Source organism: Lactuca serriola, chromosome 3 (assembly GCF_051521515.1).
Source record: "Lactuca serriola cultivar US96UC23 chromosome 3, Lser_US96UC23_V15, whole genome shotgun sequence".
Classification (NCBI taxonomy): domain Eukaryota; kingdom Viridiplantae; phylum Streptophyta; class Magnoliopsida; order Asterales; family Asteraceae; genus Lactuca; species Lactuca serriola.
This window is the reverse complement of record NC_136410.1, coordinates 109,484,623-109,556,711: the sequence shown is the minus strand read 5'-3', so window position 1 is coordinate 109,556,711 and position 72,089 is coordinate 109,484,623. Positions and strand designations below refer to the sequence as shown.

The window sequence follows — 72,089 nt, the reverse complement described above, 5'->3', positions numbered from 1 at the left end:
TGATTTTATTTATTTTAAAATATCCTTACAATGGTATCTGTGGAAATTTTTGTTGCTTATAAGATTCCATTAATAGCAAGAGTGGAAGTATGAAATTGATTCTTTCATTTGTGGTAATGTCTAAATTTACCAAATAAGGAAAGATTCTCATCACCCAAGTTTCAATTGGACCGGAACTTGGAATCATGCAAGTTGTATAGCATGATGAATGAGAACTTTCAAGTATTGGAAAATTAAGACTAATTACTTGTTCACATGGATGTGTGAGTCAAGTGAAGGACTAAGGGATCGAGCACACAGTCTTGTGCACTGATTAAGTCCACCACAAAAGATCGATAAGATTATTCGTCATAATTTACTATAGCTCAGTAAATATGGTTATACTTACAAGCTTAAGTGTAATTCTGAGACATTGGAAAAGGTTCCAATGTATGGCAGAGCGAATAAGAAGAATCAAATTAGGTAGAAGGATAAAAGTTTCTCAAATCTGAAAAGATGGGAGAGAGTACTTTCGTATCAGTTTTGTGATCATCTTAATGATTTAGAGACAATTCATTCTCTAAGAGCCTTCTTATAGCTAAGAAGAGGAACTTGAATTGTTGAAGTGGTTAAATCAAGAAGATGATTCATACTTCGTTCCAAAAACAATTCTTAGAGTTATACTCTAAGATTGTAACTTGAGTGACATGTCTTAAAGAAGGTTTAAAACTCTTGTACATTTGAAATTGGTAAGTTGTGATGTTTTGGATACAACAAAGACCAACTAAGGCCAATTGTGTGAAGTGTTTGTCTTGGTTAGAATCCACACTATCTCTTGGATGTTTGACAAGGGGGTCTTATAGGTCAAGAGGATAGTGGGAGTCTTAAAGGTCTTGAAAGTCTCAAGAACTAATCAAGAAGAGAACCTGAGGTTCTTCACCAGCACACGACTTGAGGTTTATAACCTATCGTGTTGACATATTCTGTGCCCATTCCAGTTAAAGTTGGCTTTGCATATGAGTTCTTAGAGTTCTCAATTAGTTGCACAACAACTTGGAAGCAATGGCAGGCCCTTGAGCTGCCAGGTGGCAAGAAATTAAGATTGAGTTCAATCCATATTATTTTGGATTTGTCATTATCCTTGTCTTGTGACTATGGTTATGACAATTCACATGGATAAAGAACACATACACCAGCAAATCTAAGTGTCATAAGGTTTCTCTCCGATTCATGAAAATGATGGTGAGGAAACACTTTCACTAAGTAGATTTTAGCTTAGATAGCAATTGTGATATTTGCATTCTCAAAGTCGTTAGTGGAGCGTGTGTGGTTTACCGGCACACTAACTTGGACTTATGAGAAGTGGAAAAAAGGTCTAACCATTATGATTACGGCATCCCTCTTCATAATTGTTTAGACACACAAGTGTGCTATCTAAGGGAAGGTGTATGATTTTGATAAAGTTTTATCAAAACAATCTAGTATCAGAAATCTGAACTTTGGTAAGAAAGTCAGTTGATTTTTGAGTACATGTCAAAGCTAGTGGGAGCATAAGTGTTATGCGAATAATCATCATGTTAGTGGGAGCATGATAATTATGATAAAGGTTGCAAGTTAGCAATGTTAATTATAGAAAACAAAAGGTTTCAATTGGGAAAAAGTTGTTTTGCTATAATTAAGGGAGAGGAAATTATACTTCATCTCAAATCTAAAAGCTTAGATTGAGGTTTTAATCGTATTTAGTCAAGGATATATATATGAATTTCATGTTGGAATGGCTCAACATAAGGAAATTTTGTATATGATTCGATTATTTGCGTTCTAAAATTATATTATGATTACGGCATCCCTTTTCATAATCTGAATTATGAGAACTTGGCAAATTGAAATGGACATATTATAGCAAAAGACTGGTTTAGTCTTTATGTGAGACATCATGAATCAATTCCCATATGCTTCGGATATAGGATCAATTACATGTGCTATATTCATCATTTCTAAAATTTTCCAAATGCCTGGGGCATTAAGAAGGGAAAAGGTTTAGAACTGGATATGACTAAAAGGATTAAACAATTGTCGAGGACAATCTAAGGTTTACCAAAGATTGGGTGCTCAAGGAAAGTTGGAAGTATAGTGATAATTTTGAAAGGACCATATTGACATAATCTGTAAGGAGGCAACTCCTGTTCAGAAGTGATAGTCAAAATGGAATATGGAAATGTTTCAAAGTTAGAAATTATTCAATCTGTGTAAGATTAGGAAACTTAATGCAAGAAGGAAGTTTCCAAGGAGCTGATCTCCTTTGGAATACTCTGTAATGATTGTTGTCAAGTCTTTCTAACTTTGTGCATAATCATTATGGGAGGATCAATGCATATAAGTTTAGAATCTAACAGATTTCAGTAAATGACATGAATTTGGAATTCTTGTATTTGCAGTAAGGATTTGGGAGTGTGAAAAGAGAATTATTGAAGTTATGTTCAATGGATCTAGTTCACAAAGTAAAGATCATAGACAAACATAGTATACATACTTGGTGTATGGCATGACTAGTGTTTAGAAAACATAGTGTACATGCTTGGAGCATGGGATTACTATTGTTTTAAATTCAAGAATAAAGTTGATAGCTGAAACAGTATACATGAATAATGTGTAATCATATGGTGATAAATAAAAGGTGTTGTATTTATGTTCATAGGTTTTGATACCATATTGGATTCAATTATTCTTGTGTTTCATTTTGCATGTTTTGACTTCCCGAATAAACTAGGTTATTCTTCTAGAATGACTAAGTTATTCAAACCATCCACAGTCGGTCATATGTTGGAAGTAGATATGAATTAAGACTGTCATGGGTTGGCTTGTAGAGGTCTAAGGTGTTGGACAAAGGGCTACAACACTCATGAGTGCTCATAAGTTCTGAGTATTGGATTCAACCCGTGCTCATTGGAATCACTTCATGGATTTTATCACGAGTGATCATGAGACGATAATATCTTATATTCTTCAAACCTAGAGATATGAGTTGTTACTATGAGTTGGTTGTACATTGATTGCACGAAAACGCATTTGGTAACTCGGTGCTATAAAACGTGCCTTTGTGTATGATTCAACAAGTAGTAGAACAAGCCATATGAGTCGAAGTTTATCCATTCCTTTTACCTTCGGGGTAAAAGCGATATCTGTGGGCCCCTCGATGATTTGATGATGACAAATGGAAGTGCTCGGCCGGGCCAGGATTGATTTGATTTGTTCAATTAGTCAGTCGTCATAAATCGGAAATCGGGAAACAACAAATGGATAGAGAGAATGATTATAATCCATGTCTCAGTCCATATGATATCTAGAATGGAGGAATATATGATCCCTTATCTAATGGACAAGTTCGTTGACAAGATCAGAGTTCGACAGCAGCTTTAAGAGTTACGATTGCCAGTTAGGTTTGAAGTCATACGCAATAATAGTTTTAGACTTATCCAAGTGGGAGATTGTTGGATTAATGTCTAAGTCCATAACTATATTTGGTATGTACTTGACCCGACCCGGCATGGTCCATTTGGGTTGCACTTCACCGACACAATTTATATGGATAATCTTTTGAGAATAGTATGTTTATGATTAATATTAATATATTATAAGTTCTAATATATTAATATGGAATCATATTATTTAATTAGTATTGATCAAGAATTAATTTATAATTAATTAAGTGATCAAAAGGAACTAATTAAATATGGACTCTTATATATATGGAATGGGCCAAGTTCATTTAGGTTGGGCTAAGCTTTCATGGATAGTCCATGGAGTGTTTAACCCATGGATCCTAGGAAATGAAAGGTCATGGGTGTTAGGGTTTAACCCTAATCCTCCACACTATATAAAGATGTCCTTGGTTGGTGAAATTGGCGCTAGTGTGGATACACTATGAGGGCTAGCCGATTTCACTAAGAGAGAGACAGGTATTCATATTCTCTAAAGTCTTCCAAGGTGTCTTGGTGATTTGTGATTCCACTTGAGGCTTCCACACTATTGGGGCTAAGCTCTTAAAGCTTGAAGACATCAAGCTACATCAAAAGGTATGTCATCTAACTAGTACTTTGTAGATTAAGAACATCATAATATGCTAGTTAGGATTAAAGCCTTGGAAAGTTCTTATTTGCATGTATAACAGAGAAAACATAGATCCAAGGTTTATAGGGTTGCATGTACACCATAGGAGTGTTAGAATGCTCAAAACCCAACAGATATTCCCTCTAACGGGGGGATGATGTCACAACTAGCATTTTCGGCTAGGAAATTCTATCTATGTATGATTAACTCTTGATGAATCTTGAAGTTATTCATGTTATTCAATTCAAAAACAACTATTCAAATCAAAACTCACCCGTGAAGCCCTAAACCTAATTCAATATATTTCATACACTCAATGATGGGTTATAACCCTAGTTTTTCCCGATTAAGACTCTTTTGGGCCAAGAATCATTTATTGGGCCTAATGCGCCAATAAACCCGTAACTTGATTATTGTAACACCATAAATTTTCGAACCAAATTTTTCATTTTTAAATTACTAGTTTTCTCATAATGCATTTCACAAAAATCCCAATTATCAATTTAACAAAACACAGTTCCATAACTGTTTGATTAATAATCCAGGATCCAAAAAAAGATAACTCTTTATCTCGTGTGTACAATCAAGCCGGCGCCTTCCCGTGATCCTGAGAAGTACCTGAAACACATAACACATAACACGGTAAGCACAAAGCTTAGTGAGTTCCCCAAAATACCACAAATACACACAAGCCACTCGAGGCTATAACTCTGAAAGACCCTCCAGTCAATGTGTCTCAGTGGGACCCTCCAGTCCCACAACTCTAATGGACCCTCCGGTCCTAACTTTGTGGACCCTCCGGCCCTAACTCTGTGGACCCTCTGGTCCTAACTCTGTGGACCCTCCGGTCCTAACTCTATAAGCTCATAATAAATACACAACATGATTCACATAGACATAATGCAGGATATCACAGTACCCAAATAAACACATAAGATCAATATATACACATATTATCATAACAACATAAGTCACAAAGACAGTATGCATGATAACACATAGCACATAATAAACAAATAAGACCCTCCGGTCGATAGTGTACTAAGACCCTCCGGTCTATATGTATAGAGGCCCTCTGGTCAATAATATACTAAGACCCTCCAGTCAATAGTTCAAATAAGATCCTCTGTTCATCAACAAGAATAAGACCCTCCGGTCACACACAAATTACAACAAAAATAAGTATAGTGAGAAGACTCACCTCGAATGGCGAATAGATCTTATACATGATGCTGCTGCTACACTCTGACTTCTATCACTTCCCACGACCACTTTCGCGGCGGCCCAAGGAAGTCGGAGGAAAAGAAGAAGACCCGCTAGGGCTGCTGCTCGAAATAGAGACAGCGACGGCGGCACAGTGACGAAATAGGCGGAGAAGAAGAAAGCAATCACAGCAGGGAACCGGGATGAGTTCTTCCCGACGAACGGAAGCCACGATCACGCTTCACAGCTCCGGCAAGCATGCGACGCCCATCAATTTTGCGTCGTCCAGCAGCCTCGATGGCGTCCCGGCGGCGGATTAACGGCGGCAACGGTTGGTCTGATCAGAGTGGCGAACAAACATGGAGGGTGGCGGCTGGGACGTCTCCAAGGTGGCTGAATGCTCTTGATATTTTTAGGGTTAGACGCTGGGAGGGAGCACCGGGTATACCCCATTACTTAACTCAAACAATTTGAGATTTTTACAATACCAGCCTCTCCCCACCAAATCTTCTTCAACTTTAACCCAATATTTACCTTTTTAACCCATACTTCCATAATTCTTTTCAAATTAAATCCCAATAGTTACCATGCAGCCCCTAATTCCATAAATTCATTACAAATAAGGTCCAAAACATACCAAATAGCCCCTGCCCTCGGGAATCTTTACAAATTAAATCATGAACTTACACATTAACCCAAAAAAATCCAAAATTACATCAATTGGCTCCCCGACACCCTCACCCCGCTAAATATTATAACTTTATTAAACGGGATGTTACAATTCTCCCCCACTTAATTAGATTTCATCCTCGAAATCTTTCCTCGCCATCCATTGCACGTGTGACAACTCGAACGGCGGCCACAAGCCCGAGCATAGCCTAACCGTCCAAATTAACAGAGCTATCCCAACCAACCACATAACCAAGCAATCACTAGGTTCGCTTACTCCAAGCGATATTGCAACTAATCTGTAGTCACACATCATTTCCGACCTTTGTCGTCTAACGCTCATTAACTCCATGAGTGCTGAGGTCCTTCTCAAACTAAAAGAACCGACCCTACCAGGTCTAGAACATCAGATACAAACCACAACCACTCCAAATGAAATCCATCAGGGACCTAAAATCTCAACTCATCTATCCTTTACACAGATAGGGCCAGACTCAACTCGAGAGTCCGGTTCAGCAGCAGAGTTGGAATCACTCATCTCTAATCAGATACTCGACTCACGACCTGTGATCTGCGAATCTACGCATACATTACTCTCCAATTCTCTCTGAATTGCGAAAACCTCTTCCTAATTCAAGATATAATGGATCTCGATCATCATGGAGACCCCAGTCTCGTTCCTGATCCGGCCACTAGGTTCCCAAAGACTCAGTCGCCAAGGCTACTTAAGCCTAATAACTCCTCTGTGTCATGCTCTAACCAGGGAATACTATGGGTTCCCGTAGTCATACAATACTCTCACATTGACTCGTGAATGTTACAACTCCTCGCAGGCTTACATCACTTACTCACTTACTCGTGAATGCTACGGCTCCCCGCAGGCTTACATCACTTACTCACTCACTCGTGAATGCTACGGCTCCCTGCAGGCTTACATCACTTACTCGTTCACTCGTGAATGCTACGACTCCCCGTAGGCTTACATCACTCACTTACTCGCCATGGGCTCTCCCCATGGTTTTTCCCTGATATAACAAAGTGATTAATCCCACCTGGATCATTCCACTCTCTTACCACCACATAATCTCATCATTAAGCCATCACCATATTGCGCTCATTGAAATCATGCCCCGTAATCCGTCATGGACAGGTGCACTCACCCACCCAGACTGGGCATCACTACTCCTGACGCCCATTGTAGCAACAATGCCTCTTCCTCTTGATACAATTCACATTCTTGGACAATCACCATCCGAACAATCAGCTGATGGGTTCCCACTAGAACAATAATTATTCGATACTCCACTTATCATATCATAAACTTGAGTCTCAAAGTAACCCAACAACTTAGGTCAACATACTCGGATACCCCGATACACCATCATCGAATCTCACAATGTCTTGCTACGACCATTAATCTTCTTCTCGCACCACTCATAACCTCGAAATACTCTGCTCACAAATTGAAACACGGAGAAATCATCAAGGACTGAGATCATGTTGACGATTATCCGAACCCCATCCTATTACTGATCAAAACCTATGTGAAGCTACTCATAAGAACTCTGAAACTAATTGACAAATCAAATGCTGCTCCTCCTTGAGTGTAGATACAATCTATACATCAAGCTATCAAATATCAACAATCGAAACTGTACCTCGACGAACCAACCGCTTCAAACTCATCCATTGCAATTCCTAAAGAGTCCTTGACCACAATAAGATCCCTAACCGACAACTACTTGTCGTGGATACACTCGTTCTTTCTTGGGCACGTACAATATGCATAATCTCGCTCTACGCCTTGCCTCATCCACCACTAAACCTAAGTCTCATATGACCGTACCGCAAGTTCCTGACACCCAATCCTCTAATTCCCAAATTGAATAGAGTGATGATTTCCCCAACAAAATACCACGTTCTCCCCCACATAGGGTTCGAACCGTCGCCTAATGTCATACTCAATTAACCACACTACAGACTGGCTCTCCAGATGTATCATTCCCAACTCAGGGGACGTACCACATAACACTCGATGACTTTCAGAAATGACCAAATAACTCCAAGTACCCCGAACCCCATATGTAAACCTCGGAATCCTCCCCATGTAACTGCCTCCAATCACTTTGAAACCTCTGACCGACACACCACCGGATACCCTACTGTTCCACATTAGATCTGAGTCAAAATCTTAAAACAATGCACCACCGCGCACTTCAACTTTGACTCCTCGCCCCGCTTCCCAAATCGGGAAATATTTATAAAAGCAATAGACCTCATTCTCATTTCCGATACACAACATAGACCACGAGGGCCACCGCCCCGATATACTCCTTTTACCACCGGGAACTGCTAATAAAAATACCTTTCCCCCAATAAGGCACCTCCTTGTTCTCATACATCTTAGTCCTACTAATAACTCTTTCCTGGTATAACAATACCTCACAGCAAACATACTGCCTAAATACTTTGGTGAAAAGGCCACCACTCTTTCTACCCCACAGGGTTTACCTCCAACTCTGGACCATAACTCAATATCCCTTCTACTCCTCACAGAAATAGCACACTTCAATCACAGGAAGTGGCATTTCCGCTAGCGGCCTACTGCGTAGCTCAAACCGTAATCCTCCATGAAGTACTACCTCTACTCATCCCTAAGTTTTGCGACTCAGACTAGCATCTCATTTTCCCACCTCAAAGTACACTCCCTTGAAGCTCGTCAACATGGCCCTCTAGCCCCACAGTCTATCATATTTGATATCAATCAAAATAACCGGTAACACCAGAAGCACTAACTGCCAAGAATCATGGTACTCGAATCACGTGTTTACCTCTCAATCTGCTACGGATCATGGTACATGAACCATGTAATCACCTCTCAGTATGCTACTTAGAACCTCTGGAATTCTCCTTGTATCGAGTGTGGGTCCTCTGCTTTCAGTAGTACGGGCCCATACTGTAACACTCATGTTTCTAGCCTAGGCATTTATATTGAGTTGATAGTCTAGGTTAACCTTTGTAACTCATTTTGAAGAAATGAAAAGGAATTATGTGAATATTATGTGAATTATGTGTTTTATGCTTAATTATTAGGGCTTAATTAATTAAGAATCAAAATAAGCATCAAAATTAAAGTGTAAGATAAGCCCGATATTTTTACATAAAGTTGTAGTGGTCGAAACAAGGATTTCGGGGATATAAAGAATACCAAAATCCGAGTTATAACGAAGAAGTTATGACCTGTCGAAGTTTCGCGACAAAACCGGCACGGTGCTGAATGTCGTAAAAAGTGAATTTTTGATAAACTACTTTTTAGCCTTAGTAATCTAAACGAAATTCGTAGTATTCGTTAAACCGAGAATTTCGATAAAAAGAACGCCCAAATCTGACTTCGTATGAGGAAGTTATGATTTTTCGAAGTTTCAGCGTAGTAGTAGACAGCTAAAAACTCGAATTTTAGATCGAGCGATTTTTAGCCGACACAACCTTAATGAGAATTGAAGGTCTCGTGATTAGGAGCACAACGGTAAAAATTCTGACGAAAACAAACGTCGGATGAAGAAGTTATGAATTTTTAACGGATTTCCTATCCTGGTCTGTTAAAAATAATAATATAAAATTTAAAGTTAAAATTAGCCGTCGAAGTCTAAACAGAAGTTGTAGATCGTAATTTTAGCTACGCGGGCATATAAAGAACGTCAAAAACGGAGCTCGTATGCGAAAGTTATGGATATTAGAAGTTTTGGCGCGAAAATCGAGAAATTTCGCATAGTCACACTTTGCCACGTCACCCTCGCTTAGAATGTGACACGTGTCCTGCTGAGTCACCAGGCTGCTGAGTCATCAGGCTGCTGAGTCACCGAAGCTGCTGAGTCATGCGAAGCCACGTGTCCTTTTCTGATTCGGCCTCGCATAGCCTAGCTCTAAGCCTCGCATAGCCTAGCTCCGAACCTCGCAGGTGCACCAGTAGACTCCGGTCCACTTAGAAGCTGCCGCCGAGCCCTCGCAGGTGCGAGCCATGTGCGAGCCTTCGCCTGCGAACCTTCTCAGCCGTTGGATCAGAAGCTTCTCAGCCGTTGGATCAGAAGCTTCACCCTATAAATAGAAGGCTACGAGCCTTCTCGGATATTTTTAAGAAATTGCCACTTTTAACCCCTAAACCCATATTTTCTTCATCTTAACATCCCGCAAAGCTCCGGTATCGATTGTAAAGCCCGGAATACCCCACGAAGTGCCCGAGAAGCCCAAAAAATTTATCTTTTCGGTTTCGAAGCTCGACTTTTGCAGAGCCTGGTTTCTCAATAAAACTCCCGGTTTTATTAGAAACGATCGTTTTTGGAAACGAATTGCTGCCCGATTTTCACCAAAATAAGTGAGTGTGTAGTTACTTTCAATTTACACATAGATATGAAGTATTTACCTTGAAATACGTGTTATGTGTAAATATGCTAATTGTTTATTCGAGGTGACTGTTGAATTGATGTTTTATACAAGTTTTAAATTGTATATGCTTTTTATCTACAAAATGTGTTGGATAGAACATGGGTAGATATAATAGTTGCTGTGTGATAAAATGAAATAATGAGAGGCCTCGTTATAGATGATATTGATGATCTAGTCATCTAGCGGAGTATAGATGACGACCACGGACTTTCTAGATAGTCCAGTGGAACACTAGCAGGCTCACAACCTGTAGGCGTTTATTCGAACTGTGTGTTTATTTGAACTGTGTGCTCACCAGATGTACTCCATCCCCCACATGGTTGCCTTTAGGACATTTATTGCTGAGGAATCCCCTTAGCAGTAGTGTCCATGCCGATGATAATCCTTAGACTAGGTCCCTTGTGATAGGTGTTTAGGGACGTGAAGTGAGGACAACAGGAATGGGTAATCAGGGTTATTGTTGATTGGTGAACTTAATAAGTATATTATTATTGTGGGTTGAAAACCCTATATGCTCACCAGGCTCCCAAGCCTGACCCACTCAGTTTTATGATTAAAGGTAGTGGACCCCGAGCATAGTCGGAGGACGACAAGAGATTTTTGGATTATAGGCCAGTAGTTGTAAATAACTGTTGAAAGGCTTATAATGTCTTGTTTATGCTTTTGATCTGTATCGGAACATGACATCCCGAGGTTTTGATATATATGGAAAATATATACCTTCTTAATGAAGGATTTTGATAAACTTTTATCATATTTTGTTTGGGGACCAATTCCGCAACATCTTATAAAAAGATTTCTCTGATTTTATTTTAAAAAGCATAAATTAAATCGGTCTTTTCTGGCCGAGAATTATGGGGATGTCACCGTTGGTATCAGAGCATTAGTTTAAGCGAACTAAGAAATTGTAGAATTTTTAGACTTGAACTTAGAATGCTAAGTGATGATTGTGAGATGAGTGTCTGCCATATTTTAGACACGAGCACTAGTTTATTTTAGGGATGATGCCTAAAATGCCCTTATGTGCTAAATGTTATGTGTTTGCCATGTGTGCCATTATTTGTTCGGATCTATGGTCTGTTGCCGACCGGATCTGGAAACCTTATGTGTGTAGGATTCTAAGCGTATGAATACGAGATTAGAACTAACATGTAAACGTTTCGGAGTGATAAGGGAATTGACATGTCTAACAAGGATAAAGACCTAAATTCGCCTTATTCGGTATATAGATTGTAATGGCAAGAACTCGAAGTGGAGCTGGAAATGCAAACAGAAACCAACAACCTCAACCTCAAGTGGTGGAACAGGTGCCTATAGTAGGAGCTGCACCCGAACCCATCACCATGGCTAGAGTACGAACCATGATTCAGACCATGTTGGCTGAACAAAGGGAGGAATTAAGGCAAACGTTACTGAACGACAGGGATGAACCTTCAGTTCCTGTTGAACAACGTGAACTAAATGACGATTGATCTGAAGAAGGGAACAACAGTAGATCGGTTGGTCATAGTGAACCGCTTGTGGTTGGGAGGAATAACCACGAGGGTAGAATGGAGAGAAATGGGTGCAAGTATAAGGACTTTATGACTTGCAAGCCATCGACCTTCAATGGAAAAGAAGATCCTGTCGGAGTAATGGACTGGATCTCGGAAATGGAGTTGGCTTTCATGACTTGTGATTGCCAAGGCAAGTTACAAACTACGTTTGCAGTACGTCAGTTCAAGGGTAGTGCTGCTCGTTGGTGGAGCACTTTGGGGAAAACCCTAAGCCCTAATGAGCCACTGCAATTAACTTGGGCAGAGTTCTTGGTGCACTTCAAGCGTAAGTACTGCTCAGCCCAAAACGTACTTGAGTTAGAAAACCAATTTCTAACGTTGCAGAAGGGGAGTATGACCGCTGACGAATATACGAATAACTTCACAGACAAAATGGAGTTTGCTTTGCGTATTGTCCCAGATGAGTTAGCAAAAATAGACGGCTACGCAAAGGGACTTCCATGGGAGTACGCGGTGCCAGTACGTCAGGCACTTACTTTGGAGGCAGCTATCTGGGCTGCCAAGTCTGTGGAGGACATGATTAAGGGAAGACTTGCCAGCAAAGTCGAGGTTGGTGAGAAGAGGAAATTTGAAGGGTCTTCTAAACCCAACAAAAAGAGCAAGTTCGGTTCAAAGAAGTTCAGGGGAGGAAATGAATTTAAATGGTGCGAGAAGTGCAAGAAGAAGCACTCGGGAAAATGTGGCGAGGAAGTAACCTGCTACAAGTGTGGGAAAACGGGGCACTATGCCAATGAGTGCACCACCAACAAGAGGGTGTGCTACGAGTGCCGTGAAGAAGGGCATATTGCTAAGGATTGCCCAAAGAAGAAAGATGCAGGAAGGCCTAACATACCACCAAAGCCGAAGGTGAGAGCCTTCCAGATGACGCTCGAAGCTGCGAAAGAAGAAGCCGATGTCGCTTCAAGTACCTTTCTCGTAAATGAATTGCCTGCCCAAATTTTGTTTGATTCTGGAGCCAATTACTCCTTTATATCGCATGAATTTGGTAGAAAGCTAGCTTTGCCTATAGATAGGCTAGTTAATGCCTTATTAGTCGAGATTGCTAGTGGCACGTTTGTACCTGTTAGCCATCGTATGAAAAACATCCTCATTGACTTGGATGGGAATAAGTTCCAAGAGGAATTATTGCCTATCGAGTTAAATGGATTCGACATAGTTTTAGGAATGGATTGGCGTAGCGCCAACGATGCAGAAATACTATGTAGAAAGAAGATAGTAAAAGTAAACCCGCCAGGGAAAGAGTCGTTTATGGTGTATGGAGACAAACGCAGAGTAAATTCTAGAATCATTTCCCTAATGAAAGCCATAAATTGTTTGGCCAAGGGATGTACATCATATCTAGCGTTGGTGATCGATGCTAAGATGGAAAAGAAGGAAGTGCAGAATATTCTGGTGGTGTGTGATTATCCGGAAGTCTTTCCCAAAGATCTTCCCGGATTGCCCCTGATCGACAAGTAGAATTTCGTATCGCCTTGTTACCAGGAACGACGCCGATAGCAAAAGCACCTTATCGATTAGCGCCAACCGAAATGAAAGAACTTATGACACAACTTCAGGAGTTAATGGACAAAGGTTTCATTCGACCTAGTTCATCACCCTGGGGAGCCCCTGTGTTATTTGTAAAGAAGAAAGACAGGAGCATGAGAATGTGCATCGATTATAGAGAGTTGAACAAAGCGACGATAAAGAACAAGTACCCGTTGCCAAGGATCGATGACTTGTTCGACCAGTTGCAGGGTTCGAGCTATTTCTCGAAGATCAATCTTACATCAGGATACCATCAACTAAAGGTGAGAGAGCAGGATATCGAAAGACTGCGTTTAGAACGAGATATGGACACTATGAATTTTTGGTTATGTCGTTCGGACTAACCAATGCCCCAGCAGCTTTCATGGATTTGATGAATAGGGTTTGTAAACCATTCTTAGATAAATTCGTGATAGTATTCATAGACGATATCTTGATTTATTCGAAAAGCAAGCAGGAATATGAAAAGCATCTACGTGAAGTGCTAGAAGTCCTAAAAAAGGAGAAGTTGTATGCAAAGTTCTCCAAATGTGAATTTTGGATTCAAGAAGTCCAATTTTTAGGTCATGTGGTTAACCAAGAAGGAATAATGGTTGACCCAGCAAAGATTGAAGCTGTAATGAAGTGGGAACAACCAAAGAGTCCTACGGAGATTCGAAGCTTTTTAGGATTAGCTGGATATTACCGAAGGTTTATCCAAGGCTTTTCTTTGATTGCTACTCCATTAACAGCTTTGACCCACAAAGGAGCTACTTATGCTTGGAATAAGAAGCATAAGGAAGCCTTTGAGAAGTTGAAGAAGAGATTGTGTGAAGCATCGATTCTTTCATTGCCTGAAGGAGTTGATGACTTCGCAATTTATAGCGATGCATCTGGAGTTAGGTTAGGTTGTGTTCTGACCCAAAGGGATAAAGTGATCGCGTATGCATCGAGGCAATTGAAGGAACATGAAAAGAACTACCCCACTCATGATCTGGAGTTGGCAGTGGTAGTATTTGCCTTGAAGATATGGAGGCATTGTCTTTATGGCACAAAGTGTAAACTTTTCACTGATCATAAGAGTCTCCAATATCTCTTTAATCAGAAGGAATTGAACATGAGGCAACGACTCTGGCTAGAGTTACTCAAGGACTACGACTGTAAGATACTTTACCACCCTGGTAAAGCAAATGTTGTTGTTGATGCTCTCAGTCGGAAGGTAAACCTTGAAAAGAAAAGGCCAAGAGCGTTGAGAATTGAAGTTGGCTCGACAATTGTGGAAAGTATAAAGAAAGATCAAGAGGAAGCTTTAGAGAAAAATGACCGAAAGGAAGAACGTTTGGGCAAAACGTTAGTGTTCGGTACAAACAACCAAGGGTTGAAGGTATTTCAAGATAGAATTTGGGTACCTAAGACAGGAGAAATAAGGGATCTTCTGATGGAAGAAGCTCACAAGACCATGTACTCGATTCATCCCGACAGTACAAAAATGTATAGGGATCTAAAACCCTATTATTGGTGGCCGACGATGAAGCTCGATGTTGCTAAGTATGTGGCCGAGTGTGTAACTTGTGCTAAGGTTAAGGCACAACATCAGAAACCGTATGGGAGTTTAGAACCTTTACCCGTACCCATGGGTAAATGGGAAGACATCACCGTGGATTTTTTGACTAAACTACCCAGAACAAGGAACGGTCACGACATGATTTGGGTGGTCGTTGATCATTTCACTAAGAGTGCGCATTTCATAGCGGCCAAAGAGAAATGGTCTATGGATAAACTTGCGAATTCTTATGTGAAGGAAATTGTGAGGCTTCACAGTGTTCCGTTAACGATTGTGTCTGTTTGTGATAGCCGTTTTACCTCAAGGTTTTGGAGGAGTCTACAAGAGGAATTTGGTACCAAGTTGTGTTTGAGTACAGCTTACCATCCGCAAACCGATGGTCAGAGCGAGTGAACGATTCAAACATTGGAGGATATGCTGAGAGCATGTACCCTAGAATTCCAAGGTAACTGGGATGAACACTTACCTTTAGTAGAATTCTCCTATAATAATAGTTTCCACTCAAGCATTAAGGTGGAACCTTATCACGCTTTGTATGGGGAAAAGTGTCGAACGCCATCATGCTGGCTGGAAGCTGGGGAAAAGCAGTTTATGGGACCTGAAATAGTCCATGAGACTGCTGAAAAGTTGAAAGTGATAAGGGAAAGGATGCTAGTTGCTCAAGATCGACAAAAGAGTTATGCTGAAAAGAAAAGACAACCGATATCCTTCGATGTTGGAGATTCGGTTTTACTTAAAGTCTCGCCGTGGAAGAGACTTATAAGATTTGGTAAGAGAGGGAAGTTGAGTCCAAGGTTTATTGGACCATTTAAAGTTCTTCAGAGAATCGGGAATCAAGCTTACAAGCTAGAGTTACTGGAAGAACTAGAGGGTATTCATAACACCTTTCATGTGTGTTATTTGACAAAGTTCACATGAGATGTGCCCGACATAATTCCGATTTCTGAGTTAAGGTTGGATGAAAACAAGAGGTTGATCGAGGAACCTGAGGCAATCGTTGACCGTAAGACTATGAAGTTACGACGCAAGATGGTCGATTTAGTGCTTGTGCACTGGAAACATACGAATGGACCAAATCTCACTTGGGAAACGAAGAGTGACATGATGAGTCGCTACTCGCAGTTGTTTCGTGATATGTGATTCCGGGGATGGAATCATCCTAAGGGGGAGAGAATTGTAACACTCGTGTTTCTATCCTAGGCATTTATATTGAGTTGATAGTCTAGGTTAACCTTTGTAACTCATTTTGAATAAATGAAAAGGAATTATGTGAATATTATGTGAATTATGTGTTTTATGTCTAATTATTAGGGCTTAATTAATTAAGAATAAAAATAAGCATCAAAATTAAAGTGTGAGATAAGCCCGATATCTTTAAATAAAGTTTTAGTAGTCGAAGCAAGGATTTCGGGGATATAAAGAATACCAAAATCCGAGTTATAACGAAGAAGTTATGACCTGTCGAAGTTTCACGACAAAACCGGCACGGTGCTGAATGTCGTAAAAAGTGAATTTTCGATAAACTACTTTTTAGCCTTAGTAATCTAAACGAAAGTCGTAGTATTCGTTAAACCGAGAATTTCGATAAAAAGAACGCCCAAATCTGACTTCGTATGAGGAAGTTATGATTTTTCGAAGTTTCAGCATAGTAGTAGACAGCTAAAAACTCGAATTTTAGATCGAGCGATTTTTAGCCAACACAACCTAAACGAGAATTGAAGGTCTCGTCATTAGGAGCACAACGGTAAAAAGTCTGACGAAAACGGACGTCGGATGAAGAAGTTATGAATTTTTAACGGATTTCCTGTCCCGGTCTGTTAAAAATAACAATATAAAATTTAAAGTTAAAATTAGCCATCAAAGTCTAAACAGAAGTTGTAGATCGTAATTTTAGCTACGCGTGCATATAAAGAACATCAAAAACGGAGCTCGTATGCGAAAGTTATGGATATTAGAAATTTTGGCGCGAAAATCGAGAAATTTCGCATAGTCACACTTTGCCACGTCACCCTCGCTTAGAATGTGACACGTGTCCTGCTGAGTCACCAGGCTGCTGAGTCATCAGGCTGCTGAGTCACCGAAGTTGCTGAGTCATGCGAAGCCATGTGTCCTCTTCTGATTCGACTGAGGAGGAGGCCCAATTCGAAGCAGCCAGCTCTCCGTCCGAGCCTCGCACCTAGCTCCGAGCCTCACATAGCCTAGCTCCGAGCCTCACATAGCCTAGCTTCGAACCTCGCAGGTGCACCAGTAGACTCCGGTCCACTTAGAAGCTGTCACCGAGCCCTCGCAGGTGCGAGCCATGTGCGAGCCATGTGAGAGCCATGTGCGAGCCTTCGCCTGCGAAGCTTCTCAGCCGTCCGATCGGAAGCTTCACCCTATAAATAGAAGGCTGCGAGCCTTCTCGGATACTTTTAAGAAATTGCCACTTTTAACCCCTAAACCCATATTTTCTTCATCTTAACATCCCGCAAAGCCCCAGTATCGATTGTAAAGCCCGGAATACCCCACGAAGTGCCCGAGAATCCCAGAAAATTTATCTTTTCGGTTTCGAAGCCCGAATTTTGCAGAGCCCGGCTTCTCAATAAAACTCTCGGTTTTATTAGAAACGATCGTTTTAGGAAATGAATTGATGCCCGATTTTCACCAAAATAAGTGAGTGTGTAGTTACTTTCAATTTACACATAGATATGAAGTATTTACCTTGAAATACGTGTTATGTGTAAATATGCTAATTGTTTATTCGAGGTGACTGTTGAATTGATGTTTTATACAAGTTTTAAATTGTATATGTTTTTTATCTACAAAATGTGTTGGGTAGAACATGGGTAGATATAATAGTTGATGTGTGATAAAATGAAATAATGAGAGGCCTCGTTATAGATGATATTGATGATCTAGTCATCTAGCGGAGTATATATGACGACCACGGACTTTCTAGATAGTCCAGTGGAACACTAGCAGGCTCGCAACCTGTAGGTGTTTATTCGAACTGTGTGTTTATTTGAACTATGTGCTCACCAGATGTACTCCATCCCCCACATGGTTGCCTTTAGGACATTTATTTCTGAGGAATCCCCTTAGCAGTAGTGTCCATCCCGATGATAATCCTTAGGCTAGGTCCCTTGTGATAGGTGTTTAGGGACGTGAAGTGAGGACAACGGGAATGGGTAATCAGGGTTATTGTTGATTGGTGAACTTAATAAGTATATTATTATTGTGGGTTGAAAACCCTATATGTTCACCAGGCTCCCAAGCCTGACCCACTCAGTTTTATGATTACAGGTAGTGGACCCCGAGCATAGTCGAAGGACGACAAGAGATTTTTGGATTATAGGCCAGTAGTTGTAAATAACTGTTGAAAGGCTTATAATGTCTTGTTTATGCTTTTGATCTGTATCGGAACATGACATCCCGAGGTTTTGATATATATGGAAAATATATACCTTCTTAATGAAGGATTTTGATAAACTTTTATCATATGTTGTTTGGGGACCAATTCCGCAACATCTTTTAAAAAGATTTCTCTGATTTTATTTTAAAAAGCATAAATTAAATCGGTCTTTTCTGGCCGAGAATTATGGGGATGTCACACATACTACCTGCCACATCTACCCATACTTTCCACACGGATCATCCCATATTTCCTAAGTAGCTGCTCAACCTCCTCAATCACTAATCCCGTCATACCTGGTCGCTCTCTTGCGAATACTCTCCTCTATCAGCATACTCATCTGACAAACGCCACTCTCTACGCTCTTCCTAGGTTTTCACACTTCTCTACCATCAGCTGCTGAAGAACTCCTTATGATGTCATCCATCTACCTCCTGAATATCGTCATATTCACTCAGTAGCTGACTCCCATCATCAAAAGTTCCACAAAGCACAAAGCAAGAAGCATTCAGGCATCGCATAATCTCCATTAACACGTAAAACCACTCTAGGTTACAACTCCACTTGCTCTATTCACACTCAAAGGGTATCTCCGAACTCAATCAACCTTGCCCCTCGTAGGCATCTACTACTCTCTCAGCAGGCTCCTCCAATGCTCATCTACGTATCTCTCCTAGATTACTCCTCTACTCAAAGCTCTCTCGAAAAGATCCCTGTTGGATACTCTTACTCCACACATACTCAAAAGCAAATCACAAATAGCAACAACTCCTAGGCTAAGGCATCACAAATCAGGTCACTCTAGTCCTAAAATATGAAATACCTAGCCTATCTCTGGCATGCATCAATAATATCTCAATAATAGCTCATAACACAATAAGTAAGGGTATTTTGGGAAATCACCGTTCGGGCTCTGGCTGATTCTACACACTGCTCTTCTCGTTTTTCTCTTAGAAACTCTTGCTTGATTTAGAAAAATCATTTCTTTTGAAATTTTTTCTCAAATCCTCAGTTTGAGTCCAGATATACCTAAAGGTGTACCCGAATCCCTCAAACCAAGGCTCTGATACCAACTTGTAACACCATACATTTTCGAACCAAAATTTTCATTTTTAAATTACAAGTTTTCTCATAATGCATTTCACAAAAATCCCAATTATCAATTTAACAAAACACAGTTCAATAATTGTTTGATTAATAATCCAGGATCCAAAAAAAGATAACTCTTTATCTCGTGTGTACAATCGAGCCGGCGCCTTCCCGTGATCTTGAGAAGTACCTGAAACACATAACACATAACATAGTAAGCAAAAATCTTAGCGAGTTCCCCAAAATACCACAAATACACACAAGCCACTCGAGGCTATAACTCTGAAAGACCCTCCAGTCAATGTGTCTCAGTGGGACTCTCCAGTCCCACAACTCTAATGGACCCTCTGGTCCTAACTTTGTGGACCCTCCGGCCCTAACTCTGTGGACCCTCTGGTCCTAACTCTATGGACCCTCCGGTCCTAACTCTATAAGCTCATAATAAATACACAACATGATTCACATAGACATAATGCAGGATATCGCAGTACTCAAATAAACACATAAGATCAATATATACACATATTATCATAACAACATAACTCACAAAGACAGTATGCACGATAACACATAACACATAATAAACAAATAAGACCCTCCGGTCGATAGTGTACTAAGACCCTCCGGTCTATATGTACAGAGACCCTCCGGTCAATAATTGATGGGTTTTAGCCATAAGAACTTTCCTATGTGCGCATGTAAAACCCTAATGCTTGGATCTAGGCTTTCTAATTAAACACGTTTTGAATCCAAGACTTCTAACAACTAATTAGGTATAAAACAATACAAAATCAGATCTAGAAGCATACCTTTGAATCTCTTGTTTGATCTTGTTGTCTTGGAGCTCTAGAGTCACAATTTTCACTCCTATAATGGCTTACAAACACCAAATAGCAAAGAAGATGATTTGGGAGAGAGAGGCTAGGAGGAAATCGGCCAGGGGTTCTCTATTCTCAATGAGGTGCCGATTTCCCTAAGCCATGGGATCTATTTATACTTGTAGACTCCTTAAGGGTTACAACTTAAACCCTAGTTGGATAATCTTCTCTTAAAGCAATCCATATCCTTACCATAGATAGCCTTGGATGATTTTGAGCTATCCTTAGCTCTAGAATTCGTCCAACCCCTATCCAATAAGGATTTACAGTCTAAAGTGTAACTATCAAACAATTAACAGTTTATACCCTCTTATTTAATTAATCTCTTTAAGTCACCAAATTAATACCAATTAATTTATGACTTATATTAATCAAATAACAATATTATTATTCTTTATATTATTCTCATAATATATTAATAATATTTATTCTCTCTTAATAAATCATCCTATCAATTTGCTATGGTGAAGGCAACCCAAAAGGACCATGCACAATCAGGTCAAATACTTGCCTAATATAGTTGCAGCCTTAGACACTATTCCAACAGTCTCCCACTTGGATAAGTCTAGTAACTATATGCACAAGTACAATTCGATTTGCAATCGTAGCTCTCAAAGACGCTGTCAAACTCTGATCTAATCAATCTTGTCCTTTAGATAAGGGATCGTACAGTCCTTTGTTAGATATCATGCTGCCAATTCTATGGAATGATTAGTCAAGCATTTAGGTTTCTCGATCTCTGATTTATTCAACATAGAACTTAATCGAACACATCAATTCAGTTCTGACCAGGCCCAGCACATAAGTCAAATCAAATCATCGAGCGGCCGAGATATCGCTTTTACCTTCTTAGGATAAAAGTTACAGATAAACTTCAACTTATATGCATTTACTTATTCATTAATCAACTATACACAACAATGCGTTTTATTACACCGAGTTACTGATGCGTTTTTGCATTATCAATGTACAACCAATTAACAAATAACAAATCATATATCTAGGTTTTAAGACTATATGATATTATCGTCTTGCGATCACCCTTTTACATCATATTCCATAAGGTGATTCCAGCAAGCACGGGTTTATTCCAATGCTCAAAACCAGTTCATAAGCACTCATGAACTTCGCAGCAATCTTTTGCTATGTCTAATACCATTTAGACAATCTACACACCGATTTATGATAATCTTCATTCATATCTACTTCCAACATATGAACGATTGTGGACAATTTGGATAAATCGATTATTCTTAATAAACTCAATTATTCTGGAAGTCAAAACATGCAAAATGAAACAATAGTTAAACAATTAACATAAGATAGTAACATTACTTATAAATAAAACTCCTTTATTTAATCATCAAATGTTAATTACATTTATCTATTACACGTTTCTAATACTATCTATCTAATCTATGCTAATATCATCCTTCAGCCCAATACTCCTAGCATGCTGCAAGTGCTTAACCCTACTCAGTCCCTTCATAAGCGGATCTGCTGGGTTATCTTCTGATGACATCCTCTTCACTACGAGTTGTCCTTCTTCTACATGATGTCTAATAAAGTGATATTTTCTATCGATATGTCTAGATCTACCATGATCTCTCGGTTCCTTGGTCAAGGCAACCGCTCCTTCATTATCACAGAAAATCTCCGTGGGCTCCTTTATGGCGGGTACAACTCCAAGATCACCGATGAAGTTCTTCAGCCATATTGCCTCCTTCGACGCTTCGCTCGCTGCAATGTACTCTGATTCACACGTTGAATCAGCTATGGTTTCCTGCTTGGAACTTTTCCAAGTCAATGCTCCTCCATTCAGGGTAAAGACCCAGCCCGACTGCGAACGGTAGTTGTCCTTGTCGGTCTGAAAACTGGCGTCACTATACCCTCGCACCTTCAAGTCATCACTCCCCCCGAGGACTAAGAACCATTCATTCGTCCTCCGAAGGTACTTAAGGATATTCTTTACCGCAACCCAATGGGCTCTACCAGGGTTCCCTTGATATCTACTAACCATGCTCAAAGCAAAGGCTACATCAGGGCGAGTACAAGTCATAGCGTACATGATTGAGCCAACTGCGGAAGCGTATGGTACTCGGCTCATTTCAGCTATCTCAGCTTCGGTACTCGGACTTTGAGTCTTACTCAACTTGGCATTACTTTGTATCGGTAATTCTCCCTTCTTCGAGTTTTCCATACTAAAACGTTTTAGTACCTTCCCTAAGTAATTGTTCGGACTAAGTCCAATAAGTCTCTTACTTCTTTCTCTTACTATCCTTATTCCCAAAATGTAAGAAGCATCTCCGAGGTCCTTCATAGCGAAGCACTTCCCGAGCCAGGACTTAACTTCCTGCAGAGCCGGGATGTCGTTTCCTATGAGTAATATGTCATCGACATATAGAACGAGGAAGCTTACTATACTCCCACTGGCTTTGACATATACACAAGATTCATCTTCGCTTCGTACAAATCCAAACTCTTTGACCTTCTCATCGAAGCAAAGATTCCATCTGCGAGACGCTTGCTTAAGTCCATAAATGGACTTCTCAAGCTTTCACACTCTATTCGGATGCTTCGGATCCACAAACCCCTCTGGCTGAGCCATGTAAACATCCTCAGCCAACTTTCCGTTAAGGAAAGCAATCTTGACATCCATTTGCCAAATCTCATAATCATGAAATGCGGCAATCGCTAGCATCACTCTAATAGATTTTATCTTCGCAACTGGTGAGAAGGTCTCATCATAGTCAACTCCAGGAGTTTGAGTAAAGCCCTTCGCGACCAATCGCGCTTTATATGTGTGTACGTTTCCATCCACGTCGGTCTTCTTCTTGAAGATCCATTTGCACCCAACGGTCTTACGTCCGGGCACATAATCAACCAAATTCCAAACTTGGTTATCATACATGGATTGGATCTCGCTATCCATTGCCTCTTTCCATTTTTCAGACTTTGGGCCTGCCATGGCTTCCTTATAGCTATTAGGTTCATCAAGATTTATTAGTGTACCATCACTGATGGGTTTTAGCCATAAGAACTTTCCTATGTGTGCATGCAAAACCCTAATGCTTGGATCTAGGCTTTCTAATTAAACATGCTTTGAATCCAAGACTTCTAACAACTAATTAGGTATAAAACAATACAAAATCAGATCTAGAAGCATACCTTTGAATCTCTTGTTTGATCTTGTTGTCTTGGAGCTCTAGAGTCACAATTGTCACTCCTCTAATGGCTTACAAACACCAAATAGCAAAGAAGATGATTTGGGAGAGAGAGGCTAGGAGGAAATTGGCCAGGGGTTCTCTATTCTCAATGAGGTGCCAATTTCCCTAAGCCATGGGATCTATTTATACTTGTAGACTCCTTAAGGGTTACAACTTAAACCCTAGTTGGATAATCTTCTCTTAAAGCAATCCATATCCTTACCATAGATAGCGTTGGACGATTTTGAGCTATCCTTAGCTCTAGAATTCGTCCAACCCCTATCCAATAAGGATTTACAGTCTAAAGTGTAACTATCAAACAATTGACAGTTTATACCCTCTTATTTAATTAATCTCTTTAAGTCACCAAATTAATACCAATTAATTTATGACTTATATTAATCAAATAACAATATTATTATTCTTTATATTATTCTCATAATATATTAATAATATTTATTCTCTCTTAATAAATCATCCTATCAAGTTGCTATGGTGAAGGCAACCCAAAAGGACCATGCACAATCGGGTCAAATACTTGCCTAATATAGGTGCAGCCTTAGACACTATTCCAACAATAATATACTAAGACCCTCCGGTCAATAGTTCAAATAAGATCCTCTGTTCATCAACAAGAATAAGACCCTCCGGTCACACACAAATTACAACACAAATAAGTATAGTGAGAAGACTCACCTCGAATGGCGAACAGATCCTATACATGTTGCTGCTGCTACACTCTGACTTTTATCACTTCCCACGACCACTTTCGCGGCGGCCCAAGGAAGTCGGAGGAAAAGAAGAAGATCCGCTAGGGCTGCTGCTCGGAATAGAGACGGCGACGGCGGCACAGTAACGAAATAGGTAGAGAAGAAGAAAGCAATCACAGCAGGGAACCGGGATGAATTCTTCCCGACGAACGGAAGCCACGGTCACGCTTCACAGCTCCGGCGAGCATGCGACGCCCATCAATTTCGCGTCGTCCAGCAGCCTCGATGGCGTCCCGGCGGCAGATTAACGGCGACAATGGTTGGTCTGATCGGAGTGGCGAACGAGCATGGAGGGTGGCGGCTGGGACGTCTCCATGGCGGCTGAATGCTCTTGATATGTTTAGGGTTAGACGTTGGGAGGGAGCATCAGGTATACCCCGTGACTTAATTCAAACAATTTGCGATTTTTACAATACCATTCCCTCCCCACCAAATCTTCTTCAACTTGAACCCAATATTTACCTTTTTAACCCATACTTCCATAATTCTTTTCAAATTAAATCCCAATAGTTACCATGCAGCCCCTAATTCCATAAATTCATTACAAATAAGGTCCAAAACTTACCAAATAGCCCGTACCCTCGGGAATCTTTACAAATTAAATCATGAACTTACAAATTAACCCAAAAAAAATCCAAAATTACATCAATTGGCTCCCCGACACCCTCACCCCGCTAAATATTATAACTTTATTAAACGGGATGTTACAATTATTTTGGGCTAAGAATCCTCTTTTGGGCCCTAAATGGACCCACTTTCATTAAACTATAACATTTTGGGCCATAAGACTTTTTATGGGCCTTATTGGGCCTAAAATGTCTTGCTTTGTTTTCATGGGCCTTATTGGGCCGTAACAATTTTCTTGAAACTCATTGGGTCGAAAACCCTTTGATTTTACCTCTTTTGGGCCAAGAGCCACTAATGGGCCTTCATGAGCCGAAAAACTTCTATTGGTCCAATGTGTTTTAGGATGCATTTAAACTCAAGCCCAAAACACTCTTTTCTTTCTTTCCCTCTCATTCTCGACCCTATACACAAAAAAAAAGGAAAAGATGGGATAATATCATGGAGACATCTCACCTTTTCATGGTGAATATACATGCACAATACACACCATACAACAATGAGATCTCATGTTTCTAGGCAATGTCTTCTTAATCCTTCCCCTTCCCTTCTTATTCTCGGCCAAGGAACAAAGCACCACCATCACTCTTATTTTTCCCACTTCAAACTCGTTAAGAATCCTCTCACATTCCACTCAAGAGCACAAGATAATCCTTACATTTTCTCATCAAAAATCGTGGTTTGTGTGTGTGTGTGTGTTTCAAGAGTTCTTCCTCCAAGATCACCAAAAGGTAAGTATAATCACACTCAAATGATTTGCTTCCATGATTCACTAAAGGAATATTCTCTCACATAACCATATTTCATGTTCTAACTCCCTAGGACCATCAAGCTTCGAAAACCTCTTGAAGAGGCTAGCTAAAGCCGAGAAATCCTTCAAACTTCTTCAAAAACCGAATCCATCAACCAAAGCGAGTTTATACCCCGTATTTTCGTTTTTTATTATGTTTTGGGGGAGGATACAAGTTGCTTTATGTTAGATCTGTTGGGTCAAAATATGGTTTATACTTTACTTTTCTGGGTACTTGTATTTTACTGTAATATTTATGAATTTTTGGTCTAGTTTACGGCTGAGTTTACGGCCGTAAACACCTTATGGCTGTAAACTCATTTACGGCCCATGTGTTTACGGCCCATATTCCAAATATAAATAGAGGTGTTAGGGTGAGGAGTAGAGATTGATGAACTAGAAGGAGTTTACGGCCAGAGAGAACAAGGAGCATATGTGTGTGAATCTTATGTAAGGAATTTAATTCATATTATCAATACATTGAGATTCATCATCTTCTTCTTCTCCTTCTCTTCTATTTTTGATCTTACATCATCCGTTTGATTGGGATTCCGCACCATCAAACGGATCTGACTGATACACGGGCAAATTAGGGACTTACAATTGGTATCAGAGCCAAGTTGTATCAGTTAATTTTGTCAGATTTGGGGCATTATTTGATCTTATTTTCAAAATATTCTTGCGTTTTTGGATAGATCTTCGTGTTTTTCTTGTTTTTCATAAAAAAAGGTTTTTGATCGAGTTTTGGAGCTTCAAAGTCGAAAAATCGGTGTTTTTGGTCGGAGTTTGCAGCCGGCGGCTAGGGTTTCGGAGTTTACGGCCGGAAACTGTTCACGGTCGCCGGAGGATTGCGGCCGGTGTTTGCGGTCCGAGGAGCTCACGGCCTCGGAGGTTTACGGCCTCGCACCTCGGTCCTCGGTTCGCGGCCAGAAGGAGTCCTCGCAACCAGCCTCGCTTCGCACATGTAAAAATAATTAGGAGAGCATTTGGAGGTGCTTGGTTTAGAACCCACGACCTCCTGCACAACAATACAACGCCTTATCCAACTCAATTAGCCGAATGCTTGTTCCTTTCCTTCGAAATGTAAGCTATAACCCGTGTTTCTCAAAGCAAGTTTTCCTATTTTGACAATTTTAACCCAAAATTCAATTCCTTTTAAATTTTAAATTCCTTTTTCATCCAAAATTAAAAAAAATAAATAAATAAATTATATAAACAAAAAAAATAAAAATAAATAATAATAATAAATAAATACAAATAAATTATATTAAAATTAATAAATAAAATTATATTTTAATTTTTACTTTTATTTTTTTTTAACTTTTGACCTTAAATTTTGACTTTGACTTCCAAGTTTAACCTTTGACTTAAACTTTAACTTTATCGTTTGACTTTTAAATTTTCTAATTTAGCTTTTCGGTTTGACTTTTAAGTTTGACTTTTGAGGTTTATAATCAAAGGGTTTGACTTTTAAGTTTTATTTTAGCTTCTAGTTGTGATTTTAATTGATTTTAAGGTCTACGAGGGAGTTGGAAACATGAAAGAGAGTCGTCAGGATATGTTAAGACAAAATTTCAACATTTTCGATTATATCCCTGGAGAAACCCTCGAAACTCAGTTGCAGCGATTTATTACACTTACTACTGAGATGAATATAGTTGGGATCTTCTTGTCCAAATCTGAGATAAACAAAAAGCTATTGAATTCACTTCCGAAATTGTGGGATATGAACATGGCTATCATCAAGAAGACAAAAGATCTCAATCATCTTAGTCTTGCTGATGTAATTCAAGAACTTGATGCTTTGAAGTGTAGAAAAACAATGAGTTCTGAAAATATTCCGGTCACTGAAGTTACATGTACTCCAGCTTGTGAAGCTACGATTAAATTTCTTTGGGAACAAACTGATTTATTTAAAAGAGAAGTTGAGGACCTGAGATATGAAGGATATCAACTCAAGAAAGGACAGAAACCCCTGAAGGCTGAGTTAGAAGCAAAAACCAAGGACTTTAGGAAACTTCAGGAAGAGTATAGCAACAAGTGTGAAAACTATGATTATGTTAAGAGACAACTTGCTGTTGTAACTGAAGAACTTGACGCTTTAAAAATCAAGTGTGGAAAAACTGATGTCAGTTTCAAAAATTATAATGCGTCAAGTCAGACAGTCGAGTCCTTATATGAAACCCAGTTAAAATTCAAAGAAAATCAAAGTAAGGGTCTACGGTATGATAGTGTTCCTCCTCCTTTCAATCATAACTACACATCCATTCCCATGACAAAGAAAGAAATTGACAGGGAGGCACATCTTCAATATGGCAAACGAGCTGGATTTATGTCAGGAGGAGTTATTAATGTTGAAAATACTCATGCTTCTGTTACATGTGCAGGTAAAGTAGCAGAGGATGAGAACAAGGGGAGTTCTTCTGAACAAACAAACGACCCCTTGAACTCTAAATTTGTTGCTTCTAATCAACCTGCCGTTGGTAAATACAGGCCACCAATTCCAACGCAACAGAGTTCTTGTGGCAAGTGTGTATGTGGGAACAACAAGAGAAAAGGCAAGGATACGCCACCAGGGGCAGGAAGAAACAACTTCACAGTGAAGAAAAAGACATGTTTTCACTGTGGAACACCTGGTCACATTGCCCGAAATTGTCCAAATCGCACATACGTTCCTTACTATGCGCAAGGCTGGCAGAACGCGCCAAGAGGGAGATACTCCAAAAGAAACCCCTCAAGGTCACATTCAGACATTGATGACTGGAATGCCAAGAAGGAAAAGAATGTAACTCCCAAGGCCAAGAATCAAACTCCAAAGGACAAGCATCCGAATCCCAAGGGCAAGAAGGAAATGTCAGCCAACAAGCCCAGTTCAAGAGATGCTCCCGTAAAGCCAAGATCAAAGTCATCTCAACGGCCGACATCAAGATCAAAAGCAAGCACTGAGCCACCCATCAGATCGAAAAAGAAATGGGTTAAACCCAACTACAAATGGGTTCCGAAGGCTCAATCTCCCAAATCTTCTAACGATTCTAATATTTCTATATCTTATGTTTGTGATAAACAGGACATGTCATGGGAGAAAGTACCTTGCGTTGATGACAAAGGTCGACCCAGTTTCAAAATGGACTGGGTTCCAAAGACCAACTGATCCCGCTCTATGCTGGAGCAGCTATGGAGGCATATCAACAGACTTCGGTTTGTTGGTAGTGGTTACTCCTGGCATATGATTGGGGACATCTCTCAACTGTACAACATTCAAACCTTTGTTTGAGAGTATGTGTCCTTTTGCGGGAAAGGAAGAAAAGAAGGGATCAAACGGGGTTAGTGCTTAACGACATGAAGAATTTTCGGATCTGTTCTGAGATTACGTGTGCTGTTCTCAGACCTTCTGGATGCAGATTCAATCGGTGAATTACGGTTTGCGTTTTCTTCTCTATACTCCTGTGCTTTTCTTAAGCTGATTCGCTTTAAAGACTAATTTTTGTTTTAGAATAGTTTAAATTTGCGCATTTACTTTCATTTCTCTCCAATGCACAAATTTAGGGGGAGAAATAAAAACAAAACAAAAATTAGAAAAGTTTCAAAAAAATCCAAAAACATCATAAAATAAAAAATATATTGGTTATGAAATGTGTTTGAGGGAGATATTTTGGGAAGTGATATTATCAAGTGATAACAAACAACCTGAGTCTGTGCAACGTACCCAAAGTTGAAGGGTCTATGCTCTGGTTTGATGCGTCGGTAGGCACGAAAAATTTTAAATGGACTTGACTAGGGAGAGTTGAACTTAGGAAATTTATAGACTTGACAAATCTTGACCTAGTTAGATACGTTCAGCCTGACAATACGATGCTCGGATAGGTTGAGCACGGAGATATATATGGGAATCTACTCGTCACAATAATTGAACCCGTACTTGGAACCGTGGTTTAACTTTTCCTCGATGTGCGGATTCTGTCCTTAATTCCGGTTGGATGGGGCGACTGGTAAATTCCGATAAATTAGGTCTGTAGAATATCATTTTCTTTCTTTCCATCTGTTAGTCATATGTTGTCTCCTTTGCGCGACTTCCAATCCGACCTGGTACACAACATATGCAACTCTATTTCTCTGCAGGCTATATATATGTGAAATACTTCTTATCTGTTAGCCATATGCTGTCTCCTTTGCGCGACTTCTAATCCGACCTGGTACACAGCATATGCAACCTTCTTCTTCTCAACCCCTCTGAAGTAGTTAGCAATAGAATTCTGAATCTCTTCTCTCTCTGAATGGTTGTTTGCTCACCCGGTGTAAGGAGTACTCTGGAAGTTCTTGATGGCTGGGGCATATCAGGAAGCGGGAAACACGTTCCAGTACACTTAAAATTGAACTCATACAGATTGTCTATAGATCTCGCTGCTTAATTTAGGTGGACAACCATATCCCTGGTCGTCGTCAGATGAACGGACTTTAAGATATAGTATCTAAGGAATTAGGATCAGATATAAATTTTAGGATTTTAAGTTCACCCTGTCTTGTAACAAATAGTATGTCCTAAATCTGTCATAATTTTTCGTGTTTAAGTGGACCACAATACCGACGATCGATCAGACAAAGATGTGAATATGAAAGGTACCGACAAGTAGATAAAGGTTGTCTAAAAACTTTGATCCCAAATCTCTCTTAAAGTTAGATATCATTTTTATTTTTGTTAAATTTGTCATAGTTTCTTCTAATTTAAATATTATGGGAGAATTAAAAATTAAAATAAAAAAAATCAGAAAACTTAAAAATCCAAAAATAGTGTTATTTATGTTTTATTTTTGTTCAGAAAAATCAAAAAAAAAAAAAAAAAAAAAAAAAAACAAAAACAAAAATAGTGTTATTTCTGTTTTAATTTGTGTGCTAAGTTTTCTTTTAGTTTTGTTTTGTCTTGAAAAGTGATTTCAGGTATAGATAAGACTCATGGAGTTTGTGTTGAAGATCTCTGAGCCAAGGTTTCATCCGTGAGCATCGAAAAATTCGCATTCGAAGGAGCAAGAAATGAAGATTATTCTTTCAACATTCAATCCTTCAACCCCAGAAGCAAGGTGAAGCTGCAATTGAAGATTATGTGACGGATTGCATTGAAGCCTCCTCAATCAGTCTGCTACTATCGTTGTACCTGCTGAAGTGATCCAGAAGATTTAGTTCTCTCTGAAGATTCTCAAGCTGAAAGCATTATCTTTCAAGAATCAGTACGTCAAGCCTCCTCACCCAATGTGCGTTCAATGCCAAACTCTGAAGAAATGCCCAACTACTCAAGATGAAGTCATTCATTGAAGATAAATGCTGAAGCCAATTTCTCATTGAAGATTAACAAGAAAAGCCAGCTAATTTTTAGGGGGAGCTTGTTGGGTCATTAAGAAACGAAAGCTATAAACTAAAGGGGAGATTGTTGGGTCAAAATATGGTTTATACTTTACTTTTCTGGGCAATTGTATTTTACTGTAATATTTATGAATTTTTGGTCTAGTTTACGACTGAGTTTACGGCCGTAAACACCTTACGGCCGTAAACTCATTTACGGCCCATGTGTTTCCGGCCCATATTCCAAGTATAAATAGAGGTGTTAGGGTGAGGAGTAGAGATTGATGAACTAGAAGGAGTTTACGGCCAGAGAGAACAAGGAGCATGTGTGTGTGAATCTTGTGTAAGGAATTTAATTCATATTATCAATACATTGAGATTCATCATCTTCTTCTTCTCCTTCTCTTTTATTTTTGATCTTACATCATCCGTTTGATTGGGATTCCGCACCATCAAACGGATATGACTAATACACGGGCAAATTAGGGACTTACAAGATCTATGTGTATATGCATGTTTATGTGTGTTTTCCATGATATATGTTGTGATAATGTGTTGAAACTTCATAAACTTCGAGAGATCTACTAAAATATGGTGATGTTTGTAAATCAAAACACTTTATGCAATTTATCATGAAGATGAAAGGATTAAACATGTTAAGGAAGTTTAAAAAACTAACTAAAATATTGTAAAGGGCCATTTTTGACAAAATAAACAAAAAGTGAGGTTTTTATGTTTTATCACGGTTTTAAGAGGACCAAAAGAGTCATTTTTAAATAAAGATGGGTCTTTATGATATACATGGTTTTAAAAGGGCCAAAAGTGTTAATTTTCACAAAGTGGGCCTCAAATTGGGCCTTCACGACTCATGGGCCAAATGCATAACTTTTTGGACTTTTGTGGGTTAAAATTTTATTTTAAACAAATTTGAGCCAAAAATGTAAATTTTCGGTTAAATGGGCTGAAAATGAAAATTTTATTAAACTTGGGCCAAAAAGGTTAATTTTTATATATTTGGGCGGAAAATGTCAACTTTTATAAAATTGGGCCGAAAATGATAAATCTAACAAAAGTGGGCTAAAAATGTCATTTTATTTTGAAACAAGCCCTTAAATGTAAATTTTTGGTCTTAAGGGACTTAAAGCGTCATTTTTACCAAAAATGTGTCTTAATTGTTAATTTTCATTTTTATGGTCCAAAAGTGTCATTTTTACAAAAAGTGGGCCTTTTATGTCATCTTAGGAAACAATTGAGTTTAAATGATCAACGTAATAACAAACGAAACAAATACGTCATTTACACTTTTAATTTGTTCTGGAATAAACATTACATGTTTATTGGCCCTTTGTAGACCATTTACATGTTTATTGGGCCTGTAATACACATTACCTGTTTATTGGGCCTTTGTGGTCCATTTACATGTTTATTGGACCTTTGTGATCCATTTACGTGCATATTGGGCCTGGAATACACATTACATGTTTATTGGGCCTTTGTGGTCCATTTACATGCTTGTTGCGCCGAATAAACTTAAAACATACACGGAAACATTATTCATTGCGTTACATAGTGTAATACAATATTCACGTAAATTCAGTTAAGGCTCTTGTGAGACATTTCATTCATCTGTTCCTATCTAGTATACAACCGTAAGCCTGTAGTTGTAACCAGAGTCTCCTGGAGGGAGAGCGAGAGTTTGTGTATAGATCTATACGGGGTTGACCCCCCCCCCCCCCCACACACACACACACATACACACACCTGAGCTGTTCGCTACAGTTAGACTATACCAGTCTAGGGTGACAAACCTTACGATAAACAAGTCGGCGCCTGAAAAACGTAAAGACAGACGAACCAGTCGTTATCAACTATGATTATAACGACTCACATAGAGAATAACTCCATTGTATATTTACGGAATACATATACCATTTTTATGATACAAAAACATACATACACTGATATTGAGTCTTAGGGTTTTAAGACCACAACACTTTTATAAACAGAAAATATCGAATTTTCTGGGAAAACATACAATTATACAATACCTTCTACTTACAACAGAAAATATAAGATTTTCTGGAATACTCTCTTTATTGTTCCACTAGCTAGGATAAAATTATAAGATGTCCCTTGCATTATTACAACCTTCTTTTTTGATGTCAAAGACCAGAAGCTATGCGAAAATTTTCATTAGATCTCGGTTGTTCTTAACAGCGATGGCTATTTATTTAAGTCTTCGGGTAGCACCACTAGACCTTCAACAAGGTGGAAATTCTCGTATTCCTTATGTACACGTTCCTGCGGCTCGGATGATACATTTTAAAACAAAAACACACATGCTTTAGCACAGGATTGGACACAAAACTTTCAAACCATTTTTTTACAAAACATATCAAATTTTCTGCTGTTTACTAAAAGATACAAAACTTTTCATTCAAACATGCTTATGAACTCACCAACATTATATATGTTGATATTTTCAAAATAACTTGTATTCTCAGGAAATCGTTAAGCAAATCGACATCAAGAACATGTGGATTTTGTTGCATTTTGTTGCTATTATAAACCTTATATTTTTGGGATGTAACTTTTGTAAACAATTACCATGATCTAAACTCAGTATTGTTGTATTATTGTATGTGTGATGATGATGTTTTCTTGTCTCAATTATACACACTGTGATGATATTACAAGATGAAGTCATCCAACCCCCGGACGTTTCCGCCGTTTCTCCGGTTCGGGGTGTGACAATGTTGTAGTGCTCAAAATCCAGCATATACATCATAACCAAAAATCTCTACGTGGATAAAAAGACCATTTTACTCCTAACATAGCTTGGTCCAAGAATGAAGCCCACAACCATAATCCTATGGGGCCAAAAGTTAAAAAAAACTATCAAGGCCCAAAATATGGCTCAATTTCCATTTGAGCCAAGTCCCTTCACATGGGCCTTAGCCCAAGGCCTAATAATATTCATGGCTCAAAAACTATCAAAATCAGATGGCCCAACTAAACCCTAGCCTTCTAAGCCCAAACTGAAAGTCCAACATCGAAATGCCACTAGACTCAGTACGCTACGCGTACTCAGCTGGTATGCTAAGTGTATTGGCTCGAGGGCTTGTACACTGCACGTACAGGCTTGTACACCCATCATACTTAACCAGTTCAACCACCTTCTACTTTAAGCACTTAACTCGTTAAGACTCCACCCCCAAAGTGCAGACCTAGCCTCTTTAAACTGAAATATCACATAAAGTTGCTAACTTTACGTCCATACATGACCATAAGTAGCTCTAAAGCTCAAAAGGACTTAATGAATGCATGAGACCTCTAAACCCGTAAAGTTGGCACCTTTATGTCAAAAGAGCCCATGAAGACCTTATATCTGAAAGAATAAGCATTTGGGACGTCCTAATCCCAACATCCATCCAACCCATGGCTAAAACATAACTATTTAACCCAAAAAGAGATCTAAGCATCTAGCAACCAAGATAATAACTTGATTGTAACATCCCAAAAACACAGTCCAAAAATTTTGTTTTAATTTAACAATAAAAACCATAGTCATCATACGTCATAGAAAAATCATAAACAATGTAGCTCATAATACTATAACAACTGTCATGTATATCAGAGTACAAACATCCCAGGCTGAACAAATGGTGTGTGCATTGCAACCTTCTCGAGCTCCTCTTTTGAAAACTGAAGTACCTGAAACCAAAACTGAAAACTGTAAGCACGAAGCTTAGTGAGTCTCCTCATACTACCACATACCATACACATAATCACATAACTTGGGCCTATCCCACTGCATCGGGCCCTGCCTGGCATTGGACCATAATCTGGTACACATATAAACAAATCCACAATGCATATAACATAAACACATAACATAAATATAACTCTGAGACTACTCCTCACTGCATCGGGACGAATCCCAACATCGGCTTACCTGGCATCGAACTCCTGCCCGGCATCGGGCTCACCCCGACATCCAACCGCATCGGGCATCTGGCTCACCCCAGCATCGGGCTTGCCCTGGCATCGGGCTTACCCCGACATATACACAACATAGAATATATCACATAACATAATCACATAATTTGCATCGGGCTTGCCTCGACATCGAACCAAAGCCCGGAACATATAACACATAACATATAAACTAGCATACATCGGGCTTGCCCCGGAACACATAACACATGGCATAATAACTAACATACATTGGGCTTGCCCCATCATCGGGCTTACCCCAGAACACATAACACCCAACATGTAAATTAACATATATCGGGCTTGCCCCGGCATCAGAAGTCCGGAACACATAGCTCATATCATATAACCTCCATGAATCACAAAGACATCATGCATACTTAACTACTTCTCCGGATCGCCCTGACATCGGACGGAAGTCTGGAAATATATAAACTACATCGGGCTTACCCGACATACTACAATTACTTAAACGAGCCGACATTGTGGCCTTAGACCCGTTCCTACTGGAAGAGGACTCACCTCACACTGTTGAAGTCCTGCTGACAAAACCATAGCTGCTGGATGACATATTCTCGATCTGTCAATATCAAAATAACACCACATTAATAATTGGGTTCCAACTCATAACCGTAAGTCCATACTTGGGATAAAAGACTACTTTACCCCTATCTTAGTTTGAATCAAGCCCAAGGCCCAATCCAAAGGCCCAAAAGTCTAATAATGGACCAGGGCCTAACTATGGCCTTTATATGACTCAATTTTCCCAGTTGGGCCCAAGTCTCTACATGGTCTTGATCAAAGACCCAACCATTTAGTCCAGTCCAACATTTAGCATTCTAATGGCCCAATATCATATAACCATCAAGGCCCGAACTATGGCCCAATTTTCCAAATTGGGCCCAAACCCTTATATGGGCCTTACCCTAAGCCCATTAAATTATTCTAGTCCGTTTGCTTACTCTTAGATGGTCCATTATTATCCCTCATCACCAAGGCCCAAATTAGGGTTTCACATAAAATGACAATTAAGGTTAAGTGTTTCCCACTTAACTCATTAAGGACTTAATCCATTAAGTCATTTACTCTACTATATAAATGATATGGAGTAATTGGGCTTAATACATAATCCAATCCTAATGGCTCAAAAGTGGGTCCAAATAAGTCTAAGGCTCAAATACTCACAATTAGGGTTTTCCACCCAAACATGGCCCAATAGGCCCAAAACTAATCTCTATGCCCATTAGGGTTCGCTAGTGGGACACCACCCACTACCACCTCGGGTGGTGGTGGTCAATGGCAGCACACGACGGCGGCCACTACCTTACGGTGGTGGTTTGAGTTTCTTTTCATTAATCTTTTCGATAATTACAATTACAAGGCTTTTAATCCAAAGATAAACACACACACACACTAACTACTCTAACACACACACATAGTAAACACATAATATAGCCTTTGCCCAGAATAGAAGCACAGCCACCCACCTGTGGCGTTGGTGGCGACAGGAGCGGTACTAACGGCGGCAGCCACCATGGTAGACCGCCATGGTGGTTCTTCATAACCCTAGCTCGACAAAATACTCATACAACACATCCACATCACAAAATACCAGCCCTAAAACTCACCATCATTCTCCGGTGATAACAAAACCACCACGAACTCATCCATCCATAAGGCGGCAGGTGGCGGATGTCGGTTGTTTGCTGCGAAGAAGAAATCGGAGGATGAGAAGATTATTTAAACAGCAACAACGACCATGGCGTCGGCCTCGACCATCGTCGTCGAAGAGACACCAACGACAGTTACGTCATCGGCCAAGGATGGCGACGGCGACAACAAAAGAAAGAACGAAGGCGGAGGAGGTTGGCGACCCAAATAGCGAACAACAACAGCACAGTCCTTGATCTCCCGACCAACCCGCACTCGGCTCGTGGCTCCTCATCTTCAGCGGCGGCGTGGCGACTGAACTCGACCTTACAACGGCAGTCGGGGGTTGAGGGTGAAGAGGGGTGGCGGCTGGAAGGTCCAAGCATGGTGGCTGCTTCTTTTGCTTAGAGTTAGGGTTTCTCGTGGAAGGTTAAAGGTTATATACCCGAACCCTAATCTTTTTCCCCATAATGACACATTTACCCCTAGTTCTCCTTTTCTTTCAATTTAAATCCTTAATTTACCAACTAAAACCTCGCTCCCATAATTCTTTTCATAATGAGTCCTTTAGTTACCAAACAACCCCTTAACTCCCAAAATCTCTTCAAATTAAGCCCCAATAATTACCATTTAGTCCCTGCCTTCCATAATACTTACAAATTAAATCTGGATTTTACACTTTTAACCTCCGGCTTCTATAATTATGACGTTTAACTCCTCGAAACTAACGCCTTGCTCAATTATTATTGATTTTAGGGCTTCTATGCATTTATTTATTTATTTTATAAACGGGGTGTTACATTGGTACCTCAAACTTCTTGAAAAAATGGGTAGTGGTTCTGGATCTAAGACTTCTTTCTCCAAGCTTAGCAACTTCAAGATCTTCCAACTCCTTCACAATGAACAAAATGAACACCAAGCTCTCTTCAAAGACTCAAATGCTTGACAAAGGAGGCTACAACCCGTTTTAGGGGTTTGGAGGCTTTGGGTGTTGGTAAAGAGGTCAGCTCCAGACAATAAGGATGCTTAAATATGGTGCAACACCCATATTTAGGGTTTAATTAAAGTCTACGTACGCCCAACGTACACATGTGTACGCCTAACGTACGCGACCTAAGTTCCGTCCCGCCACCAACCCAGTACGCTAAGCGTACAAAGTGGTACGCCCCGCGTATTGGCTTCTACAAAAGACCAAGTGTGTATAAAATAAGAACTATATTACCCTTCTAGACCCTTTTTCTATTGTTTTTATTAATCATGCACGACGCATGTGTATAAACCTAGTTTAAATTAATGTTTTAAAAACCGATCGGACCGAGGACTATAGCGGTTCAACGATGACCGATTTATGCTAAGTTCTAGATCGTATTGAACCGGACAGTTTCTTTAAAAACCAGGTTGAATTGGTATGATAGAAATAATAAATAAAAAAAAAAAAAAAAACGTTTGAACCAATCTATTAAACTTTAATATTTAGATTTCACTTCCTTTAATAACAAAAACAATCCATTTTTAAAGAAACTTGAGTAGCATGATTGATAAAGTTATCTAGCATCTACACAAATCAAAAGACAACGCCACTGTCAAATATAAATCAGCAATCGGATGGATTAAACTGAAAATCAATTATTATTTACAGATAACTAAAAAACCAAATTTTAAAACGTTGGTTTAAAACTTTAAATATATTTGGAAATTGCAACTTGCAACTTACTAGTACATGTTTCTGGGAGACCAAGATTGCCAACCAAACTGCCTTTTCTTTTCTTCTCACAAGGAACACTACTGAAGCAACCGCAATCGGAAAAGCTAAAGATGGCCGCCGCTCAGGCGGCACACTGGCAGTGGGAGAACGCCGCCGCCGGATCCGTAGCCGGATTCACTACCGTCACGTTTTCGCATCCCCTGGACGTCGTTCGTACCAGATTCCAAGGTGCGTTAGTATCAATCTCCTGAATTTGTCATAAATAAGAAAACCTAATACTCCTCTTCTTTCTACCTTCTACTCGATTTTCAACAGTTAATGATGGTCAAAACCCTCATCTCCCGAGCTACAAGAACACTCGTCAGGCTCTCTTCACCATAGCTCGATCAGAGGTTGCTTTCCTAAACTTAATTAATTCCCAATTGCAATTTCTCTGTATTCTCTCCTAGAGTGACACTTTTATAGCTCAAGTAAACCAAATGTATGTGCCTAAAGCTACTGAACCCAATTGAAATCACGATGTTCGTATTCTAGGATTGAATAGAGAAGTTTAATTACCTTTTAAAACCTAAATTTTTGGATCGAATCACTTGATACGATCCTTTTCAGGGTCTCAGAGGACTCTATGGTGGCTTTTATCCTGCTGTTCTTGGCTCCACTATTTCTTGGGGTTTATACTTCTTCTTGTAAGTAATTTAGACTCTAGATTTCACATCAATGATAGAATTAAACATTAATGGAGTTGCTTATACGAAATCGAAACAATCTTCTCCTTTTCTTATAGCTATAGCAAAGCTAAACAAAGGTATCTGAAGAATAGAGATGAGCTAACCCCAGGTCTTCATCTTGCTTCAGCTGCTGAAGCCGGAGGTTTGGTGAGTATATTTCTTCTTCAATTTTTATGTCTTTTTTGGTATATTTATACGTTTTAACTATATAAATTACCTTGATTATCATAAAATTCGTCATATTTTTTCAGGTATGTTTTTTAACCAATCCCATTTGGCTTGTGAAAACAAGATTACAACTTCAAACTCCTCAACATCTTACTCAGCCATATTCTGGTTTCCATGGTGTGTTCTGAATCTTAAATTAAAAACATAAAATTACATTTATTTGATTATCGAATCTGCTGAATGGTTTCAGACGCTTTAAAAACCGTTGTGAAAGACGAAGGGTGGAAGGCGTTATACAAAGGGCTTGCACCTGGTCTTATTCTGGTTAGATTTGGTATTATTTTCAATTTATTATTTATATTTTGAAATTCCGTTTAAAAACATCGTCACATTTTATGAATGTTTAAATACAATTTGCGTGTAAATATATGCAGCAAGTGAGTCATGGAGCTATTCAATTTACTGCATATGAGGAGCTGCGTAAATTTCTTGTCAACTCTAGATTTGAACAAAGCGTGTTGATTTCCAATAGTGCTGATTTATTGGTAACTTTGGTTATTCATATATAAACGATTATATATATACAACATCGAAGATTTAAAATGAAATTTTGTTTTTATAAAAATATAATTTAGTTTGATTTTTCTTGTAGACGACAATTGATTATGCAACGTTAGGAGCTTCTTCAAAACTGGCTGCTATCCTTGTCACGTATCCATTTCAGGTTTTCTAAATATCCAATTAAACAAACTAATTAACAATTTCAAATTTTAATTAATTAATTAATTAATTCTCATCATTTGAAATGGTGTAACGTTTTTCAGGTTATTCGTTCTCGCTTGCAGGTAAACAAGCTTTTGACTACACCGTTTCTCGAGTTATATATATATATATATATATATATATATATATATATATATATATATATATATATCTGAACCTTTTTTTTTAAATCGTTTAAAATTTTAGCAAAGACCAGGTATAGATGGAATTCCAAGATATGTGGACAGCTGGCATGTCGTGAAGAAGACTGCTAAGTGAGTGCAATACACGTGTTATGTTATGTTATGTTATGTTATGTTATGTTATATAGTAAATAGTGATAGTGTGTCTATAATTCCGTTTGATAGTATAGTGAATGTTGGGTTGTAGGTTGGAGGGTGTACGTGGTTTCTACAAAGGCATCACAGCAAATCTTCTTAAAAATCTTCCTTCTGCTTCCCTCACGTTTGTTGTATACGAAAATATTCTCAATATGCTTACATTACCAAGAGCTAATTAAGACCTAACCATTTTTACATGTATAATAACATCACTAAATGGTATATGTAGTATTTATTATTAAGTAAGAATATGTACTTCAAAAGAACATCAGACAAAAGGCTTTTGGCCTAGTGGTAAAGAGTGATTATCTACGTTCAAGTCTCTTAGGAGACATAGGTGGTATTTAGGAGTAGGTTTAGATAAGGAAACTTAAACCAACTTGCTTAAGCCTCAAGTTTACTCGGTTTCCAAGTCCTACTCGACTTAGAATTCCAACAATCAACCCAAATCTCTAAGTCCTTCTGGAGACTTCTTCGATCCCAATTAAGGTATGCATTGCCTTAAATTTGGTTCAAGCTAGCGGTTTTGTAAGAATGTCGGAAATGAACTCAATATCTACTTGTTTGTTTTCAACACAATGACGAATAAAATGAAACCTCGTATGAATGTGTTTACTCTTTCCATGAAAACCGGGATTCTTCGTTAGTTCAATAGCCGATTTGTTATCAACTCTAAGAACCACTTTCTCTTGTGCTTTGTTCATGATTTCTCCGAGCAAATCTTGAAGCCATGTTGCTTGACATGCAGTCGCCGTGGCTGCCATGAACTCCGTCTTGCAAGATGATAAAGCAATGATATTATCTTGCTTTTGCGAACACCATGTAATTGGAGATGACTCGTAGTAGAAAATGTGACCGGTTGTGCTTTTTCCATCATCCTGGTCAACATTGTGACTACTATCACCATAACCAATAAGTCACATTTGTCCTATCCTCCCGTACTTGATTTTGTATCCCGTTGTTCCCCGTAAGTACCTTAGGACATGTTTGATTGCACCGTCATATGATTCTCTTGGACTTTGCATGTATCGGCTAATAACTCCAACCGCATATGTCATATCAGGTCTTGTTTACAAGAGATATCTAAGGCATCCTGCCACCTTTCGATATTGTGTTGGGTTGATTTCGGGTTGATTTTCGGCATTTGACAACTTATTTCCCGGTTCCATTGGAATGTGGGTTGGATTGCAATCATGTAAACCGACTTCTTTATAGAATGCGTTGAGCATATGTTTCTTGGTTTACAGTAATCTCCGATTCCTCTTGCTTAACTTCATTTTCAAGGTAATAAGCCAATCTTCCAAGATCCGACGTCTCGAAATTCTTGGAGATCTCTAATTTGAACCTCTTGATCATTCTCAAATTTGTACCTGTGACATATAAATCATCTAACATATATTGCCAAAATCAACAAGTTAGATCTTTCACTTTTCCGGTACACCGATGGTTCTTTCATGCAATTTTGAAATTTAATACTCTTCAAAATCCCATCAAGCTTTGTGTTCCATGCTCGAGGTACTTGTCTTGGACCATATAGTGCTTTTGTAAGGCGATATACTTTATGTTTGTTGCCTTTCTTTATATAGCCTTCCAGTTGCGATATGTAAACGGTTTCCTTAATTCTCCATGTAAGAAGGTTGTTTTAACAGCTAAGTGGTGAAGTTCCAACCCACGAGTACCAACCAAGGCTATAAGAAATCGGATGGTTTCGATTCGAGCTACCAGGGCAAATACTTCTTGAAGATCAATCCCGGGTTGTTGCACGTAACCTTTAGCAACCAACCTTGCCTTGTATTTATTAATGGTGCCGTCTGCATTTTTCTTCAATTTGAACACTCACTTGAGTCCAATTGGCTTCACCCCCATAGGCTTGTTCACGAGAGTCCAAGTATTATTCTTGTTTATCAAATTAGTTTATGCATCCATGGCTTTGACCCACTCTGGTTCTTTCTTCGCTTCTTCAACCGGTACCGACTCGTTATTGGTTGTTAGAAGGAGTTCTTCGAGATTATCAATATGAAGCTCATAATCTTGAAATCGTCTTGGATGTATTCTTGTTCTCGATGACCTTTGGTTTGCAGCTCCTTGTTGAACATTATTATTAACCGGATTTAGTTGTTCATTATCTTGTACTTCCGCTCCGTCTCCAATCTCATGATCCAATTCAATCGGTTCCATTGGATCATTGTTTACATCGAATCATTGTTTACATCATTTCCTTGATTGTTGTTTGCCTCGTCTTCTAGGTAGTCCCATGGTATTATGAATAAGCCCGGTTATTCATTGTTGGTTTCTGCTTCTTTAATCTAATCTCACCATTTGGTTTCATCAAAAATAACATCTCGACTTACGATTATTTTTTGTGTTACTGGGTTAAATAATCGATAAGCTTTCGTACCCGGTTTGGAACCAACATGCACTAGTGGTCTTGATCTTGCATCAAACTTTTTTAGATTAACTGGTTCAACTTTTGCATGTGCTAGACACCCAAATATACGAACATTTTCTAAATTCGGTTTTCTTTTATACAACTTTTCGTAAGGAATTATATCACCAAGGACTCTTGTGTAAACACGATTGATTAGATTTGTAGAGTGATTTACCGCTTCTCCCTATAAGTAGTTTGGAACATGCATTGCCTTCATTATACTTCGTGTCATGTCCATAAGTGTTTGGTTTCTTTGTTCCACAATTCTGTTTTGTTGTGGAGAGTATGGGGCGGTAAGGCAGCGTTTGATTTTGTTTTGATCACAAAAATAATTAAACTCGAGAGAAATAAACTCACCCCCTCGATCACTTTTAAACACTTTCAAAGGCTTTCCAAATTTCATTCTCCACCAAAGCTTTGAATTTTTTTAATTGTGTAAACGCCTCACTCTTTTCTTTCATCAGATAAATCCACATAAATCGTGAAAAATCATCAATTAGTGTAAAAATATACCGATTTTGACCATTGGTGCCGGCATGATTGGACCGCATAAATCACCGTGAACTAGTTCCATTTGTCATTTTACTTTGTATGTTGTCATAGTCAGGAATGACTTTCTTGTTTGCTTGTCCACCAAGAAAGACTCAAACAATTGATTCTCATGATCAAATTGGGGTAATCCTATGACTAAACCCTTCTTGGACATCTTTTTCATTGTTTCGAAATTGATGTGTTCGAGTCTCGCATGCCATCGCCATGTATCTTCACTTGGTCTCAAATGAAGACAAATAGGTGCTCCAATTTGTAACTTTATTTGATAAAGGCAGTTTGGAGTTTTTTGTATTTTCATTAATAAGCAATTATCGGCGTCGTGCATGGTCAAATAGTTGTCTTTCATTTGAATATCATACCCGACTTTGGTTGCTTGTCTGAGACTAATAATATTGTTTTTGAGATCCGGTATGTAATAAATCTCTGTCATAAGCCTTTGTTGACCCCTCTTGCCTTGGAAAAGTATAACACATTTTCCCTTGATTTTTACACGAGAATTATCTCCAAATTTAGCCCTCCCGGTTATGCCTTCATCAAGTTCAGAGAAAAATGACCGGTTTCCCGTCATGTGATTGTTTGCCCTGTTATCCAAATATCACACATCGTTATCTTGTGAGTCGTATCGAGACGGTATCATCTTTTCTTCGTTTAAAAATACAGTCTCGTGTAAAAATACGATCTCGTCGGTATCGTCATATTCGATAAAATTACTTTCTTTTAATTTTTTAATTCGGTCCGGGCATTGAGATGCGAAGTGGCTCGGTTTATCGCACCAGTAACAAATAATTTTTGACTGGTCTTTTTTATTCTTATTTTTCTGATTAGGGTCATAATGGAATTGGGCCTGCTGTTGGACCGGTGATTATTGGACCGAGTGATGTTGTTAGGCCTTCCTCCTTAGGCCTGTTTTGTTTTAGACCCACTTGAGCCTGATCCACTTGACCCATTCGACCGATAGGATCCGGATCCACTTGAGCCATTAAACTCGTGTGCTTTGTTCCCAGTCACACCACCAGACCCGCAAGCCTCCATTGCCTTCCCCTTTCTTCTCCAATTTCGATTCGAAGCTCCACCATGCTCGACGAACAGAGCTTGATCTTTCTCCCCACTATAAGATTCTTCTTCTGTGATCCTCTCTTCGTATGCCTTCATACTGCCGACTACATCATCGAAATTGGTCTTATTTAGGTCTAGTATTTGTTCCAGTGATGCTACTATATGAAAGAACTTTCGTGGCAACGACTTAAGGAACTTCTTTACTAGTTTGGATTTGTCGATCACAGATCGTAATGCCGTCGATTTTGAAGAAATTTCGGACAACTTTCTGAAGAAACTGTCGATTGTCTCTGATTCGTTCATCCTGAGTCGATCAAATTCGACGCTTAGGGTTTGAAGACGGGCCTCCTTCACATGATCAATCCCAATGTGTCGAGCCTTGATTGCGTTCCAGAGCGCTTTTGCAGAATCCACATCACTGATCTGCATAATCAAGGATTCGGGGATTGCTTGATACAAAAGCCCCATTGTCAGCTAGTTTTTCTCTTCATTATCTTCTGTTCCAACTTGTAGAATAAGATTAAAAAACTTAAACCAACTTGCCTAAGCTTCAAGTTTACTTGGTCTCCAAGTCCTACTCGACTTACGATTTCAACAATTTTTCTTTAATCCAACTATTTGTTTCTTTTAAGATTGACAATTTTGAAAAAGTTAATTGGTTTCTATTATGAATCAGACATTTTATGGTAGATAGTAATAAATAACGAAAATTTGTGTTTCTTAACAAATCATATAAAGTCTTTTAACTCTTTATGCAAGTTTGTGAAGAAAAGATAAGATGTGATCAGAAACTTGTTGAGGTTTCTCTTGATGAATAAAATGGTGGCCTTTGATCATCACAACTTCAATATCAGGAATCAATTCTTTCATAACATCACTCTCAACAAATTCTTTCGTCCAGCTTTTAAACCCATTATCTTCGTCTCCAATAATCAGCTTCGATGGAACTTTTATCTTTGCCCCTTGCCATGGCGCTTGAAGCTCCCACGTCCTTCAAAATTACAAAAATAAGTATGAACAAAATTACAAATCAGATCCAATATCTGTGTTTTGAAACTTACAGATCCATAGCACGATAGTAATTTAAGCCTCCAGTAAATCCAGTCTCCTGAAACTTATCTGCATACGCTTGAAGCTCATCTTCAGTAATCCATGGAGGCAATGAAGGAGTTTCCATGTGATCGATAATCTCAATTCCAGAAGGTGCTACCAGTACATCGCCATGGTTGATCAGCAAAAACTTTTTGATTACAGTCAAGCAATCGTATTTCGCAAAAGCCCTCTCTGCTCTTCCCAATTCCTATATTAATTTCCTAAACTTTATGAAACTCATCTCCATGTAAACACAGTGAGAGAAAGAAGAAGAAGAAGAAGAAGAGAAGAAGAAGAAGAAGAAGAAAAACCTGGAATTGAGTGATGTATAAATTATCTCCAAACGATTTGGTGAATAACTTATTTGGACTGATTGGGGATCTAGGAAACAACGGAATACCGAGAGCAACGATTCCTTTGACTCTATCTGGCCGGAAAAGACTCAGATGCCAGGCGGCGTGTGCGCCCCAATCGTGTCCCACCACAAACACCTGATATTCATGCGTACACAAAATCAACCCTAATGCTAATTAAAGCTTCATCGCCATTAAAGCACACAAATGACATACCTGTTGTTGATTGAAGTGATCTAGAACGCCGATGAGATCACCGACTATGTGGAAGAAGGTGTAGGAAGAGGGAGAGGGTGGAGAGTCGGAATCGCCATAGCCGCGGAGGTCAGGTGCGAGGACACGGTAACCGTGGTTAGTTAAGTAAGTGATCTGATGGTGCCATGAAAACCAGAGCTCCGGGAAGCCATGGAGGAGGAGCACTACAGGTCCGTTGCCTTTTTCTGCAACATGCATCGATATTCCGTTGGTTTTGATTGTATGGTGAGTTATTTCACCCATCTTCTTCATCCATTCCATTTCCATGTCTGTAACTGGAGAGACGTTTGTTTCCTGTTAGAACACTGGATCATGAAAGTCAAAATTAAAACTTGCTGCATTCAAACTTATTGTGATTCTGGTCAACGGCCCCATTTTCAAACACGTATGTGATTTTACTTCTTTTATATTAGAGAAGATTGTAAATTTGGTCCATGTAGTTTGCTAATATGCTTGGTACAGTCCAATCGGTTTTAAAAATTATCGATATGGTTTACTTTTATTATAGATTTGGAAGACGGTTTTACTCATTTCTTTTTTTCCATTTATTATTATTATTATTATTATTATTATGGTTATTTTAGAAATAAGAAACAGTCAAACGCACGGTTTTTCATGTAATTTCTACTCAAGAACTCACATGCAGTTGGAAAAAAACCTACCACCATTGTTGCGATTCTTTCACTTTTATCAGTGTACTTTCAAGTTTCAATCGAAACCAAATGACACAGTTTCATATAAAGTTTCATCGTCGACCCTCTAGCAGCACCATGACCACACCCATGATCATTGGCACGAACCACCATCCAAGAATGCTTGTGGTCATGTTTCCTTTTACGATAATGAGATCACCTTCAAGTCAATCCCTTTATATAGGCATAGTCCTATAAATTATTTCTATTTGACTCAATTAACTACACTCGGTAGAAACGATTATGAGTTTAAAAGTCAATATTAATAAAGATCTTTGTATTAAGTACTTGGCATAAGAAGGGATTCGATATACAACAAGGGGCCAAGATAGCGATAGCTAGGGATGAGTGTGGATGTGGGGATATGTGTGATCATTTTTTATATACATTTGACCATTGAAATTATTCCACATGTTTAAGAAAATATAATATTATTTATAACAATAGATAGTATTATCTTTTTAGGTACATTTGAAACAACTTCAATGGTAAAATGTGTACAAAAATTATTGTTGGCTAAATATGAACATCAAAACAAAGTATTTTACTCATTTAAGTCATTATCCATAGAAAAAACTAAGTTATTTATGGTTGTAGATGAAACTAAATTATTTGTTGATTGATGTGATTTATGAAAATTATTATTTTGATTTGATATGTTACTTAATATATATATATATATATATATATATATATATATATATATATATATATATATATATATATAATAAAATATTTTATATATATGCTTAAAATAAAAAAATATAAGGTTAATTGTCATGATACATAATATTTCAGATAAATTGTTTTGTTCCTCATACACTATGTCATACTAACCTTTATTCCAAATTTCTTTTTCACCTCTTCCATAGGTTGCCTAATACTCATTTTCAGTTTGTGTAGGAATTCAAGTGTGCAATGGCTACAAATCCAATCATAGTTAACAATTAATTCTAACTTAAAATTATAGCATAATTATGATCATTAATAAGAGATTTGATTTCGAATGAATGTTCTTCACTCATCCATGAACCCCAAAGCATAAAAGTGCACTTTCCAAAACAACATTTGACCAGTAATCTCCTACTATCATTTTTTTATAATATAATCGATACCCATTAGCAACTGCATAATTGAAAACCATATGTTTTAACTGTTTGGGACTTTCAAGCCTCATACCTTGTACATGCTTCTACTTCTTCTAGTGAACATCTTCATTGAAGCTTGTTTGCATATCAATTTATGGATCATTGGTAGCGGCCATCCTTAGGTACTTTTTTGGGGTTGGATTCTCCTTACCAGGGCCGGCCTTATTGTTATAGGGCCCCTAATTCTAAGGGTCCCCCTTAACAGAAAATTAAATTAATTGATTGTTTTTCGGATTCTTCATTCACGCATATCAACAGAAATTGTGACTCGACAACTGTTCTTCACTTCTTCTTTCTCTATCCTCTGAATCTAACTAACGATTAGTGATTTCATTCTTGATTCTACTCAGAACCGTAGAAACCATTACTTCTTTGATTCTCTATTCTTCTTCTAATTTTCTTCCTAGCAATTTTTAATAAGTTGATTGATTCTTCTTTTTGAAAAGGACGTCAAGTGTCAAGATTAACTCAACTGATTTAGTGATTCATGTCCTGAAACTTGAAAGGTTGAATTCTGAAAAGATATGTTCTATTGTTCTTCTTCGGTTCTTCCTCTAATTCTCTATTTCACCATAACTGATAACTCCATCAGTCCATTATACATTGCTGATTATCTATGATTGTGAATTTGTGATAATCTGATAATCTAGTATCTATGATAATCGATAAATTTTGTTATTTTGATAAAGTTTTGTTTGATGTAGAAAATAGAAATTTGTTTGATGTAGTATTTTATGCACAAAAGAAGGAAGAAATATATTTTTTTATACTTTGATGTAGATTATAGAATAGTAGTGACTGATTCTTTTTTCTTGATTAGACTATCTATTAGGGTTAATATGACTTAACTTTTTTTTTAATATTCATTGTGTCAAGTTGGATTTTGGAAAGGAGGAGGATTTAATTTATAACATTAATTATAGTAATGACAATGGGCCCCAAATTTTTTGTTCGCTTAGAGCTCTCAAACTGGTTGAGCCGCCCATGCTCCTTACTGTAAAGTTTATCGAGGAAAGGATCATTCATAGTCTTGTTCATAGGAGTCACATCATTAAGGCCAACCTCACAATCCAGATCTTTAACATCATCTTCTGTAAATCCGAATTTTGACAAGGATCTTCTTTCACATCTCTAACATTTAAGTGATGGTCCTCGTGAAGATCTTTGTGACATCCCCATTTTCACGGCCAGAAAAGACCGATTTTGTTTATGCTTTATAAAAATCAGAGTACCTCTTTTAATAAAAATGTTGCGGAATTTGTTCCCAGTAAAACATGATAAATACGTTATCAAAGCACTTCTGAAGAAAAGTATTTTTATTCATTTTAAAACATTTGGGATGTCATCGTCAATACAGAAACATAAGCATAAACAGAACTTACATTCATTATCATTAGTGATTTATATCTCCTTAATCTCTCAGTGTAATGTGACTTCATATCAACACCTGTGATATAAATAAACTGAGTGGGTCAGGTTAGGAAACCTGGTGAGTACATAGTGATTTCAATCCCACAATGTTATACCATATATATAGTTTAAAACTCACAAAATATACAATTTCACCATATATATAAACAAATCTTATCCCACCCCGTCAATCCTCACAACGAGACTATCCATACTCTCGGACCTAAGATTAGCCGTTTTACCTAATCCATACTCCCGGATCAGAAATGAACGACTTTACCTAATCCATACTCTCGGACTAGGGACGAATGACTAATCCATACTCTCAGATTAATGATGAATGATTATGCCTAATCCATACTCTCGGACCAGGGACAATGACTATGTCTAATCCATGCTCCCGGATCAATGACATATACTAAGGTTTTATTCTTTGAGTATAATTCACTCGTTCTCGTAAGAAAACACTACCCAATATTCCTCATAATTAATTTAGGTTTACTCTTTATCCTAAATCAGCATATATAATCAGGTATGTTCTTTAACAAGTATCTCAGGCAACATCAAATAATTCGCACATAAACATATATTTAATACTTCAATCGATACTTGTATTAAAATCATGTTCATGAAAGGGACTATGCACTCACACATAAACTCTTCAACAAATATTTAAGTCTTTAACATATATTTAATACTTTAATTAATACTTGTATTAAAATCATGTTCATGAAAGGGACTATGCACTCACACATAAACTCTTCAACAAATATTTAACTCTTTAACATATATTTAATACTTTAATTAATACTTGTATTAAAATCATGTTCATGAAAGGGACTATGCACTCACACATAAACTCTTCAACAAATATTTAACTCTTTAACATATATTTAATACTTTAATTAATACTTGTATTAAAATCATGTTCATGAAGGGGACTATGCACTCACACATAAACTCTTCAACAAATATTTAACTCTTTAACATATATTTAATACTTTAATTAATACTTGTATTAAAATCATGTTCATGAAAGGGATTATGCACTCACACATAAACTCTTCAAAAAATATTTAACTCTTTAACATATATTTAATACTTTAATTAATACTTGTATTAAAATCATGTTCATGAAAGGGATTATGCACTCACACATAAACTCTTCAACAAATATTTAACTCTTTAACATATATTTAATACTTTAATTAATACTTGTATTAAAATCATGTTCATGAAAGGGACTATGCCCTCACACATAAACTCTTCAAAAAATATTTAACTCTTTAACATATATTTAATACTTTAATTAATACTTGTATTAAAATCATGTTCATGAAACGGACTATGCACTCACACATAAACTCTTCAACAAATATTTAACTCTTTAACATATATTTAATACTTTAATTAATACTTGTATTAAAATCATGTTCATGAAAGGGACTATGCACTCACACATAAACTCTTCAACAAATATTTAACTCTAACATATATTTAATACTTTAATTAATACTTGTATTAAAATCATGTTCATGAAAGGGACTATGCACTCACACATGAACTCTTCAAAAAATATTTAACTCTTTAACATATATTTAATACTTTAATTAGTACTTGTATTAAAATCATGTTCATTAAAGGGACTATGCACTCACACATAAACTCTTCAAAAAATATTTAACTCTTTAACATATATTTAATACTTTAATTAATACTTGTATTAAAATCATGTTCATTAAAGGGACTATGCACTCACACATAAACTCTTCAACAAATATTTAACTCTTTAACATATATTTAATACTTTAATTAATACTTGTATTAAAATCATGTTCATGAAAGGGATTATGCACTCACTTGAAAAGGTGGTGATTCCGAACTCAGACAGCGTTTTGCTTCTTAAAAATAATTTCCTTTGACGAAACCTAGTATTATTACCACTAGAGTTTAGTCTATTATTTGTCGAGACTAATTAATAGTCTAGCTATTATTACTATTATATAAGCATTAAACAATACTTATATAACCCATAATAATAGCCCAAGTACTTATTATAAGTTCCTAATAACGTTAGTATAATTAAATAAACGATATATTAAAAATAGCGTAGGCGTAGCTCACTTACAACGAGTTTTATAGAAAACCGGGCTTTGCTTAGAGCAGCGTTCCCGCTCCAAAAAGCTCTTTTTCTCGGAGCCATTGAGCACTCCGAGGCTTCTGTCTCGTGCTAGGGAGGTTCCCTAGGCTTTTTCGAGGGGTTTCGGGGCTAGAGAGAGGTTCTAGAGAGAGAGTAAAGAGAAGAAAGAATGGGAAAGGTGTGAAGAAAATGAGGGTGGGAAAGATTCTATTTATAGGGTGAAAATGGCTGAACTTGGTGTCACATGTCACCATCTAGTGGCAAAACTTGGGGAGAAAGCAATGGCCAAGATTGTGCCACATCACCAATTTTCGCACAGAGCACTTCCAACTTCTAAAATCCGTAACTTTCACATACGACCTCCGTTTTTGACGTTCTTTATATCCACGCGTAGGTAAAAATAAGATCTATAGCTTTCATTTTAACTCCTCGGCTAATTCTCGACCGATCTTAAATTTAATAGCACAAGGAGATTATATTGTTAAATGTCCGCGTAAAATTCATAACTTCTACATACGGACTCTGTTTTCGTCTGTCTTTTTACTGTTGAGTTCCTATTAATGAGATCTTCAATTATCATTTAGGTCGCGTAGGCCAAAAACCGCTCGAACTAAAATTTGAGTTTCGGGTCGTGCACTGCTATGTCAAATCTTATAAAATTCATAACTTCCTCATACGAAGTCAGATTTGGGCGTTCTATTTTTGTATGTTCTCGGTTTAACATATACTACAACTTTTATTTGGATCGATAAGGCTAAAAAGTCCTTTATCAAAAATTCACTATTTACGTCTCCCGGTGCCGTGCCGGTTTTGCCGTAAAACTTCGACGAGCCATAACTTCTTCGTTATAACTCAGATTTCGGCATTTTTTATATGTACGGAACCCTTGAGACATATTATACAGATTGGTTAAGATTATTTATTCTAAATAATCTTTTGTCAAAAAGTCGTTTTCGACCCTTATTATCTCTAAATTGACTAGCCCGGATCTACGGACGTTACAATTTTCATGTAGCCACTCCTTCATATTATCCCCAAGATGATCTATCTACATTTCCAGTACACACCCATAATTGTAACCAACATCAATTAACTTATCGTAGTCAAAATCTGTTCCTTTAAAGTTCTAACCTTTTGAAAAATTATCTTCGGGTGAACAAGTAATACACCTTCAGACATCTCCTAGCAGTATATCTTTACAAAAAAGCATAAAATTATTTCTTGTCCGTCCTCGTTAAATCGATATATTCAAACAAATGATGTATGTCATCAGTGTACATTAAAGATGGATATCTTGAAAAAAAAATACCTTGAAAGTTACCATCAACCATCATATACACAACCATTATAGACAAAACTAGACGAAGGTAGAGCAAAATGGTTTTGTAGTAAGGAGAAAGACGAGAAATGATACTTATTCATCATAAGCTTTTTAAATAAGTTTTAATTATATAAATCCTTAGGGCATCTCCAACCCACCCTCAAACTCCATTTCTTCCCTCATTTCTTCTCCAACCCTACCCCATTTTCACCTCCATTTTTGGAGATATGAATAGTATTCCCCCATATATGGGGGAATACTATTCATATCTCCAAAAATGGAGGTGAAGTTTGGTTGCCAATTTTAGTCTCTCTTATTTTTATTTTGTACATTTCTAGTTTATTTTATCTACTAATTATAATTTAAATGCAATATTTAATATTTATAATATCATGTTATATATACTAATTTATATTAATTAATCATAAATATAGAGTTTAATTAGTAGATGAGTGTATTTGACAATATATAGAAGTTATAAAAATGGAATATTCTAGGAATATATTTTTTGGGGTAGAAAATGGAGTAGGGTTGGAAATAAAATACTATTTACTCCATTTATGGGGAAAAATGAAAATGAGTTGGAGATGGTCTTAATGGCACATGGAGGTATGACATAGCAAACTCCATTAAATGAGGTGGCATATATCGGGTTTCATCTGATGAAACCTTGAATTTTACCAAAATGACTTTTTAAAACATAAAACCGGACTTCATTCCCTTAGAATGCAAATAAAACAAGGTTCCAAATAACATAAGGCGTGAATTGTCGGCAATGTCAAGCCTCAATGTTTTTCAAACCTTGGCGAGTCAAATCGTTTGTAAGGCGTGACTTAAGGCGGAAATTTTGTATATAAGTAATATTTTTATATGTATTTTCAAATATTATTCATTTTTATACACATATATGAGTTAATGCGGCATTTTAGTAAAGTTTGGCAACAGGCACAAGCTTTAGAGCCATGACGAGCTTTTTAGAACCTTGAAATAAAATGAAAATAACTAGAAAATTTTAAGAACGTTTTAAAAAATAGGGTAAATTACATGGATGGTCCCTGTGGTTTAGGGTAATCTGCTAGCTTGGTCCCTAACAACTTTTTTTTAAATTGGACCGTCCCTAATTTATATTTTTGTTGCACGCTTGGTCCCTGTCCGTTATAAAAAGACTATTTTACCCTTAATAATTCAATATTCATTATTTTAACTTTTCATATTAATAATATATTAATAAAATTAACAAAATACAGTAAATAAAGCCCTAAGCAACATCTCTAACCCCTCCTTGGCTCCTTCACCCCTTGTCTTCCATCATCACCATTCACCAGTTGCCTGATCAGCTACATCTCCGACGACTCCAACAACATCACACATGGCTGGTGAGAAAACCCTCCATCTCCTTCCTATCTTCACTCACGGGACTAACCTGCCTCTCTACTCTTCCACGCTTTATTCCATTTGAACGCAAACGACGGCTGAAACTCCAATTGCCTTACTCACATTTTCCTCACCAACATCTATTTCTAGCACCAACAGAGAAGGCGGAGGTGATGCAGGCACTCGAATCTGACGAGATAATACAAACTTGAGTGTTGACCTCTTTCTTTATCTCACACTTGAAAGAATGTTACCAAATTATAAGTGACAAATACAATAGATTTCATGTTTGATTTCAATTTCGGTGCCCAAATCGACCATACAACACCGGTTAGGTTTGATTTTAGTTTTAATTTCCAGTTTAAGGTTTGATTGAGTTCTAGGTTTGGATTAATTTTTGCATTCAATTTTTAGTTTAATTTCATGTTTGATTTCAGTTTCAGGTTTGAATTCAGATTTGATTTTGAGTTTTGTGTTTGATTTCAGTTTCAGAGTCGTTTTTAGTTTCAATTTTAGGTTTGCATCTTGGATCAATTTAAGGTTCAGGTTGCATTCGATCTTGTGTTTGATTTCAGTATCAGATTCGACTATAGCCGGAGAAGACAGTGTAAAGCCCGAAAACGGATCTACCAATGATCAAAGACAAATAACAGAAGCAAAAGATGAAACAATAAGCAAATAACAAACGAACCAAGCTTGCATACGCCTTAAAGCAATAAAACGTCAGATACAACTTGGAGAAAACACGAAGGTATCAACAACCTTTAAAGTCTGACACAACGCCCTATTTATAGACCTGACTTACAACCGTGAGGTGTTTACGGCCGCAAGGAGTTTACGGTCGTAAACACATAACAACCGTAAACTAGACAAAATTGGTTTTTCCTACACAATTACTACCACTAACTAGTATGCCTAGACCAAACCATTATACAGGGTCTTTCAATCTCCCCCTTGGTTTGGACTAGCTCGAGCCCATTCCTTTGTTGACAATCATCACGTCCATCTGGCCCATCGCTCCATTCCACATTCTCTTGCTTAGAATCTCCGCGACCATTGTTGTGTACACCTTGGCTCCTTCCTCGTAAATATCTTCAACAACTTTAATTTGAAAGTTGCTAAGATAATGAATATCCCATTTCCTGAATTGCAGCAAGTCTCTGCGATCGTACAAGCGGATACATCCATTCTTAAGTTTGATAACCGCTCCAGATGTATTTTCATCATAGACTCAGCATTCCAAAGAACTGAGAGATCCATCCTGATAACCCTGAAGAATCGGAAATTGCTTGACCTGCTTCGTTGGAGGCCACATAACCACCTGTAATGGCCTGTCGGTAGATTCTTCAAAGACATCTGGGTGTTCAAATATAACTGATTCTGCTGTCGGCATCGATGGAAATCCTTTCTTTACTTGATCATCCAGAAAATGTTTAAACTGAGAAACCTGAGGAGTGTTGAAAAGATTGATGAACGGAGCTTGAGACAACTCCGTCAGATCAATTCTCGTGAACGACCTAAATGCATGAATATCCTTATACAACTCTGAACTACCACTCTTACGAATGACAATCCACATTCTGAGAGGATCATGAAATCCCCAGGCAGCCACTCCTAATCTATCTCCAAATGTATCTCGGAACCTAACAACTTCAAGATCAGTAACAGTTATTAAGGGTTCGCTCCGAAATGTATTCTGATTAGTATTCCGTTTAAACAGTAATTGTCCTCTCTGAACATCATCTTCTTGATTACGACGAATAAGTTCTTGAATGTGTGGAGCCAATGGAGGTTCAACTACAACACGTTCAGCAGTACCAGAAGACTGACCGACTGGTAGGTCAACCAGAAAAGCTTGTACGTGAAGATTAATCCTTTGTTCTTCAATGGACGTCTGGTATCTCTCACCAAGATCAACTTCAAGTTTCTTCTTTAGCTCAAAATAGCTCGAAGTCAGTAGATTAAAATGATCTTGTAAATCGGAGATCTGCTTGCTTTTCAGCTTCTTATCCTTCTTGAGTTCAGCCAGTTGTCTGCCAAGACTAGATTTATCTGATTGCAGCTTGGATACTTGGATACGAAGATCGACATTCTCGGCACGAAGCTCTGCCACCTGAATATCGAGTTCAATGTTTTTCTGGCTAAGAACCGAAATTTCTTTCTGCAGACTAGCAAGAGTAAGATTGTCGTCCCTAGCACCACCTTCTTCAAAGGAAACACCTTTTCCTCGAGGATCTGGCAATAAAAGTTGTTCTTCAGCCATGTGCAACGCCAGCCTTTCAGAAGCAACATCTCGACTGTATCTAGGAACTGAGAAACCAGGCGGTGCAGAGGAACCACCAACATCAAATGTTGAACTTGGACCAGTAGGAAACATCTTTGTGGTGGTGAGTCTTGTATTAGTAGCAGTGATAGGTGGGGTAGGAAGACCACTAACCAAACTTGCGATCAGTTCAGATTGTCTTGCATCAAGTCTTCTTCTTTTAGATTGTGGTTGGTTAGCTTTTGGAGAAAACACACTCACAAACGGTTCGGAAGTAGGAGAAACAGACATAGGAGGGGAACATCCCATAACCATCTCCATAGGAATAGAAGTTGACACCATTTACTTGGAAGTAGGAGTTCGCGTTTCAAACGTCTCGCTCGATTTCCTTGTCTCAGTTGTTTGTAAAACAACATCATCAACATTGTGGAAAATCGTGTCAAGATTTTCATGAGACACAACATTAGCACTGCTTGCCAAAGAAGCTGCAATATCATCATGATCAAAACCAGTTAAGTCAAGATCATCAAAAGAATCACTTCTCTCTTCACCAATACTCATCTCTCCACCAACTTGATCATCACTCAACTCCTTTTCATGTTCTGAAACAGTTTGAGCTTTGGGAGTTGGTGAGTCTTCTTTCTCGGTTTCTTCATCCTCAGATACATCTATAACAATGTTGGATGGAGTTGATTTCTCAGAAGATGTTTGCTTCGAGGATGTTTGCTCGGATGACTCGTAAGACTCTGGTGTTTCATCCAGTTCAGTAAACTTGCCGAACTTTTCAAGAGGATATAGTCCTTGAAATATGAATTTGCCTCTCCGATTCTATTTGATGAGTCCCACCGTGTGGGGACCCAAGGACTTCATATCCAATGTTTCTCCCGTCTTCCTCACGTCTGGAAACTGAATGTTAATGATCATTTGCACGAAACGGGGATACAACAGAAAAGTATCCCGAGTAGAAGCTCTGACGTTGATAACAAATTCCTCAAGGATGAACTTTGAGAAATTAAAACGAAACCCAGCAGCAAGAGATACCAGAGCACCAGTTGTGCGCTGAGAAATCTCATCTGCCCCAGACCTCCTTCCTGAGATGCAGCTTACGAAAACATGGGCCAAAAACCTCCAGTATGGATGTAACAACTTTTTCAGCGTCGGCGGAAATGTTCCCTCATAACTCAATCTTCGCAGAATTCTTTGAGCATCTTCGATTCCAATCTCTGTCGGGAAACTAGGTTGATCATCAATTAAAAACGCTTCACGAATAACGCCTTCATCAATGACAATCTCTCGACCCTGTACTTTTGCCTTCACTGTAAAATTGCCATCATTATCCATGTGTGTCTCAACAGTCGCCCAAAACTCGCGTATTAAACTTTGATAAACCACCGGATTGACAGTGATTGCGGATGCTAAGCAGCATTCACGCAATCGAGGAATCATCGAACGTATACCCAAATGAATAGCCGGAGGATCCGCGAGCACAATTGCTAGGTTGTGCATATCTGCAAATTTTAAGTTCGTCATTGTCTGCACTCAAACACAACTGTAAGAAACCTCAAAATAAAATTTTATTTTGACCCCAAAAAAATACTCTAATTAAAATATGACCAAAATAAAAATTTCATGATAAAAATGAGTGAAGATTGAATTTACTGCCAAGATTAAAAAAATTGTGAAATTTGATTTTTAAATAAACATTTATCGACAAATCAGTTATTGGGCCGTAAACTCAAAGTTTACGGCCTAAGGACCCTTTTGAAAAGTTAACACACAATATTTCCTTATTTAATACATTCAAAACTTGAGCCGTGAAATCATTGTTCTAGGGCTGTAAACTAGGAGTTTATGGCCTAAGAACTGTCAATCGAAAACTCGCCAAAAATCGATCCTGCAAATCGAATTGATGCATAATACTTGAAGATATGTAAATGTAATCATCAGTAGCATCAATATAAATTAGAAACAAATCCAAATTTCAAACTCTTGGAGTTTACGGCCGGAGCTTATGGCCGTAAGCTCCGTCGGATCTATTTTTGTGATTTCTGGCATAATGGCACGGTGAAACACGAAACAAAATACATATTTGTGATCTAGAAGTGATTACCTTTGTGATGGTGTAAGCGGTTTTCCGAAAATCAAAGAAAATTTTTTGAGCCTTTTGAGAGGGTTTAAGAAGGGTTTGCAGCCGGAATCTCGTGAATGAGGAGATTCCGGCAGTGAACTCCTTTTTACCCTTTTTCACCCTCACTTAACCTCTTACCTGATAACTACCCAGTATTTTCAATTTCCAACAATTAAAATTAAATTAAACTTTGAGGATTAATTTAATTTTGAAAATAAAATTAAAATTAAAATAAAATAAAATCTAACAAAATACAACAATAAAAAAAACAGGCAATATAAAATAAAACAGTAAAAATAAAAAATTAAAATAAAATAAAATAATAACAAATAAAATAAAAAAATAAAAAAATTAAAATTAAAATTAAAATTCAAAAGCGAAAATAAAAATCAAATAAAATTTTTACACAACAAAAAACTTAACCACTATTACTTTTGTGATGCTTGGATCAAAGTTATTGGACAATCTTATTTACTTCTCGGTACCATCGTCTTCACATCTCCGTCTGATCGGTTGCCAGTATTGTGGTCCACTTAAACACGAAAAAACATTTGACATATTTGGACACTTTACCAATAACAAGATTCAGGCATATATCTAATCATAAATATCTATTATTATGATAAATCCTAAATCTTAAATACATTTGCCCTACGACCATTTAACTGACTACAACCAAGGATATTGTTGTCCACCTAAATCGAGCAGCGAGATCTATAGACAATCTGTATGTGTTCAATTTTTAAGTGTACTAGAACGTGTTTCCCGCTTCCTAATATGCTCCAGCCATCAAGAACTTCCAGAGTACTCCTTACACCGGGTGAGCAGACAACCATTCAGAGAGAAGATAGATTCAGAATTTTATAACTTATCACTTCAGAGGGGTTGAGAAGTAGAAAGTTGCATATTCTGTGTACCAGGTCGGATTAGAAGTCACGCAGAGGAGACAACATATGGCTAACAGATAAGAAGTATTTCACATATATAACATGCAGAGAAATAGAGTTGCATATGTTGTGTACCAGGTCGGATTGGAAGTCACGCAAAGGAGACAACATATGTCTAACAGACGGAAAGAAAGAAAACAATTTTCTACAGACCTAATTTATCGGAATTTACCAGTCGCCCCATCCAACCGGAATTAAGGATAGAATCCGCACATCGAGGAAAAGTGAATCCACAGTTCTAGATACGGGTTATTTAATGTGACTGATAGATTCCCATGTATATCTCCTTGCTCAACCTATCCGAGCGTCGTGACATCAGGTTAAACGGATCTAACTAGGTCAAAGTTTGTCAAGTCCATAAAATTTATTAGGTTCAACTTTCCCTAGTCAAGTCCATTTAAAATCTTTCGTGTCTACCAGCACATCGAGTACAGAGCGTAGACGATTCAACTTAGCTACGTTACGCCAATTCAGATGTCCGTTATCACAGGATAATTTCATTTCCCATCACAGTACTCTGAACAAAAATGACACTATTATTATTATTATTATTATTATTATTATTATTATTATTATTTTTAATTTTTTGTTGTTTTTGGATTTTTATTTCTCCCCCTAAATTTGTGCATGGGTGAGAATACGAATCAAAATAATGCGCAAATTTTAAACTAACCTAAAACAAAAAATGAAAATGTAAACTAATAAAACAAAAATAAATTTGAGAAAAGAAAAATAAAAATAAAATAAAATAAAAACTTAATCCTCAAAACGTATCATTTTTAGAAATCCGACAAGCACATCGAAACGAGCTTTGTTAAATGGCTTTGTGAACAAGTCCGCCACATTGTTATCAGTGTGAACTTGTTCGATTCGAATTAAAGATCGTTCATAACAGTCTCTGATAAAGTGAATTTTAATGTCGATGTGCTTGGTTTTAGAGTGTTGGACTGGGTTTTTAGCTATTTGAATTGCCGCTTCATTATCACAATATATAGGGGTTTCTAAGTAATTCAAACCGTAGTCCAACAGCTGATGTTGGATCCAGATAACTTGAGAACAGCAAGCTGATGCAACAACGTATTCCGCCTCTGCTGTTGAAGTCGAGACAGTGTGCTGTTTCTTGCATTGCCATGAAACTAATCTGTCACCTAGGTATTGACATCCTCCTAAAGTTGATTTCTTGTCAAGCTCATAGCCTCCATAATTACTGTTAGTAAAAACATAAAGATCAAATTCAGAATTCTTCGGATACCAAAGACCCAATTTAGGGCTTCCTTTGATATACCGAAAAATTCTTTTAACAGCAATAAGATGAGAAAGTTTAGGATTAGCCTGATATCGTGCGCATTGACAGACTGCAAACATAATGTCAGGTCAACTTGAAGTAAGATACATCAGCGATCCGATCATCGATCGATATAGAGTTTGATCTACGGACTCGCCTTCAGGATCTGGAGTCAGGAAAGGTCGTTCAGCCATCGGTGTAGACACAGGTTTAGCATCGTGAAGCGCAAACTTCTCAAGAATATCCTCCACATACTTGGCTTGATGTAGCAGGATTCCGGTTGAATTATGTTTAACCTGAAGCCCCAAAAGCATGGTCATTTCTCCCAACGAACTCATTTCAAAATCTTTTCTTCATTACACTTTCGAACTCCTTGCAAAGCTTTTGACTCGTTGATCCAAAGATTATGTCATCGATGTATATTTGTATGAGTATTTGGTCCTTGTCGACATGCTTTATGAACAGTGTTTGATCGATAGTGCCGCGAGTGTAACCATGTTCGAGCAAATGCTTTGTTAGGGTTGCATACCATGCTCTAGGAGCTTGATGCAACCCATATAATGCTTTGTCCAACTTGTAGACATGATTAGGATACTTCGAGTCGACAAACCCTGGAGGTTGATCAACGTAGATTTCTTCCTTCACCTTGCCATACAAGAAGGCAGTCTTGACATCCATTTGAAAGACAGTAAAGTTCATATACGAAGCATATGCTAGGAAGATACGAATAGCCTCCAGGCGAGCTACTGGAGCATAAACTTCAGTGTATTCAAGACCCTCGACTTGTCGAAACCCACGAACTACCACTCTAGCTTTGTTTCGCACAATAACCCCTGAATCGTCCTGCTTGTTACGATAGACCCATTGTGTGTCAAGAGACTTTTTGCCCTTCGGTAAATCAACTAACTTCCAAACACCGAGTTTTTCAAATTTGTGCAATTCCTCATGCATTGCATCCACCCAGCTAGGTTCGTTTAGAGCCATTTCTACATTCTTGGGTTCAATCTGTGAGATAAAGCAAGAATACAGACATGTATTTACGTCTCCACTCTGGCTTCTAGTTTTAACACCATCATTTAGCTGGCCAATGACATTTTCGATCGGATGACCGCGTTGAACTCTTGAAGGTATTTCTTGGCTGATATCATTTAGAGAAACAGGAAGAGTGTGAATATTGATACCTCCTTCATTTGCTGGTTGGGCAGCACCAGGTGGTTCTGTGACATACTCATCTGCAATAAGATCAGGAAAGAGTAATTTCATAAATGTTGAGGAGACAGCGGAAGCATCGTTTGGAATGAACTCTTTCTCTATAGATATGTGAGGTGGTGTTCCAGCATCAGAAGAATCAGTATGGACTGATTGAGAACTATCATGTTCCAAGAGCGGGCTCTCTTAAGGAGAAGAAGAAGACTCTCCCGAGAATGTAGAAGAAGACTCCCCCTCAGGTGCAGCAGAAGGCTCTCCCTTATGCAAACCAGAGGTTTCTCCCTCAAGTGAAGCTTTAGCTTTCCCTTTTGATGAAGCAGAGGATTTAGATACGGGCTTGTACACAACTTCTCCGTCTTCATCTTCAGAGATGCTTTTCCAATGCGAACCAGTTCTAGTGATATCATTTGAATACACGTTTAAGGATTTGAAAAGTGACGTATAATCAAATAGCCAATCCGGACCTACTCTTGCGTCTGTCTCATTTTCTTCCAACCAATGCACGTCATAGGATTCCACAATCTGTTTGGTTTTCTTATTGTAGACTCTATAAGCGGTGCGAGCAGCATACCCTACAAAGTAACAGTCATCGGCTTTGGCATTAAACTTTGGGTTGGCATCTAGGTGAAGAAGGGTGCAAGGACAGCCAAATACTCGGAAATGACTGACTGACGGCTGGTGTCCATAGTAAATTTCATACGGAGTTTTCATTTGAGCTTTGTTGATAAGCACTCGATTCTGAACATAACAGGCAGTGTTTATTGCCTCAGCCCAAAAGAAAACCGGCAGCTTTGAGTCACACAACATCGTTCTTGCAGCGTCTTTGAGTGTTCTGTTCCGCCTTTCAGCAACACCATTTTGTTGAGGTGTATGAGCTGAACTAAATTGACGCAGGATACCCTTTTCAGCGCAGAAGTGATTGAGGAAGAATTCTTGAACTATGTTCCATTATCGGTACGAAGCGCCTTCACCCTATGATTGGTTTGATTCTCAACAAGTGCAATGAACTTCTTGATTAATTCAGTGACGCCAGCTTTGTTGGATAGAAAGAAAACCCATGTGAATCGAGAGAAATCATCAATCGCAACTAAACAGTAAGAGCTTCTGTTGATGCTTAGCACGTTCACTGGACCAAACAAATCCATGTGAAGTAATTGAAGAACCTGACTGATTGAGTTAACCTGTTTTGGCAAGTGTGGCTTTCGATGATGCTTTCCTTGAGCGCATGACACACATTTTTCAAACGTAATAAAGTCTTTGACAGGAAATCCACGGACCATCTCATTCTTCGCAAGACGATTTAGATTCTTGGCGTTAGCATGGCCCTAATCTTCGGTGCCACAGCATTGCAGTTTGCTCGGAGATCTTGGAGAATAAACAAGTAACTTGTTCTGGGAGATTGCTATTCATATCAATGATATAGGCATTCCCATCCCTTTTTGATTTTACGAGAATCCATTCTTCTGGGATGACAAAGCCTGGGTTTAAGATCATGCATTCCTTGTCAGTGAAATGCGTAGAATAGCCCTTGTCACAAATCTGAGAAACGCTTAACAGACTGTGTTTCAACTCGGGAGCGAATTTCACGTTTTCGAAACTTAGAACTCCATTTGACACGGTTCCTTTTTGAGTGATTTTTCCTCCATCTCCACCCGCAAAAGAGACATACCCCCCATTAAATGATTGAATGCTGTGTAGTTGGGTGATATCTCCCGTCATATGCCGGGAACAGCCACTGTCGACGAACCAGGGTCTGACGACATTTCCCCTTAACTGTCCCTGCAAAATGTGCGGGTTTAATTAGATTTGGGCACCCAGGTCATGATCTTCCTGGGTGAGGACACAGGTGATGTATTGGGAGCATATTTGGGCCTCCATTTATAATTAGGTTTTCTGAATGTCTCAGTTAACTTTGTCATTTTATGCTTGACAGTCTGCTCAAAGCATGTGTGACTTCTACCAGAGTTGGTTGAAGATGCACTACTGCTTTGGGATGAGCTTGACCTTGGCGTGGCTATGCTCCTTTTTGGCAGACTGCTTGGGACATGGTGATTAAAAATAATTTTATGTCTGCGAAAAATATCCCTTTTTCTATTTCGTTCATCTGCCCAATCATCATTTCGAGAGCGACTTCTAGAGGAATTTCTATTTAAAGACCTTCCTCTGAACTTATTCTCCCCTCTTGGAAGATTATGACTCACAAACATTCGATTAAGACAATTTATAGCAATATGACCACTAGTACCACAATTAAAACAAGTCTGCTTGTTATTGTTAGAACTTGTGCTGCATTTATCAGATTTGTTTTCCCTACAAACACCCTTGCTTCTCTCACAAGAACATGCAACATTATTAGGTTGTGAGGCAAGTGAGGGTGCTATACTTGTGGAGGGTTGTGAAACTAGTGGTGTCTCAACATTTTTATTACAAACATTCAAGTTGTCAACCAAATTGTTCAAAAATTTATCAGACCTATTAGAAGCCCTCAAAACAGTATCAGAAGTAACAACTACTGTATCAGAAGAATTAAAAACAATATCAGATGAGTCAAAAACACCACAAGAACTATTGTCACTCAAAACATTTGAAAAAGAATTGTCTTTGATTAAAACTAAAACTTCAGGTTCAGATTCAGTTTCATGTTCAGACACAGATCCTTTAACTTCGTGCTGTGACAGATTCAAGGATTGATCTGCAGGAGAAGTAGAAATGTTAGTACTGTCAACATTAACAAATCCTCCCGAAACAAAACCATAAGATTTGCCATAAACCATAGAAGATTCATTAGCAATTTCTTCCTTGGACAGTGGCTTATGTAGATATGAATGATTAAAGGGAGGTGGCACATTATTATATCCTAGACCTTTTGATTGATTTCTCTTAAATTTCATGTTGTGATCTATCATATTTGCAACTACCTCACTTGAATGATCATACTTTTGAACATCAAGCTTGGCAGTTTCAAACTGGCCACTTAAGGATTCAATTTCAGCCACTAGTTCTGCGTTTTGTTTTACTACATAATCATAGTTTTCACATTTATTATTGTAGTCCTCCTGTAGTTTTCTAAAGTCCTTTATTTTTTATTCTAGTTGAGCCTTAAGAGGTTTCTGACCTTTCCTAAGTTGATATCCTTCATATCTAAGGTCTTCTACGTCCTTTTTTAATTTATCATTTAATTCACGAAGGATTTTAAGGCTATCTAGTTCGCTTTCTAAATTATCAATTTTATCATGTAGGGTTTTCACATAATCAATACAAGCCTGAGAACATGACGGGAGACTTACCTTGGATGAGTTAGGTTCATTGGAGGAGGATACCATCAAGGCAAACTGAAGCTTCATCACGTTGTCCTCAGCAGCAACAATCCCTGCTGGTGTATCATCCCTTACCTGTGCCAGGTGAGCATTTTCTGGTCCAGAGATGTTGAGAGCTTGTATTTGATCTTCCCAGTCAAACGATTGTGCAACCATAGCCTTCTCATTGTTCGGTTGCCCGCTGCTTCGGCTGTTTCCCACTGTAACAATTGTTCTGTCATTATTAAGTCTTCTATCGGGATGAGGACAATCACGAGCAAAATGCCCTGGCTCGTGGCAGTTGAAGCACCGAAGCTTTCCTTTATTGAACCCAACCTTCCTGTCAGCGCTCATTCCCTAATTATTCTTTCCTGTCTTTTTGGCAAACTGTTTTGCCCTGAAGACTGCCATGGCGATTTGCCATGTGATGTCCATCTCCTCAACGTCCTCCGGATGGATTTGATCTAGATCTGCAAATGACAATTGAGGAGGAAGCTCCCCAGCTACAAGTGCATTGTAGCAATTGACTAGCCCTGCAGCAAAGACAATGTTTTCATTAAGCTCCTTTCCCTTTGAAGAAGAAACTACATTTGAAGGAGCTGTCAAGAATGATTGGTTATGTGGCTGGGGCAGGGCTGAGGCAAAGGGAGCAGATGGATGAGAGAGCATCTGAGTCTGAGAAGGTGCATTGAAGGATAAGCCTGCAGATGAATAAGAAAATGAAGAGAGAGCATAATTAGATGAGATGCCAAGGTTTGCAGTCGAGTATGAATTGACATGATTTATCTCTCTTTGCTTGTCATCAATATCACATGCTTTGATGACAGCCATCACTTCAGCTAGGGTAAGGCGATTAAGATCTTTAGTCTTTTTGATTACATCTACATTCATGTCCCAAGATTTTGGGAGTGCATTCACTAGCTTCTTTTTAATCTCAGACTTTGTATAGAAGATCCCTGCCACTGTCATTTCTGTGTTGAGAGTTGTAAATCGCTGCAGCTGGGCTTCAAGAGTCTCTCCGGGCACATAGTTGAACATGTTAAACCGTTGCCTTAACATGTCTTGGCGACTTTCTCGCATATCCTCGTTTCCTTCATATACCCCAATCAGTGCCTCCCACAATGCTTTAGCAGAAGTGCATTCTCTGAAACCTTGTGCAATGTCCGGTGAGAGAGCCATAGTTAAAATGGCCAATGCCTTCTCTTGTTCCTTGATGGACTCGAAATCTTCATCGGTATAATTTTCGATTTTCTTATCCACCACCTGTCCTACGACTGTAGTGGTGATTCTGATCGGGTCCTTTATGATGCATTTCCAGACTTTGAAATCCTTCATTTTTATATACTTTTCAATCCTGTATTTCCACTCGGGGAAACCATCAGCGGACATGAGTCTTGGAATGCGCGTGGTTGTTCCCATCACAGCATCGAGTTCTTGATATTGATTAGAATTTTGTGATTCCATTTTTTTTATTTAAATTAAAGTTAATTAATTATTAAATAAAACTTAATTTTTCGATTTAAAAATTTACTGATTTTAAAAAAAAAAATTACTGTTTATTGTAAATTCCAAAAATTAATTAATTTAACTTTAAAACCAAGTTTACTGCCGAGAGATGTTTACGGCCGTAAACTCCTTGTTTACGGCCCGTGAACTTTTTCGAATTCTGAAACAGAAAATAAAGACGCAATTTATCTAAAATCGATTATCAGATAATCGATTTACGGCCAATGATTTTCTGTTAAAAGTTTATTTTATTTTAAGAATTAAATGCAGTGAAATATGATTATAAAGGCTTTAAATTAGGAACTCGATTTACTGGAGAAGAAAAATGTTTGCGGTGTCTGAGCCTTGAATAGCTTGCGGCCATGAACTTGATGTTTACGGCCATAAGCTAGGACCGTGAACTTCTGAACACACGAAATTCGACTGGAATAAAACCCTTCTTTCGCTGTGAATATCGTTTTGAGAAAAATCGCAACTGTAGGACGTCTTTGACACTGGCCTTGCTCTGATACCAATTGTAAAGCCCGAAAACGGATCTACCAATGATCAAAGACAAATAACAGAAGCAAAAGATGAAACAATAAGCAAATAACAAACGAACCAAGCTTGCATACGCCTTAAAGCAATAAAACGTCAGATACAACTTGGAGAAAACACGAAGGTATCAACAACCTTTAAAGTCTGACACAACGCCCTATTTATAGACCTGACTTACAACCGTGAGGTGTTTACGGCCGCAAGGAGTTTACGGCCGTAAACACATAACAACCATAAACTAGACAAAATCGGTTTTTCCTACACAATTACTACCACTAACTAGTATGCCTAGACCAAACCATTATACAGGGTCTTTCAGACAGTTGCGGGGGGAGGTGGAAGTGAAGGTGGAGAAGACATCGTTAATTTGTGAGATTTTCCGACGAGAGGAGTGATATTTTCCGACGACTGAAATCAAGGAGGGAAGGGAAGGGAGGAGGCTTCGGTTGTGTAGGTTCTTGAATCAGACCAACATATTTTTTTAATTAATACTTTTTCCACATTTAATTAATTGATAATTTAAAATAGGTAAAAGAAATCAGTAAGAGGGTATAAACTGTCAATTGTTAAACTTTAGACTGTAAATCCTTATTGATAAAGGATTGGACGATTTCTAGGGCTAGGATAAGCCAAAATCGTCCAAAGGGTTATCAAGGAAAGGATATGGATTAACTTAAAGTCTAAGTTATCCAACTAGGGTTTAAGTTGTAACCCTTAAGGAGTCTACAAGTATAAATAGACCCTATGGCTGAGGGAACTCGACACATGATCTAAAGTAGAGAAGCTCTGGCCGATTTCCTCCCTTCTCCTCTCTCCTAAATCATCTTCCTTGCTGTTTGGTGTTTGTAACCCATTAGAGGAGTGACAATTGTGACTCTAGAAGCTCCAAGACTACAAGATCAACAAGGAATTCAAAGGTATGATTCTAGATCTGTTTCAATGTTGTTATTTAACCTAATTAGCTATTAGAAGTCTTGGATTCAAAGCATGTTTAATTAGAAAGCCTAGATCCGAGCATTAGGGTTTTGCATGCGCACATAGGAAAGTTCTTATGGCTAAAACCCATCAGTGGTATCAGAGCCTAGCTTGGTTTTCTTTAAATTGTTGCTTGATTAACTGAAACAAACCTGCAAAATTCGATTTTTTGGTTTCTGAGTCATGGACTCGGCGAGTTCCAAAGTGGACTCGGCGAGTAGACCTGACTCGGTGAGTCCCTTTGTGCACTCGGCGAGTCCAAGCGTCAGGAATGGCCAGATTCGGGATTTCTTCATAATTATCTTATGGAAACTTTCCTTAATCATATTAGATCAACCCTAATCCGATTTTATGATATATATGACTATAATCTTGATCTAATTAAAGATATTTATCAACTAATAAAATATTTAATTTCCTTATAAGATAATTAATTAATTATTTTGATTATTTTGGTAATTATCTTAAAAGAAATCTTGAATAAATCAAATATAGATAATTAGGAAATTAATTGTTAATTGAAATTATTTGTTATTTGATCCTCCATGTTTTAAATGTTTAAAACTTGTCCTCAAGTTTTGAAATTTATATTTGTGATTAAAAGTTTTAATTTAGACAACTTAAATTTCAAACCCTAGATTTTAAAAGGTTTAAAACACAACCCTATACTAATATAATATTACAAGAATAATATATATATATATATATATATATATATATATATATATAACTAAAATGCTAGTCTTACCGTTAGTAGGCCTCATTCACGAAGCCGATCTATAAGGTGGGTATAAGGTTGCGGCCTATAAAATGGCGCTTAATGGGTGTACACTCACACCCACCGCTTGCTTGATCGGTGGAGGGTCATTAGCCGAACGGGTAGGATAGGGAAACCTCATCCTCTCATTAAAAGTATAATAAGTAATACAAAGTAACTACACAATTTTTAAAAATTTCCCAATCTTAGTTACTTTAGGAAAAGTGAATTGATGCAATCCCATGAAATTACACTTTGCACCCTTGCTAAGAAGTTAGTGGAGCTTGTGTGGTTTACTGGCACACTAATTGGTTCTAAGCAAAGGTGGTAAAGGCTGATTCATTGTTTATCATAGATTGATGGAGCGTGTGTGGTTTACCGGCACATCGAATAGGTGATCGTTACAATGAAGGCACCATGTGAATTTGCATGGTAATTCACACCCGCTTTGTGATCCTCGGTGTCCCAGTCACAAACAAGAGGGGCATATCGAGATTTAAACATGCCATTGAACAGTTTCAATGAATCTCATCTGAACCTAGGAATTCTCAACACACTTAGGACTAATAGTTAAGTTTTTTGATAGAGAATTAGTGAATCGTCATTCACTTACCTTCAATTTATTTGCATGTTAGATTACGACATCCCTTTTTTAGTATGTAAATGTTATTGTTGGATCCTAGCCCTAATTTTCTTATTGGGTGATAATTAGGGATTCTTATTCTAATCTATCTTTGTCCTTTTCTGTTTATAGATGTCGAACGCTAACAACGTTGCTGCTAGTTCTTTCACGTTGATGAGCCTTTGCCAAAAGGTCACCTTCGATGGGACGAACTTTAGCGAATGGATAAGATACATTCGCACCAATGCTTGCTATGAGGATAAGGAGTATGTCCTCGATGAGAAGCTCGAGAAAATCAACCCTGAAATCGCTACTCCGGCCGAAATCACCGCTTTTGAGACTCATGAGCGAGATGCAACGAAGGTACATTGCATCATGATTGCCACCATGAACTCCGAATTCCAAAAGTCCTACGAGGACATGTACCCGTACGAGATGCATCAAGACTTATTGGAGAGATACCACCAGAACGCGAGACAAGAGCGTTATGAGATTTTCACCAACATGATTTCCGCTAAGATGGGTCATGGAGAATCTCTTACCGTGCACCTGCAAAAGATGCAAAGGTATTTCGACCGCCTTCGCAAGTTAAATGTTGACTTTGGAGAAGACTTGGCGATCGACATGGTGCTTCACTCTTTTCCTCCGATGTACAATCAATTTAGGATGACTTACCACATGAACAAAGAGGAGGTCACCTTAAGCAAACTCCAAGGTCTCTTGAGGGTCGCTGAAAGCAACTTCAAAGACAAGTATGTTGCACCAACTCCCAATCCACCCACTGCTCCTGTCTTGGCTATTGGTCAAGGAAAGGGAAAGAAGAGGAAGGCTTCATCTAAGAACTATCGCAAGGTCAAAACCCGAGATGGTGCCTCTTCTAGTGGGACCAAAGTTGATCCCGCTAAGCCCTGCCCTAACCCGAAGGAGGCAGAGTGCCCCCACTACCACAAGATAGGACATTGGAAGAGAAGCTGCCCAGAGTACCTGCAAGCCATCAAGGAAGGAAAGATCAAGCCATCTTTCGCAGGTATATACACAATTAAATCTAACGATTCTAATCATGCTATTTCTTGGGTTCTTGATACCGGTTGCGGTTATCACATTTGTTCTAATGTGCAGGGACTAAGAAGAAGTAGGGATGTGGAGCAAGGAAGGATCAATCTAATCATGGGGAACAGAAGATCGTCGCATATGACCAAGATTGGAGTGTATTCTTTAGTGCTTAGGAATAATTTGTGTTTAGATTTGAACAATTGTTGCTATTCGCCAGAAATGGCTAGAAACATCATTTCATTTCATGGTTTATATAGACAAGGATTTAGATTTTCTTTTAATAATGAGAATGGTTATATTTTGGCTTATCTAAATGGTGTCTTTTACTTTGAAGCTATACCATGTAATGGAATATATGAAACTGTTATGATTGTTGATAACTTAGGAAATGATGTTTTGAATATAGATTCTTCCACTAGTATGGATAAAGCATCCTTGTGGCATTGTTGTCTTGGACATGTCAACAAGAAACGCATAGCCCAACTCCAAAAGGATGGAGTGTTGGAGTCATTCGACCTTAGGGAAGATGACACATGCGAGTCTTGTTTACTTGGAAAGATGACTAAATCACCCTTCACGAGTACGTGTGAAAGGGGTAAGGGTCTGTTGGACCTAATACATAACGATGTATGTGGACCATTTAGATCAACCATGAAGGATGGGAACCGCTTCTACGTGACTTTTACCGATGATTATAGTAGATATGGGTATATCTATTTAATCAAGCAAAAGTCAGAAACCTTTGAAAAGTTCAAAGAGTTCAAGAATGAAGTGGATAATCAATTGGGCAGGAAAATCAAGATGCTTCGATCCGATCGAGGAGGAGAGTACCTAAGTCTTGAATTCCACGATTATCTCAAGGAGTGTGGAATAGTTTCGCAATTGACGCCTCCTAGGACACCGCAGTTGAATGGTGTGGCAGAAAGGCATAATCGAACCTTATTGGATATGGTTCGCTCTATGATGACTCGTGTTTCACTACCTATCTCTTTTTGGGGGTATGCCTTAGAGACTGCCGCCCATATCCTTAACCGAGTCCCTACTAAGAAGGTTGCCAAAACACCTCATGAGATGTGGATAGGGAAAGCTCCCTCGTTGGCACACATCAAGGTTTGGGGTTGCGAGGCTTTCGTAAGACGAGATACTCACGACAAGCTCAAACCTCGAAGTGAGCGATGTATTTTCATCGGCTACCCGTAGACATCCTTTGGATATCTCTTCTATAGAC

General features: G+C 38.3%; 2 protein-coding genes across 3 annotated transcripts; one reads left to right on the top strand and one right to left on the bottom strand.

The window, feature by feature from the left end:
- Nucleotides 1-38,467: 38,467 nt before the first annotated feature.
- Nucleotides 38,468-40,728, top strand: FOLT1 (folate transporter 1). 2 transcript variants are annotated; one of them, XM_079031060.1, is made up of 11 exons: nt 38,468-38,691; nt 38,779-38,855; nt 39,073-39,149; nt 39,248-39,338; nt 39,443-39,536; nt 39,610-39,683; nt 39,794-39,904; nt 40,012-40,083; nt 40,184-40,204; nt 40,334-40,396; nt 40,512-40,728. In XM_079031060.1, the coding sequence occupies exons 1-10, from the start codon at nt 38,574-38,576 to the stop codon at nt 40,394-40,396; spliced, it is 798 nt and encodes a 265-aa protein (XP_078887186.1). In that variant the 5' UTR covers nt 38,468-38,573; the 3' UTR covers nt 40,512-40,728. The 2 variants fall into 2 exon arrangements, with proteins under 2 accessions (XP_078887186.1, XP_078887185.1); XM_079031059.1 differs by having other exon boundaries at nt 40,329-40,396.
- Nucleotides 40,729-45,177: 4,449 nt separating this feature from the next.
- Nucleotides 45,178-46,590, bottom strand: LOC145093021 (epoxide hydrolase 1-like). Its single transcript, XM_079031058.1, has 4 exons — nt 46,160-46,590; nt 45,902-46,081; nt 45,560-45,798; nt 45,178-45,489 (listed from the first exon to the last, which is right to left on the bottom strand). The coding sequence occupies exons 1-4, from the start codon at nt 46,463-46,465 to the stop codon at nt 45,249-45,251; spliced, it is 966 nt and encodes a 321-aa protein (XP_078887184.1). The 5' UTR covers nt 46,466-46,590; the 3' UTR covers nt 45,178-45,248.
- Between the last annotated feature and the right edge of the window lie 25,499 nt (nt 46,591-72,089).

Bases quoted from the DNA above. Each gene is read 5' to 3' on its own strand.
- FOLT1 (XM_079031059.1), top strand. From the start codon at position 38,574: ATGGCCGCCGCTCAGGCGGCACACTGGCAGTGGGAGAACGCCGCCGCC. The intron at 38,692-38,778 runs GTGCGTTAGTAT...GATTTTCAACAG, and splicing joins CGTTCGTACCAGATTCCAAG to TTAATGATGGTCAAAACCCT. The intron at 39,905-40,011 runs GTAACTTTGGTT...TTTTTCTTGTAG, and splicing joins CCAATAGTGCTGATTTATTG to ACGACAATTGATTATGCAAC.
- LOC145093021 (XM_079031058.1), bottom strand. From the start codon at position 46,465: ATGGAAATGGAATGGATGAAGAAGATGGGTGAAATAACTCACCATACA. The intron at 45,799-45,901 runs GTTTTTCTTCTT...AAATTAATATAG, and splicing joins TATACATCACTCAATTCCAG to GAATTGGGAAGAGCAGAGAG. The intron at 45,490-45,559 runs GTAAGTTTCAAA...GTAATTTTGAAG, and splicing joins TACTATCGTGCTATGGATCT to GACGTGGGAGCTTCAAGCGC.